The sequence below is a fragment of the Elephantulus edwardii genome, unplaced genomic scaffold, assembly GCF_000299155.1.
Source record: "Elephantulus edwardii isolate Elephantulus edwardi_28Jun2011 unplaced genomic scaffold, EleEdw1.0 scaffold00445, whole genome shotgun sequence".
NCBI classification, from domain to species: domain Eukaryota; kingdom Metazoa; phylum Chordata; class Mammalia; order Macroscelidea; family Macroscelididae; genus Elephantulus; species Elephantulus edwardii.
This window is the reverse complement of record NW_006400195.1, coordinates 537,039-594,268: the sequence shown is the minus strand read 5'-3', so window position 1 is coordinate 594,268 and position 57,230 is coordinate 537,039. Positions and strand designations below refer to the sequence as shown.

General features: G+C 38.4%; 2 protein-coding genes across 2 annotated transcripts in view; both read right to left on the bottom strand.

Annotated features, from left to right (window-relative positions):
* Positions 1 to 21,710: 21,710 nt before the first annotated feature.
* Positions 21,711 to 41,852, bottom strand: LOC102869054 (membrane transport protein XK-like). Its single transcript, XM_006902746.1, has 3 exons — positions 41,608 to 41,852; positions 22,170 to 22,432; positions 21,711 to 21,724 (listed from the first exon to the last, which is right to left on the bottom strand). Exons 1-3 carry the CDS (start codon positions 41,850 to 41,852, stop codon positions 21,711 to 21,713), a joined length of 522 nt encoding a protein of 173 aa, XP_006902808.1.
* Positions 41,853 to 53,830: 11,978 nt separating this feature from the next.
* LANCL3 (LanC lantibiotic synthetase component C-like 3 (bacterial)) overlaps positions 53,831 to 57,230 on the bottom strand; it is a 247,589-nt gene continuing 244,189 nt past the window's right edge. The window contains exon 5 of the mRNA XM_006902742.1: positions 53,831 to 54,034. Within this exon, the coding sequence (XP_006902804.1) occupies positions 53,875 to 54,034 (160 nt within the window). The 3' untranslated portion in view covers positions 53,831 to 53,874. The remainder of the gene's footprint in view (positions 54,035 to 57,230) is intronic.

Here is a 57,230-nt window from a genome sequence, read left to right as displayed (position 1 = left end):
TCTGCGTGTGTTCTGTTGTGCATAGGGTTTTCAGAGGCCTGCTATTTCAGAAGTGGGTGGTCAATCCTTCTTCATAGTCTGTCTTAATCTGAATGTTCAGATTTAGAAGAGTGTCTGACAGACAAGCAAAGAGGCACCAAATGATAGACTTGCAAAATATAAAACAATGGTTAACAGAATTGAAGAAATACAGAGCACCACAACAGTAGTAGGAGATTTCAACACACCACTATCACCAAAGGATAGGTCAACTCAAAAGAAATGCAACAAAGATGCTGAAGATCTAAACTAAACAATCAGCCAACTTTACCTTGTGAATGTATTCTGGATACTGCACCCAACTAACCTCAATTAACTTTCTTCTCAAGTGTACATGGTAAATTCTCCAGAATGGATCACATATTAGGGCACAAAGCAAGCCTCCACAAATTAAAAAAAAAACAAAAAACCAACACTGAAATAATTCAACATATCTTCACAGATCAGAATGCCATAAAACTAGAAATTAACTATAGGAGAGTAAACCTTACAAAACCACCCATGTGGAAGCTAAATAACTCTCTGCTAGAATATGATAGGGTTGTTGTTGTTGTTGTTGTTAAGTGCAGTCCAGTCGCAGGTGACTCATAGCGACCCTATGAAAGAGAGTCCTTGACGCTTGGGTACCTTTCATCCTCTCTCCAGGTTCATAGGGTTTCCGGAGGCAAGCTGTTATGGAAGTGGATGCCACTCCTTCTTCCAAATGATAGGGTTAGACAAGAAATAAAAAAATTCTTTGAAACAAATTAAAATACAACATACCAAAACCTCTGGGATGTAGCTAAGACAATCCTCAGGGTGCAGCTCATAGCAATAGGCACACTCATAAAAAAGGAAGAAGAAAAACCAGTGATCTAATTCAACATCTTCATCAACTAGAAAAAGAACAACAATCTAACCCCACATCCTCTAGAAGAAAGGAAACTGTAAGGACAAGAGCTGAAATCAATGAGAGAAAACAACTGAAATAATAATAAGACCAGGAGGTGGTTTTTTGAAAGAATCAATAAAATTGACAAACTTAAAAAAAGAAAAAACAAGAGAAGACAGATATAACTTGATTAAGAAATTATAGAGGTGACATCACAACAGAACCAGATAAAATTAAATCTATACCAGAATACTATGAAAAGATATACTCGGATAAATTAGAAAACCTAGAGGAAATGGACAAATTGCTTGAAACTCATGACCTAGCCAGACTGACAAGGGCAGATATAGAACACTTGAATAGACCATCACAAAAGAAGAAATTGAACAGGTCATAAAAAGATTTCCCCATAAGAAAAGTCCTGGACCAGATGGCTCCACAGCTGAATTCTACCAAACATTCAGGGAGAACCTATCACCAATTCTACTTAAATTATTTCAGAAAATAGAAAAAGAAGGAACACTCTCAGAGACATTCTATGAAGCGTGCATAACTCTAATACCAAAACCTGAAAAAAGATATTACCTAGAAAGAAAACAACTACAGACTAATATCTCTTATGAATATAGATGCAAAAATCCTTAACAAAATCCTGGCCAATATAATCCAACAGCGCATGCGCGTGTGCACGTGCAAGTACACACACAAATTCACCATGACCAAGTGGGATTCATAACAGGTATGCAAGGATGGTTAAACATAAGAAAAACAATCAACATAATTCACCATATTAACAAAGCAAATAACAAGAACCATATAATCTTAGCAATTGATGCAAAAAAAAGTATTTGACAAAATCCATTACCCCTGCCTGATAAAGACACTCAGCAAAATTGGAATAGAAAGGAATTTCCTCAACATAGTCAAAAGTATATATGAAAAATCCAAGAGCCAACATCACTCTCAATGGTTGTTGTTATGTGCTGTTGAGTCCCTTGCGACTCATAGCGACCATATGTACAAGACCCCTAAACAGTGCTCTATCCTCTGCCAACTTCACGGTCTCTGACACACCTACTTCCATTACCCCAATCACTGAATCGATCCATCTCATCGAGGGTCTTCCTCTCTTGTGCTGTCCCTCCACCCTCCCAAACATGATGCCCCTCTCCAAGGACTGGTTCCTCCTTGCAATATGCCCAAAGTATGTCAGATGAAGCTTCAGAATCCTTGCCTCCAAGGTGCAGCCCAGTTTCGACCTCTCCAGGGCACATCTGTTTGTTCTACTAGCAGTCCATAGTATATTCAACACTCTTCCCCAGCACTACAGCTCAAAAGGCATCAATTCTCTATCATCCCTAGTCATTGTCCAGCTCTCTGATGCATAGCAAGCAATTGCGAAGACTATGGCCTGAACCAGGTGCACCTTAGTCTCCAGCCTGACACCATAGCTTTTCAGTACTCTGGAGAGGTCCCCGACAGCTGACTTTCCCAATGCAATTCGTCTCTTGATTCCCTGGCCAATGGAGCTCAGAGTGTTGATTGTGGAACCAAACAAACTAAAACTGTTAAATATCTCAGTCTCTTCACCATCCATAATGATGCTGCCAATTGGCCTAGCGGTGAGAATCTTTGTTTTCTAGATGTTCAGCTTCAATCCATATTGAAGGCTGCCATCCTTGACTTTCTGCAGCAAGCGCTTCAGGTCTTCCTCAGTTTCAGCAAGCAGGGTTGTGTCATCTGCATAATGCAGATTGTTGATGAATCTTTCTCCAATCCTGATACTACATTCCTCCTCATACAGCCCAGCATCCCAGATGATCTGGCAGCAGCATGAGGTGTTCAGAATCACAGAAACCCCAAAGGCTTGAGACTTAAGCCATCATATCAAGGGCTGGTTAAGAGGAATGAGTTGTTGAATGGTGTAAGCAGAAGTAGAAAGGGATGCTGGTGGAGTAGGGAAAGGGGTGGGTTAAGAGACACGTGGAAAGGATGGGTAGCAACACTGAATCTATCAGTTATTTCTCTAAGTGCGTAAATGTCTTTCATTTGCTCCTTTCTGTAAAATGTTTGTCTGTCCAGTAATATTATAAAAAAAATTAAGACAGACTAGGAAGAAGGATTGGCCATCCACTTCCGAAATAACAGTCCTTTGAAAACCCTATGTACAATAGAGCACACTTAGACTAGCAGACATGGCAAATGAGGCTGAAATCTCAGATATGGAAACACAAAGGAGGAATAGCTATAAACAGACACTAGTGATCGGAATGTGGAATGTGAGAAGCATGAATGTAGGAAACTCGATGTTGTTAAAAAACAAATGGAACACATAAAGTTTTAGATACTAGGCACTGGCGAAGTGAGATGGCTAGGCATGGGACATTTTGAATCAGATGATCATGTGATCTACTATGCATGGATGAATAGGTGAGAAAAAATGGGGTTGCTTTCCCAATCAAAATAGTCATTTCTAGATCCACCATGAAATACAATGTGGTGAGTGACAGGATAATATCCATATGTATACAAGGATTCTTAATGGAGAAAGACTAAAAAAGTCTTTTCCTTGAGAAAAGACACCAGACAAAGATGTCCACTGTCACCACTTCTATTCAGTATTTTCTTTTAAGTGCTTGCTAGGGCAATACGACAAGAGGAGAAAATAAAAGGCATCCCAACTGGCAAAGAAATGGTTAAACTATCACTATACGGAGGTGATATGATAGTATACACAGAAAACCTCAAGGAACCAACCAAAAAAACCTGTCAGGGCTAGATCAATTTAGTAGATTGTAGGATATAAAATCAATATCCAAAAATCAGTGGGATTCCTCTTAATAACAAAGAGAACCCAGAGAAAGAAATCAAGAAAGCAATACTATTTACCATCCCACTGCTTGGAATATATCCTGAGAAAATAAGAACTGAGGTACAAACAGACACTTGTACACCAATGTCCATAGCTGCATTATTCACCATTGCAAGAACATAGAAACAGCCCAAATGTCCAACTATAATAAAATGGATTGAGAAATTATGGTACATTCACACGACGGAATGCTATGCAGCACGCAGGAGCAATGATTTTGTATATCGCAACTTACTAGGGAGGGACTGGAGAGCATTACGTTAAGTGGACTCAGTTCCATAAGGACAAATACTATATAAGACCGTTATTGTAGAACTTGTATGAGGATCTGAGGGAGGGGTCAGGGGGGTTAATTATGGGGTCACACAATTTGATGGGTGGAGGGAAGGGTGGGTAAAAGAAATGGAAAAGATCCAGTGTGAAAAAATAATGTATATAAACTTTGTAAGTAAACCAGTACAAAATAAAAATTTTATTTAAATTTTTTAAAACCACAAAAGACTTATGTTCTACTCAAGTTAACATATTTTTAGTTAACATTATTTATTTTATTATTTTAATTGGTTTGCATACAATAATCCTTTTTTAAATTTTTTTATTTTTTTTACAATAATTCTTATATGCTATGTTTGTTGGATTTTTTCCTATTGGTTTGCTTACAAAGTTTATATCATCATATTTCACACTAGTCTTCATTCACATTGTTTTCATACAATCATCCTCATGCATTATGTTTTCTTTTGGGAGAACACAATTCAATCTATAAAAGATACTATTAAACCTTTCACATCCCCTTATATACTGGCTAACGAGCAGTGATTGCACAATTCACCAGAAAGAAAGCTCATTTTGTTCTGATTTTATGATGCTCTTGAGTAGTACTCATTTTAAAAATCAAATAAACAACAAAAATTCCATTCTTTATGAATCTGTAATCCATATTAAAATATTCTGTACTGTCACTTTAATTTACCTACATCCAAGCTATTAGTATACTCCCATGGGACTGTGCTCTCATGATCCTATTTTAAGTGTCCAAATCTGATAACTTCTGATTTTTCCTTTCCAAAAGAGACTCTTCAATATAAAATGAAAGATGATTACAGTTGGGTTTGCACCAAAAATTTTTTAAAGGTCCTCTGGAAAATCTCAAAGATTTGCTTTTCCTCCATAAAAAAAAAGTTATAAAAAAAACCCCAAAAGCTAGCTTGCTTGCCTGCTTGCTTGCTTGCTTGACTGATTGATTGATTGATTGTTATTGCCAATGTGTCTCATGGGGTGGGGGGTATTTGAGAGAAAGAGAGGCATCCAGTCTTCCCTAGATAAAATGAGTAGGAAAGTCACGCATGCAAGTGTTGAGGACTTTTGTTCATTGGGTCGCTATGAGTTGCCTACGACTCGACGGCACTTAACAACAACAACAGGGAAGATGTTAGTAATATAAATACTTAAGAAATTCTATACTATATAGGAAGTTCCTAGAGATCTGTCAATGTACAGGCTGTCCATGTAGTCTTTCTGTTTAATAGCTTCCTAGTGGTGCTTCCCTGAGGAATGCATCAGCAACACTATCTCCAGCACCATCCGTCATAGTCTTAGGGTTTTCTCGTCATTGTTGCTGTTTTTAAATGTATGGTTGCAAACTTCCTTTTCCAATATTAATCTAGTATCTTTTGGTTCCGTGCTCAAGTCTTAAATAGTCTTTTTTTTTTTTTAGTTGTGACTCCAGACAGGATCCAAAGAGGAGTCCTTCTATCTCCTCTCTGGGTTTTATGGAGACTTACTTTACCCTTCTGTGTTAGCCTCTTAAAGTACTGCAACAACCTTAAAAGGGCACAAGAAAGGGCGTCAAGTCTTTTGAAATAACTTCAAACACCTCATATTACAATTCTCATTTTTACAGTTATTAAGGAGGAAATCAGAGAATGTATTGAGAATGCATATGAAACTTAGCTGTGGATTTTATTTAAAATATAAATGTTTAAGACCAACTCAAACTTTCTTTAAAAACTGGCAAAGCTATCATGTTTATAGACATTTTGTTTAAAATGATTTTGTGTTTTCTTGTCATGTTTTTCTAAAAAATTGTGATTTTTTAACGAAGATTTACAGAAAAGTTGGATTTCCATTCATTCATTGTTGTACATTTTCCTCCCTCCCCTCCCCTCCCCAGTTCACTTAAAAAAAATTTGGAAAAAAAATAAGGATAATGAGACTTTGGACATGTTATCAGGAAGAACTTGTCCTTGGAGAAAGACAACATGTTTGGTAAAGTAGGTTACTGTAAAAGAGGAAGACTTCAGTGAGATGGAAAGACACAGTGGCTATAGTGGCTACACAGTGGTTGTGAGGATGGCACAGGACCAGACAGTATGTTGTTACTTTTGTACTTAGTATCACATGTATACTAACTCAGAAGTAAGTTGACAGAATTTAGCAACAACAAAAATTTATTGTTGCATAATTTCCTCCCCACCTCCCAAGTCCATCTTGCTATGCACCTCTTATTCTGGACTCTTTCATACATATATTCCTTTTAAACAGTTCTTTCCTTCATCTGTTCCAATGCAGTAGTATTTATCCCCTCTTTCCTTCGTTTCCCCCCAACTTCCATTTCAGTCTTGTTTTATACAGTGGTGTTAGGCAGTATTTGTCCTTTGTGACTGAGATACTTCACTCAGCATAATGTCCTCCAGGTTTTGCATACAACCTCTCAATTCCTGCCATCAAATCACTTATGACTCATAGCTGACCCTTAACTAGGTATCTGAGGCAGTAAATTGCCTGAGAGAAGACTCTTCATCTTTCTCCACAGAACTACGGATGGATTCTAACTCTTAGAGAGGCTGCACATCCATCAGAAGTTAGCAACACAATCATCAGAGCTCCCTTTGTATGCTACAGGATGTAAAGTCTTCTCCAGTTATATTACTCTTGTTACCTACTACACAAAACTTTTCAAACTATCAGTGATAAGTTAGCTACATCCACTTTAAGACTCTACCATGTTTAATTGTTATTGTTGTTGTTGTGTACTGTAGAGTCAGAACCAACCCATTGCTGGCCCTCTGGCAGATTTTCAAAGGCAATTAACGCCCATCTCTCCATGTTCAGTAGAGTCTCCCCTTTCACGTTTCAGAAATGCAAAGGAATCTAAACTGGAGTCTCTCAGGCTGTCCCAAGTGTAGTACTTCTCACTCTGTCTCCCTGCCTCCTCTCGGGGGAGGACTCCTGTGGACTCTCAGGAGAGCATTCAGGAGGATGTGAAATGTAGACTGATTCTATGCTTATCCTAGGCACCACATTTCCTGTGAAATCCAACAGCATAGCTCAAGCACAATTCCTACAAGGGGTGGCAGCATCACTCTGCCCAATCCACACCCGTGTGAGTTAGTGGAGGGCTTGCCAGCACTGGTTCACAAACACTCACTTTCCAAACTTCAACTCATAGAAGAAACAGTACCTGAAAGAGTCTAGGAAGCCTGATCTTTGCAAGAGTCATAGGGTCCACATGAACTGTGAGTGTTGGCAACCTGACCACACAGAATGCCCATCTCTGACATGATACCTCACATTGTGGCTTTGTGAGACATATCCTGCAGACAACCAACTACAGCTATAAGCCAACATAAACAGTTCTATAAACTTTAGGCTGCTATTTATTCAACATGTCAACATTGTATTTAACAATTTCCTGGAATTACCCATCTTAGAGGCATTCACCGTAGGCTGATGACAGAATATGAGAAATGCATGCCCGTATCACAATGATCGTTCACTACTGGGATGAGAGTGGTAATGTTGCTGCTACTGTGTTATCAGCTGAAAGTGAATCTCCACCTGCAGTTGGCTTGCTTGCCAACCCAAATGAATGGGCAGGTAAGAGCTAAGTTAGGTTAATTCTAGAAATGCCTCATAGCTCTGTAATAAATAGCAAATGCATATGGTGAACATCAGACAAAGAGGGTTCTAAAAAAAAGAGCGAGAGAGAGCTTTCTTTGATGGGCATTATGTACCAACAACATTTTCTTGGACTTTTTATCTAAGTATATGCTCCAAGGAGCTCCAAGTAGGACTTCCAACTCTGTTCTCTCTGTCGTCAGGGTATTCCTGTGATGCAGACATGAGCCTAGCTGAGTCCTTCTCTTCTGACAGAAGGTGGAATGAGACAGAGCAAGGATGAGCCAGTAGGCTATGCAAAGCAGAAGAATCCAGTGAAGGCATGGCTGGTCTGTGGCCTGAACTCCATCTACTCCCTCTGCATTGTGCTCTTTCTCTCTCCACAAAATTCTGCTGGAGTGGTTTTTCCCACACCCAGTAGTAATGTAAGAACCAAGCCTAGCTATGTCTCAAGAGAAGACACCTAAGTATGTGGTCTATTTGGAATAAATGTAGCTGTTTATTCAAGGTGTTTATACCAGGCATGGTGCTAGCAGCAGTGTAAAGGGGCAAGGTGGCACAATCCTTAGGGAAACCTGAAGCTGCTACAATTCTTAATATTATCCTTATTTTATCCACAAGGAAACTGCTGCTTGAAGAGAATAAAGAAAGGCCCAAGATTATGTGCTAGTTAAGTAGAGAATGGGATCTCTAACCCATGCCATGTGATCCCATTGTTTTAAGCTGACTGGGCGGCTTCTGACCATCCTTCATGAAAAGGCAACCAGGAAACAAAGGGTAGTTCTTGAGTACATGAGCAACAGATGAAAACTGTGGTAGTTTGCTACAACATTTGACATGACACCTATTTTACTTTAATACCATACTGGAGTGGTTTTATAAGAATTGTTTGTGCTTTTCAGGCTATCAACAGGGATAGAATTCACATAGAACAGACTTGTATTTCTCCAAACATGTATATGTTCAATGAAATGCTGCTTCTCTTTCAAACATATAATTAGACAGACTGGGTATTCCATCTGAGAATGAGGTTGACAACCGTGTTTTCAAAAAATTAAGCTTATTATTAAGCTCAGTGATATTTAAGAAGCATTGGTAACTGCTTGAATTACTTAGACTAGGTAATAGCTAACACATAAGATTTACTATTTAATTTACCAGTGTCCACATGAGAAAACAGAGCAATATATTCCAGAGGATTAATCTAAGCACTAATAACCTCTCCCTCAAGTCCTTTTGTGGATTAAGGCAGAACATAAATAGTAAAAATCTTCAACGTGAACAAAATTCCTTTTGTGTATGTGCATTTCTTTATTGTTTCCCCCATCACTATGATACCACCGTTCCCATCTTCCCTTCCACTGACTTCTGACTTTTGACATTCCCTGTCATGAAAAAGGAGCTCTGGCAGCCTAGTACTAAGAAGCTGTGGTGCAATATCAAAGTCATATTGTTTTAATTCACCAGCTGCTCCATGGGAGAAGGATGGGCAATCTCCTGTTTGATTCACTGCCTCTGAAAACCCACCAGAAGATCAGTAATGAATCAGTTCAACATGAATAAGGTTTCTAAACCTTAGCTATGGTTTTGAGCTCCATTCCAATCCCTACTATCATTCGGAGGCCTCTACCATTTCAAGAAGGCCTCCAGCCAATATCCTAACCTTGCATGGCCTTGATCTCCTCAGTGCCCATGAGGAAATCTCTATCCAATCCCTCAAAAACCTCAGCCCACCCACGATCACATCTTGCAATATCACCATTAAAGGCTACATCTCCTTGAAATCACTGATTCAGACAGCCCAAGGTGACTGTCTACTTGTATCAGTGGAGTATCTTCCTTTTAAAGTCTCACAGACATCTTCGATGCAAAATGACATAGTAGGAGAGAAGTCAGATGCTCATGAACACAAACCCTGGACCAGTGTTTGCTGATGGCAGCAGTATGGGACATCTGCAGTTGTAAGAGGTTTGGGGGCTGGATGATGCTGTGAGGATGCAGACATCACTACCAGTTCTTCCCAGATGCTAGATTTCATCACCCTGTGAGATAGCCACGTTACTCAAGAGGTGCACAGCTGCAGACTGAAGTTTGCTTCCCTTTGCATGTACTTTCAGGTAAGGATGTATAACCTGAGGTTGATGTATCTTTTGGTGGACACTAGGCCAACAGGTGCTTCAGCATAACAGGAAAACCCATGCGCACAAATTCAAGCACTGGGCACAGTGGATTGCCTTCAGGAAATGGTCTGTTCATCTCACAGGGAACCACAGCTGGACTTTCACTTGCAGTCACTTTTGATGTGACTGGTACTCACTGGGCTAATCAAACCTGGGTCTAGAAACGTCTGTGGCAAGAGCCTAATTGGCATAATTACTTGGCTCTTTTTGAAGGTTACTCCTTCTACTTGTCTTTCACATCGCAGAACAAAATGTAGGTTTAAGTGGAAATTTTGCTTTGTCTAGAAGACAGCACTCCATTTATCTGATTCCTGCCTTGCACTGTCTCTGAGATTTCCCCCAGCCCCCTCTGTCAGAGGCAGCTAACCCACAGACATGAACAGTGGCTTATTTGGCAGAGATTCAATCATTTCTCCTCTCATGCTGTAATAAAATCAGTACTGCCTCCATTTATAGAACAATTTCAATATCCACGACCAGTATTTCTACATCTGCTCTTCTTATTCTGTTGAATTAATTATAACATCTGCTGGTTTCTTCTTGGGTTACATGAACTATTTAAAATGCATTCATTTAAAAATGTGCCTGTATCTGAAAGAAAAAAAACCCAAACCAACCAACCCAAAAAACCATACTCCACAAACCTTTGCCTTCCCCAAGGTTCTCTAAGCAATATAAATGGGATTACATGGCTTCAATTGCTCATACCAGAAGTCTGAGAACCATTCTTATCACTGTCCTCTGCCTCACCTCCATGTCCAACCAATCAGTATGTGGTGTCACTTCTGCATCCTTAACTCTTACTATGTCAGCCAATAATCCACTCCTACTGTACCAGTCCAAATCATTCTCATCTTTCACCTAGACAACTGTAGCAGCCTATCTTACTAGCCCCATTGGCTCTCTCCTCACTCCCTTCTAACTTATTTTTCCAGAGTAACCTGTTTCAAAAAGAAAAATCTGATATCACTATATTGTTTAAAACTCATTGATTGTTTTGAGTGGTCAATGGGTAAAGTTGAAGTTTGGGAGTATTCGTCCTTGTTTTCCCTACATCTGTCTCCTACCCAGTCTCCTCATCTATCAAGTTTCAGCTTAAACATAAGTAGCTCTTGGGTAGCTCTGTCTCATCTCTTAGATTCCCTTAGATTCTCCCCAGTGCATTCTCACATGAGCCCCTTAGTTTTCACTTTACAGAATTTACTGGAAATAAATTTACTATGCAATTAATTACTTGTTTCATGCCTATTCTAAGAAGATGGGGGCATATCCACTTTAGGCACCATTCTAGTTTCAGAGTTCAGCTGAATCGGAAACACAGATGATCTTAAGAAATATGTATTGAATCTATACCTGGATGAATGAATGATGTCAGACCAGTTCAACTCCAAATACTGGTTCCTCTGGTGCATTATGAGCATAATCTCCTCTTTAGCAAGATGGCAAAAGTACTATCTATACTTCACACATATACTCTGAAAAGTAAATGCATGTGTTCAGCACAATGCACAAAGCAAGGGCTAATGAATAAATCATAATTATATCCAGTATATCCACTTGGAATGGAACAGAGACAGGTACTGTGAGGACTAGGCAAGCCAAATGGCCAGCTACAGGGGCTTTCATGGATCAGAGTAACCTTGGTGATCTCCCTATGACCTCAAACTTATCCATCCTCCAAAGTCCAACAACTTGACCAAGCCCTGCTGAAAAGGAGTCTCAGGATGGCCAAAGTTATCAGAGAATGAAATTCAATGACAAAACGTCTATTATTCATTGATAATAAGAAATTTAACTTTCCAGGGTTGAGTTTCATGTATAATACATATACAAAATAGGTGAATCTATAGAGACAGAAAGTGGATAAGCTTGAGGTTAGGATGAGAGGAAATAGCTATGGTACAAGGTTTCCTTTATGGGCAATTAACATGTTCTAGAATTTGATAGTGGTGATATTGTACAATATTGTGAATATAAGGAAAAATTTCTAAATTGTACATTTTAAAATCATGATTTGTAATATCTGAATGTAAAAATACACAACTCAAGGCTGCCTCCACTTTTTCTCTCTGAGACCATGATCTGCCAAGGCCAAATTCATCAATGTTTGCTAGGTGAGCAGAAGATCAGAATCAGAGTGCAGGATCAGAATGCTTAATGGACTCTGTTTCTAACAGATTCTGTATCCTTCTTCTGTCAAAGGGATGGATTTTCTATTGGTCTGGACCATATTTAGGTAGTGTTGCAAGTACCAACAGTGTCTACCCAACAGCCATAGAAAACACGGTTTTGTTTTGGATCACAATGGGCCCAGACCCAGGTAGGCCATGACTACTCCTAGACAGAGTTCTAAAACTTTTCTAATGACAAATATCACCTAGAACACATCCTGGACTCTAGAAAATCACAAATTCCACAGAAGAGACCTAATAATCTGTACAATGAACAGGCTTTTGGTGGCTGTTTGGTGACTATCAAGGATGTTTGAGGACTAAGAAAATCACACTTCTTCCTGGCTTTCTGAGCATCGTTTGCAGCTAGGTGAGTATATGTTGAGTTATGGTCAGTAAGATCCAAAGTCAGGTCTGCTGAGTTTCTAGCAAAGTCTTGATTTATTACTAGGAGAAGGGAGGCATCTACCCTTCATCTCTTCTTCTATCTTCAATGTAGCTAAGATTGCTGATACTACAGTGGCAACCCAAGAGAAACTGAAGGAATATCAACTTGCCAATGAGAACGGCTGAAATAATGCCAGTAGCTGCATATTTCTAATTTCTTCTTCTTTGATTGTGAGGTGTTACCAACTCACAGTAACCCTATAGCAACAGAACAAAACAGCCCAATCGTCACATTTTCCCCCCCTTGTATAAGTAAACACTAGGCTCCTCCCACCAAATGCATTCCTAACCACATAATGTACACTAACATTTGCCTCTCTGACACTCCCTAACCTATGTACCATTTATAACAACCTTTCCCCTTCTGAGTGACAGAAGCCCTCCTCAGATAAGTTAAAGCAGTGATTAGAATTAGTCAAGCAGGTCAAACCAAACTCACTGCTGTCAAGTCAGTTCTAAGCCATGAAAAGCCTGCATCAGGGTTCTGAGACTATAAATCTTAATGAGAATAGACAGCCTCATCTTTCTCCCTTAAAGTTCAAACTGCCAATCTTTTGCATAGCAGTCTAACAAGTAACCTACTACACACTAGGCTTCCTAAGGCTAGTCAAGGCCTGCATAAATGGGAGTTATTAGTCTCTTTAAAAAGACTCTCTCTTTTCCCCTATATCGATTTATCATTTAACTATCAGACAATTGTATGTTTTTCTTTTATTTTTTTAATTGGCTCAACTTGTTTTCTTTCAATTGTTTGGCTCAACTTTCAGCCAAACAATAAGACAAATCTATACAGTGAACAGTAACACCAGGGAGGCATATGCTCCTTAGAATGAAAGCCCAGAAGCCTGGAGGGGATAGACAGAAGGATTAATGGACATTAAAATTACATGGTGGTTGTTACTAGGTGCCATCAAGTCACTTGTGACTCATAGAAACCTCATGTACAACAGCCCTAAACCCTGCTCTATCCTGAGCCAACCTTACTGTCTCTGACACACCTACCCCCATTACCCCAATCACTGAGTCAATCCATCTAATATGGGGGTCTTCCTCTCTTACACTGGCCCTCTACCTTCCCATGCATGATGTCCCTCTCCAAAAACTGATCCCTCCTTGCAACATGCTCAAAGTATGTAGATGGAGCTTCTGAATAATCCATGCCTCCAAGGAGCAGCCTGGTTTCACCCTCTCCAAGACTAATTTGTTTGTTCTCCTAGCAGTCCATTGTATATTCAATACTCTTCTCCAGCATCACAGCTTAAAGGCATCAATTCTCCTTCTATTAATTCTCCATCATCCCTAATCTTTGTCCAGCATTCTGATGCATAGCAAGTAATTGTGAAGACCATCGCCTGGATCAGGAGCATGTTAGTCTCCAGAGTGACATCGTTGCTCTTCAGTACTCTAGAGAGATCCCTCACAGTAGATTTTCCCAATGCAATTTGTCTTTTGATTTCCTGGCTGCTGGTGCAAAGAGTGTTGATTGTGGAGCTGAGAAAGCTGTGACTGTTAACAACCTCAAGCTCTTCTCCATCTACCATGGTGCTGCCAATTGGCCCAGTGGCGAGAATCTTTGTCTTCTTGATGTTGAGCTTCAATCCATATGGAAGACTACAGTCTTTGATCTTCTGTGGTAACACTTCAGGTCCTCCTCAGTGTCAACAAGCAGGGCTCTGTCATCTGTATAACATAGGTTGTTGATGAATCTTCTTCCAATTCTGATGCCACACTCCTCCTCATAGAGCTCAGCCTCCCAAATGTTCTGTTCTGCATACAGACTGAAAAGGTATGGAGATAGGACACATCCCTGGGGTACAGCCTTCCTCTGTTCTGACAACTGCCTCCTGGTCCAAGTATACATTTTGTATAAGCACAGTCACAGTCAAGTGTGAAATTCTTCTCAGAGTTAGCCATAGTTGGTTGTAGGAACTATAGTTAATGTTATAACAAAATATGTATGAATGGGTGTGTGGAAAACCAATTTGCTTTATAAACATTCACTCAACTTATAATTTTTAAAAAAGCTTCTAAGCAGCCAACTAATGGAAATCTAAGGTCTTGTTCTGATTAAAGCAAAGAAGAGTGAAGAAAAATCAGAGTATTAGTCCGAAAGACTAATAGACCATATGAAATTCAGTCTCCACAATCCTAAGATCAGAAATACTAGATGGTGCCTAGCTACCACTGCTGACTAAAAAGGATCAGAGTAAAAGTCCCTGACAGCATGAGAGAAAAGTGTGGAACAAAATTAAAAATTATTTATTAAAAAACAAACAGACCAGACTGGTTGGTCTGACAGAAACTGGTGAGACCCCAGAGACTATAGCACTAAGTAACTTTAAGCCTGGAATTGAAACTACCCTATGACTTAACTTTCAGTCAAACAGTAGACAAGCCTATATAGTGATGAATAACACCAGGGAATAACACACTCTTTCAAGTATCCGATCATAGAAGATTAAGATGGCAGTGTCTGTCCAGGGATAAAGCTCAGAAATCAGGAAGAGATAGGGAACAAGAGTGCCATTACTATGTAGGAATTATAATCAATGTCACGAATAATATGTACAAACTACTAAGTGGAAAATAAATTTAAGTTTTCACTCAAACCACAATAAAAAACTGGTGTTTTTTGGTTTAGGTTTGGGGTTTTTTGTTTTGTTTTGTTTTAAGAGCAGGAAAGATTTATAGTCACTCCCAACTAACCTAGTTAGGAAAAAGAGCTCCAATATGCACATACACAATAACCAAGCCATAAATTATAAATTAAGATCTTTTACCATTCAGCCTAAAATATACATATAAAAGGATAAAATTAATAGGGTTTCCCTCTCTGTTTGATATATAGTAAAATTTATCAGAATGCCTAGTTTTCATTTACATATAATTTTAAGGTTATTTCTCCTCATTTAAAGCTTTTCACCTGTTTCCAATGCAAGTAGAGGTTTTCTGGGATGCTGGATTAACCAAACATGCCCTCATTCTGATGTGAGACTGGCCCTGAGGTTAGAAAACTATATCCATTTAAATGTTATTCAATCTATTCCTTCCTCAAAAATTTTAACATAAAACTTCATATGACCCACCAATCCCAATCCTATATATTGTTGGTTTTGTATGCTCTAGAGTTAGAACTGACCCATAGCTGACCCTCCAGCAGGTTTTCAGAAACAGTAAATCACATAGGAGGAGACAGCCCATCTTTCTCCCATGGAACAGCTGGTGAATTTGAACTGCATGCCCTTGGCATAGCTTCTTATCACCAGAGCTCCCTATGTGTATGTGAGTGACTATTTTGTAAACCCAGAAGTAGAAACACAAACAGCACAGGTATCTGTGCACCAATGCTCACTGAAGCATGTTGCACAAGAGCCAAAATGTGGAAACAACTTCAATGTCCATGAACACATGAATGGTCAAAGTATGGTATATAAAAACACTATCAGGATGAAACTTGAAAACATCATGTTCAGTGAAAGACGGTAGTTTCATTAGGACAAAAAGTGTATGATTTTCTTTACATAAACTAATCAAGATATATATGTTGTTGTCAAGTGCCATCGAGTCGCAGACGACTCATAGCGACCCTATGAAGGAGAGTCCTCGACGCTTGGGTGCCTTTCCTCCTCTCTCCAGGTTCATAGGGTTTCCGGAGGCAGGCTGTTATGGAAGTGGATGCCACGCCTCCCTACAAGCTTGTTTTAATTGGGGAGCTCCACCCCACTCTCTGTCCGCACAGAAATAAAAAATTATTCGTGGTTACCAGGGTTAGAAAAGTGAACAAATGAGAGAGGTTTTGCTTATGGAGCACTGAGTTTACGTAATGGTGTTGAAATCACTTAGAAAAGGATAGTGAGAATAATTATATAACATGAAGACTGTAAGTAATACTACTGAATTATACATGAACAGCCTATTGAATTGGTGAATGTTTTAATGTGCATAACTTAAAGTTTTTTAAAAAGCTGATCTACCAGTTAAAAATATATCAAGACAGGTAAGTAGCCTTGCTTCCACCATTCTCTATCTAAGCTGGTTTAGAAATGTCACCAAAAGATAGAGGCAAATTCTAAACAGATCTAAAAGTACCTTGGCCTATGGCAAGTTGTATTTTCCCAAATATCTGAAAAATTTTTTATCTCACACAATCTTCCAGACTCTTGCCATTACTCAACAAGAAGCAGAATCTTCTTCCCTCCCTTTGAGCATGGACACAACTGTGTGATCACTTTAATAAACAGAATACAGCAGAAGTTACATTGGTTGACTTTGGAAGCTGGGTCACAAAAGTTGGTATTTTTTTCCTGACTTCTTTCACTCTTGAGACACTCACCTTTGGAAGCAACCACTGTTCTATGGAGAATTCTACACTAACCCACATGGAGAGACTAAATGGAGAAGAACTCAGATCTCCAGAAATCATAAGGTATGTGAATGAATGATAATTCAGAGGATCCTTATTATTGGTATGTGACATTAAGTTGATTCTTATTCTGACCTACACAACAGAAAAGAACCATCCCATTAGGTTTCCAAGGTTGCAATCTTTATGGGCACAGATCACCACGTCTTTTCTCTCAGGGAACTACTGTTGTTGTTGTATGCCATCGATCCAGAACTGATCCAGAGCTAACCCTCTGGTGGGATTTCAAAGGCAGTTAACTGCACAGGAGACTGTCCATCTCTTGTGGAGCAGCTGGTGAATTCAAATCACGTGCCTTTGGGATTATAGTGCAGCTTCTTGCCACATCAAGTTGGAACTGACCCATAACTGAGCCTCCAGCACATTTTCAGGGGCAATCACATTAGGATTAATCACATAGGAGGAGACTGCCCATCCTTCTCTCACAGAGCAGCTGGTGGATTTGAACCCTGTGCCTTCAGGATTGCAGCGCAGATTCTTACCACCAGGGAAATTAGTTTGGATAGTCAACCTTTAGGTTAGCATCAAGAGCACTGCACCACTAGAGCTTCTTGAAAGGATTCTAACTTTCCACATTTGAACCACCTCATCTGATACAGAGTATAGCAAAGCAGAAACTGAGCCTTGCTCAAACTACAGATTCATAAGTGAACTAAAAGTTGTCATTTTAACCCACAAATTTCTGAGTTTAATAGATGAGGACTGAATGTTGTTGTTGTTGTTGTTATGTGTCATCGAATCACTTGCGACTCATAGCGACCCTATGTACAACAGCCCTAAACTCTGCTCTGTCCTGTGCCAATCGCACTGTCTCTGACACTCCCATCCCGATTATCCCAGTCACTGAATCAGTCCACCTCATAAAGGGTCTTCCCCTCCTATGCTGTCCCTCCACCCTCCCAATCATGATGTCCCTCTCCAAGGACCTGTCCCTCCTTACAACATGTCCAAAGTATATAAGACTAAGCCCCAGAATCCTTGGCTCCAAGGAGCAGCCTGGTTTAACCCTCTCCAGGATGAATCTCTGTTTTCTTGGCAGTCCATGGTATATTCAATACTCTTCTCCAGCACCACAGCTGAAAGGCATCAATTCTCCTTCTATCCTCCCTAGTCATTGTCCAACTCTCTGATGTATAACAAGTGATTGCAAGGACCATAGCCTGTATCAGATGCACCTGTGTTTCCAGAGAGACACTGTTGCTCTTGAGTACTTTAGAGAGGTCCCTAACAGCAGACTTTCCCATCGCAATACGTTTTTTTTATTTCCTGGCTGCTAGTGCCAAGAGTGTTGACTGTGGAGCCAAGCAGACTAAAGTTGTTAACAATCTCAATCTCTTCGCCATCCATCCTGATGCTGCCAATTGGTCCAGGGGTGAGAATCTTTGCTTTCTTGATATTGAGCCTCAATCCATACTGAAGGTTGCAGTCCTTGACCCTCTACAACAAGTGCATCAGGTCCTCCTCAGTTTCAGCAAGCAGGGTTGTGTCAGCTGCATAACACAGATTGTTAATAGATCTACCACCAATCCTGACGCCACACTTCTCCTCATAGAGCCCTGCCTCTCGGATAATCTGTTCTGCATACAGGTTGAAAAGGTATGGAGATAGGGCACATCCCTAGCATACACTTGAATATACCAAATAAAACGAGAAAAAAAAATTCACCTAAAACACAATGAACTAAAGTACAACCACTATGGAAGGCGGTCTGACGCTTTCTCAGAAAATTAGAAATATTATGTTCTATCAAGTCGCATGCAAACTACAGTTACCCTATGTACAGCAGCTCTGAAGCCTGCCCTGTCCTAAGCCAGCCTCATTAATTCTGACACACCATCCCCCATTACCCCAGTCACTGTATCAATCCTTCTCATTTAGAGTCTTACTTTCCTACACTGTTCCTCCACTCTTCCAAGTATGATGCCCTTCTTCAAGGATCTGTCTCTTCTGGCCATATGGCCAAAGTATGAGAGATAGAGCTTCAAAATCCTAGCCTCCAGGGAGAAACTTGGTTTCACCATCTTTAAGACATACCTGTTTGTTTTCTTGGCAGCTCATGGTATGTTCAAGGCTCTTTTCCAGCACCACAATTCTAAGATATCGATTCTTCTTCTGTCATCCTTAGTCACTGTCCAGCTCTCTGATGAATATCAAATAATTGCAAAGACCATGGCCTGGATTAGGCACACAAGGACTGACATCATTGCTTTTTAGTACTCTGGGGAAGTCCTTAACAGCAGATTTTCCCAATACAATTGATCTTTTGATTTTCTGACTGCTGGTGCTAAGAGTGTTGATTGTGGAGCTGAGCAAGCTGTAATTGCTAGCAATCTCAATCTCTTCTCTATCTATCATGGTGCTGCCAATTGACCCAGAGGTGAGAATCTTTGTCTTCTTGATGTTGAACTTCAAGCCATATTGAAGACTACAGTCCTGGACCTTCTGCAGCAACTACTTCAGGGCCTCCTCAGTTTCAGCAAGCAAGGTTGTAGCATTTGCATAATGTATGTTGTTGATGAGTCTTGCTCCAATCCTGATGCCACATTCCTCCTCATAAAGCCCAGCCTCCCAAATGATCTGTTCTGCATAAAGATTGAAAGGGAGGAAAATGTGCAACAATGAATGAAGGGAAATCCAAGTTCTTTATAAACTTTCATTAAAATCTCAATTAAATAAAAAGAAAGAAAAGGTATGGAGACAGGGCACATTCTTGACACAATCCCTTCCTGATTTTGAACCATGAAGTGTTTCCCTGCTCTGTTCTGAGGACAGCTTCCTGGTCCAAGTATAAGTTTCACATAAGCACAATCAAGTGTTCTGGGATTCCCATTTTCTTCAAGGTTAGCTACAACTGGTTGTGATCCACACAGTCAAATGTCTTTGCATAGTCAATGAAACACAGTTAGACATTCTTCTGGTACTCTCTGCTTTCTGCTAAGATCCATCTGACGTGGCCATAATGTCTCTAATGCCATGACCTCTTCGAAACCCAGCTTGTATTTCTGTCAAAGTACTTTTCCAATTGTTTCTGGATAATCTTCAGCATGATATTGCTAGTGTGTGATATTAGTGATACTGTTCTATAATTTCCACAGTTTGTCTGGTCAACATTTTTTGGAATGGGAATAAATACAGATATCTTCTAGTCAGTTTGCCATAGAGATGTCATTTGACCCAGCAATTGCACTAATGGGAATTATACCCTAAAGAAACCAAAACTTCCACCCAAACAGATACATTCACACCCATATTTATCACAGCATTGTTCACAATAGCAAAGAGATAGAAGAAACCCAAGTGCCCATCAACAAATGAATGTATAGAGAAGCTGTGGTATATTCACACACTGGAATACTATGCAGCACTGAAAACAAGGTACTCATAAAATAGTACACAACATGAGTGACCCTGAAGGACATTATGCTGAGTGAAATATCTCAGTCACAAAAGGACAAATACTGTATAAAACCATCGTTATAATACAGGACTGACATGGGGGTTGGGAATAACAAAGAAAAGAGGTTATAAATAATGAATATTGCATTGGAACAGATGAAGGAAAGAACTGATTAGGAATTATTTGTATGACAACAGCCCAGAATAAGAGGTGTACAGCAAAGTAACCTGGGGGAGGGATTGGGAAGGGGGAGCGAGGAAATATGCAAAAATGAATGAATATTTTTTATCTTTTAAAAAAGTTAACTTGGAGGGTAGAAAAAAATTCATCATGAGTCTATAATTCTTAGTCTAAAACTTTCAAATTTTAAAAAATACCCCACTGATTTATATATTCACAATCTTATATTTAAAAATAACCAGATGCCTATTACATTTATAGATAAATATTCAGATGTGTTTGTGTTTGGGGCTTGCTTTTGGGAAAATAAAGCTAGATTTAATTCTTAGGAAAGTATTTCATTTTTAGTTTGCTTTTTTAAAAAAATAGCAGTCAACTGATTATTTTTAATGTGTAAGTAAATTATTATTTGCATAGAATAATATGTGTTTACTCATATTTTCAGAACAAGAAATTATCCTTGCAACAATTTCCCTCTACAAAAATTATCATCCATGTGTTTCTCTTTGAATTGCTTTTAACAAGCCCAAATCAGGCAGTTGGGTACCTGTTAATTGTTCAGCATACCATAAAGGCAATTATGTATAAATTTTCAAGTTTTTGCTTTAAAGTTCCAGTTTACCTTGTTTCACCTCTTGCATGGTGCTGCTGAAAAGGGGCTGAGGTGGGAAAGTATTACTCGAGAACAGTTTGTGAATTAGTTCAGTTCTCAAAATAGTCTATGTATCAGCAATGTGCCCTCTTGATCCCAGAGATGGGGCAAGAATTAAGTCCCACATGCCCAGTGACAACCATTTTTACAGTGACGATGCTTGACACAGTGGGCTGTTCTGACTTGTAGGTGAAACACAAGGATTCATTATTGCTGAGGGTTTGGAATTTAACCAAAGCCAAAGAACTAGGTAGAGATGAGCACAACTAGGAATCTACATTCTTCTCAAACTTTTTCTCCCTAGTATGCTGTCTCTAGCTTACATCTGAAAGAATTCTTCTTGTCTGGCTTCTATTGTTCTGGTATAGTTTTACAACTGTTGTTTCTTCAGACTTTGAAATATGATCTCATTTAAATTGTGTCACTTTCTGATAAAAATAAGCCTCTTTCAGACAGAATTATTTCTGGGGTACTGTTTAACATCATGTTGTTTTTCCACTCACCCACAATGATAGTAATTCTAGAATTTCTGTAACTTCATCCAGTCCATTATTTATAATAATAACTGGAGGAGTTTATCAACCAAGATTTTCTGTAGGCAACAAAAAGTATTAGCAAAGAAAGCTGAGCCCACACACAATACTAAGGAGCATGTATAGTTTGCAGTTCCTTTTTTTTATTATCAATAGTACTTTACTTTCTTTTTTTTTTAGACATTTACAGAGGTTTTGGATTTCCATTCATTCATTGCCGCACTTTTCTCCCTGCCCACCTCTCCCCACCAGTTCACTCCCCTCTCCAAAAAGAAAAAGAAAGGAAAAAAATCCTTCATTAGTATACAATTCCCCCATCCGTTACCCCCCACCCCCCACCCCTCGTACACTTCTCTATGTGACCTTAATTCTGGATTCCTGTGCTAACCATTTTAAAAGATGGCCAACATGTGGAAAAAAACAAAACAAAACCCCACAATGAACTGCATGCTTTGTTTCCCATTTGGATTCCCAAACCCAGGCAGAAATTAAAATCATACATACTTCGTCCAACAGTGACATTCTGCTGCACTACGCTTATATATAACTGCAGGGTCAGCTGGGGTGCTGAGCCCAGGAAAGCCTGGATGACCGAAGCCCGGCTGAATGCAGATCGGTGGGTGAACAGCTTGCCCTCTGCCTGGCCCACTTCCCTCTCAATCTCTTCTGAGAGGCCATTTTTAGGTATCTGTCGTTTCTTGGTGATACTGACATAAGGCTCTTCCACATGGCCTGACTGGCAGTAGATGCAGAACACTTCAAAACACCTGAAAAAAGAAATTATCAGCAGGTTAGGCTATCAGAGGTAGACCTGTTTACAATGGGCCTGATTCTCAAAGTACTGACTTAATTTATCTAGATTTTAGTCAGCTCTCCTCTCCAAGAATCAGTTCCTAGTAGTCCATCTTTTTGAGGCCTACAGGCCAGTGGCAATTAAATGAGAAAAATATTAAGAAGGGATATTAGGCCCCCATTCTGGATAGATAGAGTGTAACAGCAAGATGGAAGGTGGTATCCTGCTGCCCTGCACACCAGCATCACCAAGAAAAATTATATAATTAGAAAAGGTGGGCAGAGGCAGAAGAGATTCCCAACAGACTACTGGAGATATAAGAGGGAAGCTGCATAGAGGTACATGGTGGCCCTACCCCCCAACACCCCCACACCAAATAGAGAGTGCAGCAGCCAGGGGAAGGTGGTCTCTGGCTGCCCTGTGCACCAGCACCACCAAGGACAATTACAAACTTTTTTTAAGATTAATTTTTTGTTTCATACTGGTTTACTTACAAAGTTCATATACATTGTTTTTCACACTGGAGACAATTATAAACTTTAGAAGAGGGTAGTGCAGGCAGAAGCTACTCCCACCAAGCCATGGGAGACCTGAGAGGATGGCTGCATAGAGGATTAGGGCCCTGGCTCCAAAGCCCCAACCTGGAAAGAGAAAGTGCAGCAGCCAGGCAGAAGGTGGTATCACGATGTTCTGTGCACCAGCATCACCAAGGACAATTACAAATTTTAGAAGAGGTAGGTAGCACTCAGGCAAGATTCCCACAGGGCTGCACTGCTGTTCAGAGAAGGAAAAGTACTTTAGGAATGGCGAGTTTTCTCACTACACAGGACCAGAAAGGACTCCTGGTATAGCATGTTGCCCTTTCCCATAAAGGGAATATTCTATGTTTGCAACTAATCTATAATATTATAAAGACTAAGAACTGTCAACAACCTATGCAGACACAATAGAAACAGCCTAACATGTATCAAGAAACAAGCAGGCAGCTTCAAACACTGTGAAAAAACAAAATAAATATACTACAAAAGCAGAGCGAGACAGAGATGTTGAAGAAAGATATTAACATAGTCATATGAACTGCCACAGAAGATGATGCAAATGATGGAAGAAAGAATAAAAGGCATAAATAAAGCCAATATTCCAGAGACAGAGATACAGAAGAAATATACCAATGTGAAGGAATATGGAAAGCCATGGAAAAAATTTAAAGACATAGAAGAAAGAATTGAAAATACAGGTAAAGAGGTATAAGAATTTTAAAAGTCATCACATGACAGAGAGGGAACAGCCAACACAATACTGAAAATAATAGATAGGCATGAAAATGCCATCCAAAATATCAAGACCAAAATGGCAGAAGTTTCAAAAATTCTTGACAAAAAAAATAGAACAGAAGAGATGGAACAGAGAGTCAGTGAGCTGGAGGACAAGAACCTCAAAGGGAACATACTAGAAGAAAAAAGAGGAGACAGAAGAAAAATGAATATAACATTAGAATCATGTGGGATGACATCAAAAGAAACAATATACATACAACTGGAATTCCAGAACATGATGAGGGGCAGGGAAAGCACTGAGAAAACTGTGGCAGAGGTACTAGAAGAAAATTTCCCGGGCACTATGAAGAATACGGAAATACACATTCAAGAAGTTCAGCCAAAAAGTTTAACAGTAATAAATAGCAAGTAATAAACATTGGAGAGGATGTGGCGAGACAGGAACTCTTATACACTGTTGGTGGGACTGTAAAATGGTACAACCACTCTGGAAGGCAGTTTGGTTCTTCTTCCAAAAGCTGAATATAGACATTCTATATGACTCAGCTATTCCACTGCTTGGAATACACCCTGAGAAAATAAAAACTGAGGCACAAATGGAGACTTGTACACCAATGTTCATAGCAGCATTATTTACCATCACAAGAATATGGAAACAGTCCAGATGTCCAACTACAAACAAATAGATTGAGAAGTTGTGGTGCACTCATACAATGGAACACTATGCAGCTCACAGGAGCAATGATTTTGTAAAATACTACCTAACTTGGAAGGGACTGAAGAGCATTACTGCTGAGTAAAGTAACTCAGTCCCACAAGGACAAATTCTGTATAAAACCATTATTATAGAATGAGTATGAGGATCCAAGGCGGAGGGGAGGATGGAAATAAGAGTGGGAGGTAGGGTGTTAATCATAGGGGTCACAGAATTTGATGGGGGGGTGAAGGAAATGGAAAGGATCTTTTATGAAAAACAATGCATTCAAACTTTGTAAATAAATCAGTATAAAATAAAAAAAGAAGCTCAGACAACCCCAAACAGACTAGACTCCAAAAGAAAACCATCAACACATATCATGAGCAAGTTTTCCAATTTAAAAAATAAGGAAAGAATACTAAAAGCATCAGAAGAAAAAGAGTCACATATAAAGGAAAATCAATTAAAGTTCTAACTTATCAGCAGAAACCATGTGAGCAAGAAGACAATGGGATGGCATGTACAGAAGGCTAAAAGAAACAATTTATCCATGAAATATGAAGGAGAAATTAGATTATTTGCAGAAAAGTAGGAAATTAAGGAATTCATGCAAACAAGATCAAACCTTCAAGAAATTCTAAGGGAAGTCCTTTACACAAAGTAACCAGAAACAGAAAAAGAAATGCAGCAAAACAAAAGTGATAAAATTTTTCAAACATCACACTTAATGTGAATGGATTAAATGTATCAAGTAACTTAAAAAAGAGTAGCAAAATGGATTTAAAAAATCCCCAAAGCCTAACAATATGTTGCCTGTAAGAGACACATCTAAGAAACCAGGAAAAGATTAAAAATCAAAGGGGGGAATACACCAATTAAATGGCACCCACAATAAAGCAGGAGTAGCAAACAGATCTCTGATAAAACACACTTCAGGATGAAACCACCATAGATAAGGAAGATCACTGTATAATGACTGTTACTGTTGTGTACCACAAAATCAGAACTGACACATTGCTATGCTCTAGTGGGTTTTCAAAGGCAGTTAATTGCATGGGAGGAGATGTCAATCTTTCTCCTATGGAGCAGCTAGTAGATTCAAACTTTGTGCTTTTGATATTGCAGTCAAAAGTCATGCCACTAGGCCACCAGAGCTCCCTATATAATGATTAAAGGCACAATAAATCAAGAAGACATAACCTTGCTCAACATCTACATACCAATGATAGACTTCAAAATACATAAAACAAAGGTTAATAGATTTTAAGAAAGAAATAAATAGCACTATAGTAGTAGCAGGAGACTTTAACACACCACTCATACCAAAGGATAGAAAACTTAACAAAGATACAGATCTAAACTATACAATCAGCCAATTTGACCTTGGGAATGTATTCAGGGTACAGCACCCAACCAAAAACCAATTTACTTTCTTCTCAAGAGCACATGGTACATTCTCCAGAATGTATCAGATATTAGGGCACAAAGCAAGCCTCAACAAATTAAAAAACACTGAAATAGTACAAAGTCTCTTCTCAGATCACAATACCATACAACTAGAAATTAACCACAGGAGAGTAAAGCTTTAAAAACTGCTAGTATGGAATCTAAATAACACTCAGCTAGAACACAATTGGGTTATAGAAGAAATAAAAATGAAATTTAAAAGTTTCTCAAAACAAATTATAATGAAATTATAACATGCCAAAACCTCTGAGATGCAGCTAAGGCAGTCCTCAGGGAGCAATTCATAGTAATATGTAAAATCATAACAAAGAAAGAAAGATGCAATATTAATGACCTAACTCAACACCTCCACAAAAGAGAAAAAGAATAACAATCTAACCCCATATCCTTTAGAAGAAAAAAAATTATGAGGACAAGAGCTGCAATCAATGAGATAGAAATCATTAAAACAATTTTAACCACTGACAAGACCAGCAGCTGGTTTTTCGAAATGCAAACTTAACAAAAGAAAGAGAAGGCACAAATAAATTGAGTAAGAAATGATAGAGTTGTCATCACAACAGAACCAAATGAAATTAAATCAATAGGATTGGAATATTATGAAAATACTATGATAAATTTGAGAACCTAGTGGATATGGACAAATTCCTTCAAAATCACACTCTACCAAAATTGACACAGATATAGAATATTTGAACAGACCCATCACAAAAGAAGAAATTGAGGAGGTCATAAGAAGACTCCACCTCAAAAAAGTCCTGGCTCAGAGGGCTTCATGGCTGAATTCTAGCAAATATTTAGAGAACTAGTGGGGAGAAAGCCATGCTCCCAAGTCAAAGGTGGATGACTCTACCCCACAGCCCTCAGACCTGCCTTTAATTGGTTTTGGTGAAACATTCTTTAGGTCGTGTAACCCTGGTATGTCCACTTGCTGTACAGAGGTAACTCGTGGTTGCCATGAAGCCGAATACTGTTACCATGGTGGTGGACTGAGTTTGGTAAAGCTCCCCAATTAAAACAAGCTTGGAAGCAGGAGTGACATCCACTTCCACAATAGCTTGCCTCTGGAAACCCTATGAACCTGGAGAAAGGACGTAAGTTATACAGGAAGTGTCCAGGACTTTGTTCATAGGGTTGCAATGCCTGAGACTTGATGGCACTTAACAACAACAATATTACCAATTCTACTTAAACTATTTTAAAAAAATAGAAAAAGAAGGAACACTTTCAGAGTCATTCTATGAAGCAAGCATAACCCTATTACCAAAAAGAAAACTACAGACCAATATTGCTCATGAATATAGATGCAAAATTCCTTAACAAAATCCTACCAATTGAATCCAAAAGTCCCATCAAAAAAGTAAGTCATCATGAAAAGTGGGATTCATAACAGGTATGCAAGGATGGTTCAACATATGAAAATCAATGTAATTTACCGCATTAACAATGAAAAGGACAAAGAAGGGCTTTATGAGGAGGAGTGTGGCATCAAGATTGGAGGAAGTCTCATTAACAACCTATGATATGTAGATGACACAACCTTGTTGAAACTGAAGAAAACCTGAAACACTTACTACAAAAGGTCGAGGACTGTAGTCTTCAATATGGATCGAATCTCAACATCAAGAAGACAAAGATTCTCATCACTGGGCCAGCTGGAAACACCATAATAGATGGAGAAGAGATTGAGGTTGTTAGCAATTACAGCTTGCTTGGATCCACAATCAACACTCTTAACACTACTAGCAGTCAGGAAATCAAAGGACGAATGGCATTGGGAAAATCTGCTGTTATGCACCTCTCCAGAGTTCTGAAGAGCAACGATGTCAGTCTAGAGACAAAGGTGAGCCTAATCCAGGCCATGGTCTTCTCAATTACTTGTTATGCTTCATAGAGTTGGACAATGACTAAGGATAACAGAAGAAGAATAGATGCCTTAGAGTTGTGGTGCTGGAGAAGAGTATTAAACATACCGTGGACAGCCAAGAAAACAAATAGGTCTGTCTTGGAGAGGGTGAAATCAAGTCTCTCCTTGGAGGCTAGGGTTTTGAAGCTCTACCTCACTTACTCTGGGCATGAGGCCAGGAGAGATCGGCCCTTAGAGAAGGACATCATGCTCAGAAGGGTGGATGGACAACGCAGGAGACCTCAGAAGAGATGGATTGATACAGTAACTGGGGCAATGGCAGTTGGTGTGCTGGAATTAGTGAGACTGGCTCAGGACAGGGAAGGGTTCAGAGCTGTTTTACATAGGGTCGCCATATATCACAGGCAACTCAATGGCACATAACAACAAATAACATACTATGACAGGTTTGGAAGCAGGAGTGGCATCCACTTCCTAAATAGCATGCCTCCAGAAACTCTATGAACTTTGATAAATGTCGATAGTTGTAGAGGAGCTTTAGGCCTTTAGGCCTTTTGTTCATAGGGTCACTGTAAGTCGTTCTCGACTTAAAGGCAATCGACAACACCCCCCCACACACACACACACACATATAGACATGTTTCAGCAAACAGATCCTTAGTCATTGTCCAACTCACTGAAGCATAACAAGTAATTGAGAAGACCATGGCCTGGATTAGATGCACCTTTGTATCTAGACTGACATCATTTCTCTTTACTCATTAATGTTGTCCTGGATGCACTCACTAGCTTATGCCAAGAAATCTGAAGGGCAGTTACCTGGCCAACTGACTAGAAGAGATTTCTATTTCTTCCCACTCCAGAAAAAGGTGACCTAACAGAGTATGAAAATTATTGAACAATATCACTAATATCACACGCAAGCAAGATCCTGCTGAAGATTATCCAGAAAAGACTGGAACAGTACATCAACAGAGAACTGTCAGATGTGCAGGCTGGGTTTAGAGGAGGCCATGGTACTAGGGACACCACAGCCAACATTAGATGGATCTTGGTTGAAAGCAGAAAGTACCATAGGAATGTCTATCTATGTTTCATTGACTATGCAAAGGCATTTAACTGTGGATCACAACAAACTGTGGCTAACCATAAGAGGAATGGGGATCCCAGAACACTTAACTGTGCACATGTGAAACCTATACTTGGACCAGGAAGCAGTATAGTCAGAACAGGGCAGGGAAAGAAAACGTAAACAAAAGTTAAGTTTGCATGTTTCAGGATCAGGAAAGTTGTGCATCACGGATACATCCTATCTTCAAACCTTTTCAATCTGTATGCAGAACAGATCATTAGGGATGTTGGGCTCTACAAAAAAGAATGTGGCATCAGGATTGGAGGAAGACTCATCAACAACCTGCATTATGTATATAACAATACCTTGCCTGCTGAAACTGCAAAGAACATGTATTTGCTGTAGAAGGTCAAGGAATATAGTCTTCAATATGGATTGAAGCTCAACATCAAGAAAACAAAAATTCTTACCACTAGGAGCATTAGCAGCTTCATGATGACAGAGAGTGAGATTATTGATAACTTCAGCTTCCTTGGTTCCACAATCAACACTCTTGGCACCAGCAGCCAGGAAATCAAAAGACAAAATGCACTGGGAAAGTCTGCTGTCAGGGACCTCTCCTGAGTACTGAGAAGCAACAATGTCAGTCTGGAGACTAAGGTGTGCTTTATACAGGCAATTACTTGCTATGCATCAGATAGCTGGAAAATTACTAAGGATGATAAAAGAAAGATCTATGCCTTTGAGTTGTGGTACTGGAGAAGATGCTGAACATACTATGGACTGCAAGGAGAACAAATAGTTCTGTCCTAGGGAGGATAAAACCAGGATCTCCTTGGAGGTAAGTATTTTGAGGCTCCATCTCACAAACTTTGGGCACATGACAGTTCTTGGAGAAGAACATCATGCTTGGAATGGTTGAGGAACAGTACTGGAGATCCAGGATGAGATGGATTGACTCGGTGACTGACATAATGGGATTGGGTCTGTCAGAGATGAGATTGGCTCAGGATAGGGCAGGTTTCAGAGTTCATGTACATAGGGCTGTTATGAGTTGCAGGTGACTCAATGGCACATAAAAATAATACAACAATGAAAACACAGAGAAGGAAACTAAGAAAATAGTATCATTTATAATAGTCAACCACTACTGAGATACTTGAGAATAAACATAACTAGAGACATAAGACCTTTATGAAGAAAACAGCTCTACTGTAAGAAACAATGAGACCTAAGAAAATGGAAAAGTGTTCCTTGTTCATAGATAGAAAGACCCAATATAGTGAAAATGACAATCCTATCAAAAGCAAGGTATATGTTCAACGTAATCACAGTACAGATACCAAACTTTTCATAGAAGAGGCAATTGAAAATTAATATGGAAAGGAAAGAGATCCCAAATAGTAAAACACTTTTGAAAAACAAAAATCAAGTGGGAAGCATAGCACTCCCTGATCTCAAAACCTACTATAGCGCTATAATAACCAAATAGCAGGGTACTGTTGCAATGGCATACACATAAACCAATGGCACAGAATTGAAAACCCAAAAATTAGCCCTTGGAGAAGGACTTCATGCTTGGGAGGGTGGAGGGACAGCTCAGGAGAGGAAGACCCTCGATGAGATGGATTGATTCAGTGACTGGGGTAATGGGGGCAGGTGTGTCGGAGATGGTGAGATTGGCACAGGATAGAGCAGGATTTCGGGCTGTTGTACATAGGGTCGCTATGAGTCGCAGGTGACTCAATGGCACATAACAACAAACCACAGTCAACTGGTATTTGATAAGGAAACAACACCTGTCAAGTGGGGAAATACCGGCCTCTTCAAGAAATGGTGCTGGCAAAAGTGGACTACTAACTGCAGAAAGCTGAAGCCAGATCCACATCTTAGTCCATATACACACAAAACAAAACCAAAGAACACAATTCAAAATGGATCAGAGACCTAGGGGTAAAGTCACAATGATAAAGATTGAAAGAGGCAAAATGGGACCAAACTTAGAAGGTCCAACCTATGATATAAATAGGCTGGCAATTACAGCCAGAAATGTACATGCAGGAGAGGATTGCACTGATGAATGACCCTGTAAAGATTAAGTCCCCAAGAGCACCAAAAAATTTTTCTTTTTTTTCCCAGTCTTAATTTTTTAATTAATTTTAATGAAAGTTTACAGAGACTTTGGATTTCCATTCATTCATCATTGTACTTTTTTCCATGCCCAATCTCCTCCCCCAGTTCGCTCTTCTCTTTGGAAAGTAAAAGAAAAATTATTTCATTGTTATACAATCGCTGCCCCCCAAGTCCACTGTACTATGCAGCCTTCGTTCTGTACTCCTGTCATGACAATAATACCTAATCATATATCCCTTTTAAACAGTTCTAATGCAGTGGAAAAAAAACCCTATTGACTAGGAAATAACATTTGGCAATGCCATCTCAGAGCACGCTCTCATAATGAAAGTTTAGAGAATATTACATGGCTTCCATAAGATAAAGACTGATAACCCAATTACAAAACGGGCAAAAGACATGGAAAGAATTTTCACAGAGGAAGATATTTGGAAGGCCAACAGACACATGAAGAAATGTTCAAAATCACTGGCAATAATAAATGCGCAAATCAAAACCACAAGGAGATACCCTCTCACCCCAGTAGCAGTGGCAAAGTGTAACAGAACAGCAAGTAATAAAAGCTGAAGAGGATGTAGAGAGATTGGAACTCTCATACACTGTTAGTGGGATTGTAAAATGGTACAATCACTCTGGAAGGCAGTTTGGTATTTTCTTAAAACGTTGAACAAAGAAATTCCATATGAACCAGCTATTTCACTGCTGAGAAAATATCTCAAGGAAAACAGAACTGAGGCACAAATGGAAAGTTGTGCAGATGTTCACAGCAGCATTATTCATAATTTCAAGAAAACAGAAACAGCTCAAATGTCCATTAATAAATGAATGGACTGAGAAATTGTGGTACATTCACACAATTAAATATGATGCAGTAGTCAGAAGCAATGATTTTAAAAAATACTCTATAATAATGGTGATTAGTTTTATAAAACGCTATGTATGATCATATGAAACACAATGTGAATGAAGGAATATATTTTTATATGAATGAAACAGTGTATATGAATGTTGTATGCAAACAAATACAAAATAAAAATAAATTTTTAAAAAAGAGTGACACTAAAAGCCACTGAGGCAAGGGAGCAGTTGGCTCAGGTTTCAGAATGTCAGAAAAAAATGTTCCATTCTCCTTTCCTAATACTTATTATCGATGCAGCCCCTAGCAAATCATTTAATCCAAGTCTCTCATTGCTCATTACTCTCCCTCATTGCTAAAATATAGATGTTTACCTTTCCACATTGTTGCAAAAGATAGAGCTAATATATATAAACATCCCCATAAAGATAAAATTCATTGCCATTTAATTGATTCTGACTCATAGCAACCCTGTAGGACAGTGTAGACCCATAGGGTTTACAATATTATAAATCTTTACAGAAACAGAATGCCTCATCTTTCTTCCATGGAGCAGCTAGAAGGTTCAAAAATTGATCTTTCACTTAGCAGCCAAATGCTCAGCAACTGTACCTTCAGGACTCCTTCCACATCAAGTTATTGTTGTTGTTGAGTACCATTCACATTGAGTTGAAGGAATGTGTGAAACACAATGCATATGAATGAAACACAGTGTATATGAATTTTATATGCAAACAATATAAAATAATTTTTTTAAAAAAAAAAGGGACTCTAAAAGCCACTGAGGCAAGGGAGTCAGGTTAAGAAGGCAAGTCAGTGGCTTGGGATGCAGAGTAAGAGAAAAAAAAAAATGTTCCGTTCTAGACAATGACTAAGGATGATAGAAGACGAAGTGATGCCTTTAAGTGTGATGCTGGAGAAGAGTATTGAAAATACCATGGACTGCTAGGAGAACAAACTGGTTCATCCTGGAGAGGATGAAAGCAAGATTCTCTTTGGAGGCAAGGATTCTGAAACTCCATCTGAAATACTTCGGTCATGTTGCAAGGAGGGACCAGTCTTTGGAGAGGGACATCATATTTGGAAGGGCGGAGGGACAGCACCAGAGTGGAAGACCCTGGATGAGACGGGACTGGGGTAATGGGGGTAGGTGTGTCAGAGACAATGAGATTGGCTCAAGATAGAGCAGAGTTCAGAGCTTTTGTACATAGGGTACTATGAGTCACAAGTGACTCAGTAGCGCATAACAATAACAAAAATCATCAAGTTGTAACTGATTCATAGCTGTCCCTCCAGCAGGTTTTCAGAGGCACTAAATCACATAGGAGTTGACTGCCCATCTTGCTCCCACTGAGCAGCTAGTGGATTTGAACTGCATATCTTACTGCTAATGCAGATGCACCCAAATCAGCCCAGCTGAAGGAAATCCTAAAGCATAGGGTAGCTTGCTTGTCATCTAGCATTCCCCTGGAGGATTACACATTACCTATCTTCTCGGTTCTGATAATCCCTTAGGTGTCAGAGTAACAGTTTATCATGCCTAGAGACCTGACAGGACTCGGTGAGAAATTTCAAATCTACCCTAGGGACACATCTTTAGCTAGTGATCTATTCTAGATGGTCAGAATACCTGATTTCAAAAGTGGAATTTACTCTCTAGGTAATATTTTTAGATGGTAAAGAATCGATGTATGTCATTTTATTCAAAGTACATTTTAAAAAGATGTACTGATAGATGAATAGAACCAAATCCACTACTGATTCTGATTCCCAGTGATGCTATAGGACAGAGTAGAACTGCTCCACAGGGCTTCCAACACTACAATCTTTGTGAGAGCAGTCTGACACACCTCCCTGAAATAGCTGGTGAACTTGAACTTGCCACCTTTCAGTTAGTGGCTGAGCATTTAACTATTGTACTACCAAGACTCCTGAATCTCTCTCTCTTTCTGTCTATTCTCACTCAGTGACCCTTTGTCAGGTTTCTAAGACTGTAAATCATAACAGAAGACTGCTTATCTTTCTTCCAAGATGAATTCCAACCATTGGGAACAAATGGCCTTTGGGCAGGCAGTATAACTCACCACCAACTACTCTACCAGAACTCCTAAGAGCTCCTAAATAGATATGTAAAAAGCAAATAATGATAAAATAATGATATTATATTGTAAAATCTAGATGGGTTCTGTAGTGTTCGTGGTACAATATTTCTAATTTTTGTATGTTTAAAATTTTTCATAATAAAATGTTGGGGACAATGGCTTTTCTGTAGAAGAAATTATTAACACCTTAGGTTTAAAAATTATTTTTTAAAAAAACTCTTTCTCCCAAAAATATGTATTTTTATAACAAACTTATAAGACAAGTGGAAGATTTTACTGCTTCATATGTTGGACTGAATGTTGTTAACGTTGTAGTCTTGCCCTGATGTGATTAAGGCAATAAGAACACATTTATAATCTGTAATAAGAAAGTTTGGGATAAGAAAGAAGATGCAGGGACCATTCTGATGAGAACGAAGTAGATGTATTTTGTGATTAATTTTCTTGATTTGTTTTGGAGAAAGAATGGTATATAGCGTGTGTGTGTGTGTGTGTGTGTGATATTAAATCTCTATTTTGTTCAATTAAGGTCACAAGATACTTCATTAACGAAAAGTAGCCTAGATCAGTTTGGATGAAGCAAGAGTTCCCAGGAAGAGTGTGCTCCAGGTCCTGATTAAAGGCCTTTGCAGAAGAGGAGTATTTGAAGAATTACACACAACACAGAATTCCAGTAATCAATCACTGTGTAACTATTTTGCCTCAGATGTAAATATGGAGGAAGGCTCACAGTAATGTAATGGCTGAGGTGACCCTAAAATACAGGTAATCTCCCCTCACAAGCCATTGTTTTTGTAGCAAGAAAAAAAAAATATATATATATATCCTTGAATATATGTATTATTGTGAAGAAAATACCCACTATCTCTCAACACTACTGGTTAAGATAATGGATAAAAACTTCTACTGTTGGAAAGCTGTAAGACGTATTTGGTTATCCCATCTCAGTTTTTCTTTTGGGAGGTTGTATAAACAAGTTAATAAATTGGCTATTTTCATTAAAATAAATGAAGGTTGTTTTTCAGTATTATTTAAACCAGAGGTTGGCAAGGAAATTTTTTTTTCTGTAAAAAGTTAAAGTAAATATTTTAGACTTGGTATGTCTTGGGCTCTGAACCAAGTGAGTGTCCCTAATAGAAAAACAAGTCAAAAAATAAGTGACTTGTTTTAATTAATAGATGCAACCTTAGATGTGCTCACCAGCCTACACCAGGAAATTTGGAGAACAGCTGTCTAGCCAACAGATTGGAAGAGGTCCTCATTTGTTCCTATTCCCAAAAAAGGTAATCCAATTGAATGTGGAAAATATTGAACAATATCATTAATATCACGCAGGATTTAGAGGCGGCAGTGGCAAGAGGGATATCACTGTTGATGTCGAATGAATTCTGGCTGAAAGAATACCAGAAGAATGTCTATTTATGCTTTATTGACTACACAAAGGCATTTGACTGTGTGGGTCATAACAAATTATGGCTAACATTGAGAAGAATGGGAATCCCAGAGCACTTAATTGTGCTCATGCAAGACCTATACCTGGATCAGGAGGCTGTTGTGCAAACGGAGCAAGGGAACATTGCGTGGTTTAAAATTAAGAAGGAAGTGTGTCTATTTCTGGGTTCCCAGCTATGGTCAACTGATACTAGACAAGAAAATTAAAGCTATCAAAAATGGGGAAATGATAACCTTTTCAACAAATGGTGCTGGCAAAGCTGGACTTCACCTGCAGAAAGCTGAAACAGGATCCACATCTCACACCATACACAAAAATCAACTCAAGATGGATCAGAGACCTGGGAGTAAAGCCCAAAACCATAACATTCATAAGAGACAAACTGTAAGAGACAAACTGGGATCAAGCTTAGAAGTGCTAGTCCAAGGTATAAAGAGACTGCCAACTACAACTAGAAATGCACAACCTAAAGAGGATAAAATTGATGCATGGGACCTTCTAAAGAGTAAATCTCTGTGCACATAAAAAACTTTTTCCAACAGGGTGAAAAGAAAACCTACAGACTGTGAACAAACATTTGGTAATATCATCTCAGAAAAGAGTCTTATAACAAAAGTTCACAGAATACTCCTGGGCCTCCACAAGAAAAAGACTGATAACCCAATTACAAAATGGGCAAAAGACATGGGAAGAATTTTCACACAGGAAGATATTCGAATGGCAAACAGACACAGGAAGAAATGCTCAAAATCAATAAAAGAGATGCAAATCAAAACCACAATGAGGTACCATCTCACTCTAGTAAGAGTGGTAAAGTTTAACAGGGCAGCAAGTAATAGATGTTGGAGAGGATGTAGCAAGAAAGGAACTCTTATACATTGTTGGTGGGATTGTAAAATGGTGCAACCATTCTGAAAGGCAGTTTGGTGCTTCCTCAAAAGGCTGAACACAGAAATTCCACATAACCCAGCTATTCCACTACTTGGAATATAACCTGAGGATATGAGAACTGATGCATAAACTGAGATTTGTACACCAACATTCATAACAGCATTATTCACTATTGCAATAACATGGAAACAGCGCAAATGTCCAACCACAAACGAATGGATTGAGAAATTATGGCATATTCATAAAATGGAATACTATGCAGTATGCAGGAGCAAGAACTTCATAAATTATTACCTAACTCGGGAAGGAATGGAGAGCATTATGCTGAGTGAACTAACTCAGTCCCACAAGTATAATTATTGCATAAGACCATTATTGTAGGAATATAAGGATCCATGAGGGGTGGGAGAGGCTGGAAGCAGAGGGATGTGGATGTGCAGGGGAAAGGGGTGATTAATCATTGGGTTGTACAATTTGATGGGGGGGGGTGAGGAAAATTGAAAGAATTTGTTCAAATTGGTATTCTAATTTTTTAAATAAATTAGTAGAAAAAATAAAAGACAATAAACACAAACACTAAATGAAAATAAAAAGAAGAAGAAGGAAGTGTGTCAGGATTGTATTCTCTCTCCATACCTATATAATCTGTATGATGGGCAAATTATTCATGAAGATGGACTCTATGAGAAGGAATGTGACATCAGGAGTGGAGGGAGACTCATCAATAACCTCTGTTACGCAGATGACACAACCTTGCATGCTGAAAATGAGGAGGACTTGAAGCACTTGTTGCAGAAGATCAAGGAATGCAACCTTCAGTATGGACTGCATCTCAGTGTCAAGAAAACAAAGATTCTTGCTACTGGACTGATAGGCAACATCATGATGGATGGAGGAGAGACTGAAACTGTCAACAAATTCATCTTGCTTGGATCCATAATTAACACCCTTAGTACCAGCACAGTGCATTGAGAAAATCTGCAGTTAAAGACCTCTTCAAATTATTGAGGAGTAATGATGTCAGTTTGAGGACTAAGATGCATCTGATTCAGGCCCTAGTCTTTCTGATTATGTGCTATGCATCCGAGAGCTAGACAGTGAATAAGGATGACAGAAAAATAATTGATACCTCTGGGCACTGAACATATGAATGGCCAAGAAAATGTAGAAATGTTTTACCAAAGATGAAGCCAGAGTGCTCTTTGGGGAAAAGAATGATGAGGTTTCTCTTCACATACTTTGGGAATGTTCCTAGGAGGGGCTATTCCTTGGAGAGGCGCATGATGCTGAGAAGAATAGAGGGTTGGAAAGAGAGAAGACCCTCGACCAGGTGGATTGACACAGTGAGTGCTGCAATGGGCTCCTGTGTGTCAGGAAGAGTGACGATGGCGCAGGATAGGAAAAGGTTCTGATCTTTTGTTCATAAGGTCGCTATGAGTCGTACTCAACTGGATGGCACCTAATAATGACAACAAATAAAATAAAATGTCAGTGATCAACAACTGAGGACTCAGCTCTACCTTTGTAGCACGAAAGCAGTCATGGACAATACTAAACAAGTGAGTATAACTGTGTTCCAATAAAACTTTACTTAGAAAATCAAGCAGTAGAATGGATTTGGCCTATGGGGTATAGTTTGCTAAACTCTGATGTAAATAATCAACAGCCTGATCCTTTTTTTTTTTTTTTCATTTCCTCCCTATTGTCCAGCATAACGTATCTACAGCTGGAAATTATTCCTTAGGTGAAACCATGAGTGTTAGTACAACACAAATAATTTGTGATACCAGAGCCCTCTAAGGTGACTGATAAAAATATAATTTTTCCCCCAAAGGAATACTGATTTTGATTTTGTATAAGTCCGTTATCTGCATATGACAGTTGTGCTTTGCAGGGTGACAGGAGGACCAAATTGGTTAAACAGAAGGTGCCCTGTCTTTGCAAAGGCACTTGCTAAGTAACAAAGCCTCAATCTCTTAACCGTAAAACAAAACAAGTTAACAACCATTTTATAGTGGAGGAAATTAAATACTGTATGTAAAAATACTTCGAAAATGAAAATAATTTTTTCAAATATAAGTTATCATTTTAAATTTTTTTTAATATTTACTATAAATACTTGGGTGAAATGGATTGTATTGTTCTACAAAGACATTTAGAATTTTTCAGCTTTTACTTCATAAACATGATTTTTCACATTGCATTTTCCCTCACTATACCAGTTCATAAGAATAAGAACACATTTCTTTATCTTAAAAATATATTTATTCCTATTCTAGTTAATGATAAAAATTTAACATAATTGTAGAAGAATGACAAACTGGAACATTATTTTTTATGTTCTTTAAGTTGCAACATTTTGAGGTTTGCTTGTTTTCTAGAATACTTATTATTCACAATAATATTTTCCTAAAATAAACAAGAAAAATCACCACTAAAATTGAAAGCATAGCTAATGTTCTTATCAAACTCAAGAATGTGATCCTAAGTTTAATGAGGAAACAGTCATTCAGTTTGAAATGAGTTTTTAATAAAAACCAGGATCAAACCCACTGTCACGGAATCCATTCTCACTGATCAGTTTCCAAGTCTATAAATTTTAATGGAAGCAAATTGCCTATTTTTCTAATTTGGAGCAGCTGGTAGATACAAATTGTCAACCTTTCAGTTAGTAGGTCAACACAGTTTTAAGTAGAAGCTTGAAAAAAGTCAAATGGAGTTCTCTCCTCTAATCTCCCTAATGAAGAGAAAGAGTACAGGCCTAGTTTGCTGTACTTAGCCTGAAATCATTATAGATTTAGATTCTTTTAAAACTTAACTAAAGGAACTTAAAACCAATCGCTGAAAAGGAAATGTTTGCCTATTAATATAAACATAAAACTAAAAAGAGCTAAACATTTCAAAAATAACCCAGAACTATGACTAAGACCCAACTGGTAAGGGGGAAAGAAATACACCATCACTCTCCTTTGTTTGGGGGAGTAATTCTGATCTGTGAATAACGCTGAAGTCCTAAGAGTGAAAACAGACTCAGACATTGGCAGGAAGAACTGCCCATAAGATATTAAGTCATACTAATTCACAACATCAAATTGCTTTTCTTTTGATCTGGAAGCTAAGCAGCTTGGAAACCACATTTTGTATATATAGCTCTAAGATCATGGGTTCAATTTCTCCTTGACCTAAATCAGTTGTATTAAAATGTACCTTTGTTTATGGAAGAGGGTTATTTGCTTTTTTAAAAAAAATAAATCTTTTTTTCCCTTCAGGAAGCCAATGAGTTATTCAGAAGTTTCTAGTAATAGGTGCAGCTGAGTTCTCTTATAAAGGCACTGAACATTTTTCTTCCTTTAGTAAAGTTAAACTATTTTTTATTGTAAAAACAAAAAAGAAAAATACACATTTTCTATATTTTTCTAGACAAAAATGAAAATCACACATAAGCCCACCATCCAGAAGTAACTGCTGTTAATACCTTAACTGCATTTTATATTTTCAATCTTATTTTTATGCATAACATCCTATTGTTAGCTTTACCTCTGATAACTCTTTGATTTCTATTTATTTGAAATGAGAATGATGATAGGATATTATAATTTACATGCTGGGTCACTTAGGTTGTGTTTATTTACTTATTTTGATTCAGCTTCTTCTGAATTTAACGTGCAACTAATGATCAAATGTACAACATGCTCCTCTGTCTTCTCACACAGAACACAGGTAAAAGTAGTCTGACACCATTTCCAGGAAGCTGTGTAAATGTAGTCTACGGCCAGTTACATCTGCCTTATAAAGATTCCATAAACTGGGCCATTTATCCATCTGCCAAACGACCTAGCACAAGATGAGTACCTTGGAAGCCACCTACCACAGGAAGCACTTGAGAAATATTCCTTCTGCTTTATTTGTCACTTCACCTGAACATCATGAATAGCAATTTTTTTCTTTTCACAGATGAGGAAACCAAGGTTAAAAAGTGGTGACTCTTGCCCCAGGTCATGTAACAGTCATTATATTGAGGGAGAATACAATCAAGACCAAGGGGCCTATCAGCTACGAACTATAAGCTCTTCAGCACTAAAAGGCTGTGGGTTGTAGGACCTCCCTCTTCACTTCCTCCACTCCCTGCCCCCAGGACTCTCCCTTGACTACCAAGACGCCAGCAAATTTGTACTCGATTCTATGCCTTTCTAGGATTCTTCTGCCAGAGACTGAGAAACTTGTTCACCAAGTTTGTCATGACTATGTTATAATCTACAAATCAATCTTCTGAGTGCCAGTGAGGACAGTTGTCTTTAATATTAAGTTCCAAATGTTTATACAAGGGTTTTGTAAAATATATTGCTATTTATTTATATCTCTCTCTCCCTCTCTCTGTGTGTGTGTGTGAAATTTTTCAAGCGCGAGGTCTCTTGACACTCCTCTATCACCATGACTAAACTTTATCACTATAAATTTCTTTTTAATTCAGACAAACATCCTTTATTTTGCTTTTCCTATAGAGATGGAAGATGTGTGTGTGTGTGGGGGGGAGCATTGAAAATTCTCTTTCTTCAAGGTCCTTGGGCAAATTTCATTACCAGATAGTTTGACTGGCTTTTTAATATTTATTTCCAGAGATGTCGCTAAGTTTTCCCTCACCTCACAGACAGCAGATTTTTGTCTTCATGAGCTTTAATGACCATGTTTATGAGATGAGCTGGGGTCAGAAGGCATTTCTACAACCCTATAAGGTTCCCCACCCTATAACAGTCATAAAAACACCAGAAGACAAGAAATGATGCATTGATTTCCACCAGAGTCCCGGATGTAAATTCAACAATTTAAGGAAGCAGGAGGAGTACCTGGCATATAGTAAAGTGCCATGTGCTGGATAAAGAAAATAAATAACCTGCAAGCTCCTGCACTGCCACTGCAATTTGGAACACACTTCCCAAGGGTTTTCTAAGGCAAAACCTAATCCTTTCAGAGCCCATGTGAATGCAGACAGAGTGTGTGTCTCAGGAGGTGCCAAGTACATAAAACTACCATTGGAGCAGGTCAAATTGAGTTGAGCACTAGCAATTTCATATGGTACCATCCAACAGAATGTAGTACGCCTCCACTCTATTACCATTACCTCTGAGTGTGGTGCATGGCGGGGCGGGCCTGCAGTGGGCCCAGCCCAGGGTCAAGCCACACGCCCCTACCAGACACAATCCCCCAGAGCTCCCGCCCCCCTACCCTCCCACTGCACAGTCCCTGCCTCTTACTCTCACCCCTACATCCTCCCACCCTCGTGTCGCCCCCAAACCCCGGGCGCGGGCGGAAGGCCGAGCTAGGGTCCGCACCCACCTGAAGAGGGGCCCGAGCTGTAGCAGGTGCAGCAGCAACACAAGAGGCCGGTCGCGACTGAGATCGCGGTGCAGGAAGAGGAGCGTGAGCTGCACGATCGCACAGGGCAGCAGCGAGAAGAGCAGCGTCAGCGCCTGCCACATGCGGTCCCCAGCCGACTGGTAGGTGCTGCTCAGGTAGAGCGCCACCGTGGTCTCGGCCACGAACAGGAATACGGACGCCAACACCGAGCCCGGGAATTTCATCTCCGCGTGTCAGCGGCGCAGACCAGAGGCGGCGGCCTGAGGGGCCTCCCCCGGCATGCCCGTCCCGGCGGACCTGTGTCCCCCGCCGAGGGCACAGGGCCCGGCCGGCGGGCCTGAGCACTGGAGTTGGGCCCGGGGTCAAGCGACGGGGCAGAGGTGGGGCGGAGAGCGCGGCCTCGCTGGGAAACGCCCACGCGCACTGTGCGCCGCCCGCGCGTCTCTAGGGCGACAATCCCTGCGCAGGCCGCGAACCCGCGTCGCACCGCTGCTGGCGGTCTGAACCCAGACTTGCTGGCCCCACACGCAGCCTCTGGGTCCTAGAGTCCCTTGGTCTGCACGTTCTGTCTTTGGAAAACATTCACATCCTTTTCCAAACCTGCACCAAACAAGGCGAAGAATTGGAGTCTAGATTCAAGGGCTAACAAAAGCCTGAATCTTCAAACAACCAGCGTTTCTGGTTACTAAATGTAACCAGACCACACATGCTTTTCAATCTCAGCGTGCTGGTACTTTGGCATGCACCCATCCCAAAGACGGGAAGGATTTAACTTCTCACTGTGACAGAAAAGTCTGCCCCTGTCTTTCACTGTTGTGTGAAGCGTTGCCAATAGTAAAAGAGTATCAGAGATAATTATCTCCTAGAAAAATTGCCTATAGAATATATTCCACTAGAATTGTGACTAACTCAGGCCAAAGGTTAGAGCCTAATAAGGAAGCAGTATACCCAAGGCATACCTCTGCTTACTGGGTGTGCCAACCTCAATAGCACATCTCCTTTTAAGTCACTGAGCCCTACCATTACAATTTGATCAAGACACTGAATCTCTCTCCCACTCAGATTCTAATCTGTTTCATAAAGGGATTAGATTAATAATTAGAAGATTCTTTTCCCTGCTGAAATTGAGCAAATTCGTCAATCTCCAGGCATCCGTGGCATTTTTCTTTTTAGGAAAAGGATGTAAACATAAACAGTGAAGATGCAGTAGGAATAAAGACATTGTAAATATAGAGGAAAAGAACATGTAGGATTTTTGTTATTGTTGTTCTTGTCTGGCCTGGGGTAAAATCTGCTTATAAAGATTTAAGGAAGATCCAGCCAACAGCTGAGAGGTATCAGGCCTTTTCTCTTAAAAGGATTACTAATGCCTATTTATAGAACCTAGCAGGCCAGCATGTCCTGGATCAGGATACACACACAGTCACAAATACTGAGTTGGCAGCAACACTCCACAGAATATTGTGTGTAATATTTTTATTTGACACTGCAGTAAGCTTTACAGAAGACATTTATCAGGATCTCAGAATTATTCATTAGAACACAATATTGAACATTAGGTTTCTTTTTAAGGCAAAGGATTATCACAGACTTTATATTAATAAATGGACTGTATTTAAATATTGTTGAGAGGGTAAGCCAGTAAATAACATTGCTTCAAGTACTACAAAGTCTAGTTTATGAGGCATCATTTTCTACAGTACAAAATACAGAAAACACATTTTGAAAGATCACAGTGTTTAGAACATTGTAATAGTTTTAAAAACAGCAAGGTGCGTCTCTAAGCTTCTGAACCTTAGTTTTAAAAGATTTCATTAAACCATTCAGCAAACCCCCCTCAGTAAAGGGGAAACAACATTGATTGACTCTAGCACTTTTCCCTCCAGGAACAATCAATAACAAAAGCTAAATCTGAAGAGCATTTGCAAGTTTTTCCTTCTCAGTCTGCACACAAACTAGCTTGCTTCAGTTCCTTTAAGCCTTTCTGTTTTATCATTTGTCATTTTGTCCTTGGGACTATATATACTAGAGTTTATGCTCACTAATTTCCAAGTTCAGTCAAAACATCTACCGAGATTTTGACTGAAGTTCAATATAATATCCTGTATTATATTACCTTTCTTTTACTGAAATATTCGTTATTTTTTAAATATTGTCTACTAGACTTCTAGAAAGTGATAGATTTTTTAATATAGTGTTACATAACATACTAGAATACTTGAGGATTTGGTTTTATTATGAAATACTGTACTACAATTTTGTACATATTTTGTGATATATGAAAATATGATAGAACGTTCATTCTGCTTTAAATGTAGACCTAATTGCTACAGAGTAGTCTTTGAAATTACCTCAAAATAATCCTAAAGAACGATAATAATTAACAGAAGGGTATGAACTTGTTTTGGCAAATAGGCATTCTTTTTAAAAGCCCCTATGTGCAAGTCTTTCAAAATTTTAGTTATATACAATAACTAACTGATGCTCAATTTAATACTAATAGCCATTAGTGGGATTTTAAAGTGATAATACCTAATCACTATTATTTGGTGTATTGTTTATTATAATTTTATGCTTTAAAATTTGCATTGGTGCTGAGGCAAGTGTATTGCAAAGTGTACAATTTTAGTAACAATGCTAGTTTATTGAGCAGTTCTTCACTATTCAATAGTACTTTAAATTAAATGAGAGTACTTACTCATTCCTAGGTACAGTTAAGAATAAGTGGAACTACTATATTGGCAGATTGTTTTTTTACTCTCCCCCTCAAATAAAGTGTTCCTTGCACTAATTTGTGTTTGTGAAAATAGCACTAAGAAGGTAAATGTTTTTCTCTCAAACTATATAGTAGTTACCACAAGTATTATGAATTATGCAAAAACATCTTTGTGTTAAAGTAAGTTCTGATCACTTAGAAAATGCACATTTCAAAACTAACATTCCAATGAGGACTTGAAAAGTCAAGGTAATGGTGGGCATAATGTTGCTTACTTTTATAAAACGCAAAGAGCATGTTCATATATGCTTATATGAAGGAAATATGATGTATATGAATTCTGTATGCTAATCAATACAAACGAAAAAGATATTTTTTAAGAAAAACCCAAAACTAACCTATGGTGTCCAACTGTCTAGCCCTCGGTATATGACTTTGCAAAATGTTTCCTCTAACAATGAAATTTTAGAAAATTCATTTTTAAAAATTGTGACTTTAGTGCCATTAAAATTCAGACTTTCCTCTGGGCAGAGCTCCCCAAATGTTTCAATGTGGGTAAACTCTTTTATTTTAGTGACTTTTATGCCCTTCCTTATCAAAAACAGATTACAACCAAAGTTTTGCACTTACAAGAATATTCCACTCCTTCTGGAGAGCTTCTACAAAACTAATATTATACTTCAAATTTTTAAGAACAAAAATATTCTAATGCTACTACACTCTTCAGAAGACATCTGTAATAGTCATGTCCTAAAAACAAAGACAAAACTCAGCATTTATATCAGTCTACTTCGTTGCATACATCTGTCACCTAGGACCAAATTCAGCCACAGCATTGCTTTTATTGACAATCATCACTTGAACACAGATCCTAAATACCAAGCTTACAGGAGCCGTATCAAAGGTCCCACTAAAACCAATAGATAATTTGCTAGACATTGACAGTAGTCAAACAGAGTCTATATTTTTTTTAATGAACACTATGTTCTAGCTACTTTATACATATTACAAAAGCAATACACAAGAAGCACATAAATTAACACTACACACAGAAATCTAAAAAGAAAGCATCAGCAGGAACTGTATTACTCTACATACTATAAACTGAAGGTGTTATGTGTTTATACACATTCAGATAGTTCTTTCCCGCCTTTTTTAGAGTATTCAACATTTCAGAAAGAATGAGAGGAAGGTGTGTATTTTGGTTACTCTGAAGATCTATCTACATCCATTAGCAAGACATTAAAGCCATCTGTGGATTTCAATTTAGTAGGTGGTGGTTTTAAAACAAACCTCCCCAAAAAGATGTAGCTTGGCTCTTGGTTGATTGCCAATATTAAAAAAAAAAAAGTAGAGATAGACTCTAAAAATAATGGAAAAGGAGTTTTACTTATTCACAGAGATACTAATGGCAGTTTCTTGAATTTTTGTTCCCAAAAGCGCCGTCAAGAGTGACCTGGGATCTTTAATGAGGGCAAGAAAAATGAAAGGGGATTAATACTCTGGAAAGAGCCATTGTTAGGGTATCTTTAAATGTGGGAGGAATCCAAAGAGAGGAGCGAACTGGGGAGGGGTGGCTGGTCAGGGAGAAAAGTGCAACAATGAAAATCTCTGTAAATGTTCATTAAAATTCTTAAAATAAAATCTAAAAAAAAAAGTGGGAGGAATGTTAAAAATTCTTCTGTAGAAGAAACCTACAAGAAGCATATCATAAACACTTCCTACCAAACAAATTGGTTTTTATTCTAGTATAGCGGGGCAACATCCACATCAGAAAGCTAAATCGCAGAGACAGGGAGAACTCAAACTACCTCAAACAGGTGTGTTGTGTTGGTCTTTAAACTCAGGGGAGATTTTTCAGAGATTTCAGTATGTTAATATATTGTGTACACGTAGGGTCAGAATTGACTCAAATGTAGTGGTTATAGGTTTTCTGGACAACCCGTGCCCTTATCTATTTCCATCAAGTCGATTCCAACTCATAAAGACCCTTAAGGACAGAGCAGAACTGTCCAATAGGCTTTCCTATTTAAAGACTAATCTTTAAGGGAGCAGATAGCAAACTTTGGGTAACTGCTGAACACTTGAACCACTACACCATCAGACCTCCTATATATATATGCTATATAAAGACCTTATCAATGCTTTGGGTCTGGAGTGGAATATCCCTGTGAGAGTACCTAACCTCCTAACCCGTATATGACTTCTTGTTTATTGCCATTGAGTCGAGCACGACTCATAGCGACCCTATGAACAAAAGGCCTGAAGCCTTTCTGTAACTATGGTCGTTTATCAAAGTGCATCGAGTTTCCAGAGGCATGTGGAAGTGGATGGCATATGACTTACACACTTTGAAATGTGGCTAGTCCGATTTAAGATGTGCAATAAGTGCTCAATCCACACTGTATTTTAAAGCCTTAGTACAATAAAACTAAAACAATCATATTACTATTTTATTAGATGTTAAAAGTATGATATTTTGGCTATATTGCTTTAATGATACTAAAGTGAATTTTACATTTTTCCTTCTTCTAATATGACTACTGGGAAAATGTTAAGTATATGGCTTGTATTGGCAGCTTGGATTGTATTTCAGTTGTACACTGCTGCTCTATTTGTGAAACTCACAGCTGTCATCTTCTACAGATGGTTAATAAAGTGTTTAACTGGGCAGAAGTTTTAATGAAAACAAATGCTCAACGCAGACAACTAACTAGAAGTGTAACTGGAGCCCTCATTAATTTTGTGCTAATATATTAGAGAGAATTAGCGCGTAATTAAGACCCATTCATTAATCAGTTCATTCTAGTATATATCCTCTCACTCAGATATACCTAATAAAAATGTATTGGATTTTATTTCCTATGTGATGCTGCCTCTCCCTGCCTGTGTCTCTCTCACAAATACATACACACACAGAGATATAGATGCAAGATATTTCCAACAGGAAATAAGAAAACCCAAAAAGGAAACAAACAGGAAGTCCTACTACCCTGTTTATTCATTGTCCTTTACAGTTAAACCTCTCCCTATTCTTCCTCACTGTTGCCCACAAAATGTAAGGGCAAGGAAAGAGAGCCTCACCTTCTCTTTTAACTCATACTATTTAGTCACCAACAAATCCACAAAGAACAAAAATATGGATGATTTGGCTTTCATTTTTAATATATTCATATATATGTTTTTTTTTAATTTTTCAAATTCAATGCAATGGGGTAAAAGGTGCACAAAAGTTAAAACCAAATATTAGGTTAAGTTTATTAAACACACTTTGCCATTTATGAAAGAAAGTAGGTGGGAATAAAATAGCAAATAAATTAATAATATATAAAAATGCTGGCTATTTTGTTTTCACTTTGTAGCACACAAATTTGTTGCATAAATATGTGGGCCTCTTTATAACACATCTTACACTGGGAGTGTGATCTCTCTCCTTGCTTTTTTTAAAAAATACTGATAAATTGAGACATGCTAGGTGCATTTAAAATTCTTAAAATGGATATATTTAAGAATCTTAAATGCATCCATTATGCCTCAATTCATCAGCATTTAAAAAGGAAAGAAAGAAAAGTAAAGGGGGGGGGAAAGCAAGGATAAAGACCATACTCCCACAGTGTGAGGTTTATGCTAATGGAAGAGGCCTGCATATTTAATGCAGCATCAAGTTTGTTTTTGACAAAGTCAAAACTGGAAGTCTTGCTTGCTTTATGGCAAGGAAACAAGATCAATGCAGCTGCTTTTGCACTCTCATGCACAGTTGCACGTCTAGCTGACTGTCCCAGGTGTGTAATCTGACTGAAGAATAGGTCCCTTTGAGGCTGCTACTGACCTTGAGGGTTGCACTCTTGCCCTGGGAGCAGTCAGCTGGAACTCTTTAGCTAAGAACTCATGTGGATGGGAAAAGATGAGAAAATTTCTCTTCCCAAGTGGAAGAAAAAAGTCACATGATTTAGTAGATACAGGAGGAAACCTATCACAATATACTATTTAAGTGTGTGTGTGTGTGTGTGTGTGCGCGCGCGTGCGCGCGCGCGCGTTTCTGCAGGTGAGGCTTAGCAAGGCAAACTGCATCCCCTCTCCTCCTTTGGCCCAGGGGCTGTGTAGGAGATTGTGGAGGAGGTGGAAGACAAGAAATTGCTGGATCAAGGATGGTTCCAGGTCTGAGATCCCAGTACACAGTAAAATATATTGGCTAAGACTAGTCTGGTTCTTTGAAATAGTAATTTTTCATCCACAGCTCACTTTTAATAAGCTGAGCTTTGCTTCAGCAGAACTCCCAACCCTCCTTTGACAGCCTGTCCATTTGTGTTCCTCGCCAAGCTCATGCCAACATCACATGGCAAATCTGGGCTGAGACAATGAGTTATTAAATTGGAGCTGTGTTGAATAAATGACCCAGATTCCCAAAGGCAAGACTCGTATGCAACTGAGAGTTTTTTCTATTATTTATTATCCCGTTCGGAAACCTGAAATCAAATTCAGACCAAAAATTATTTGATTTCTCATTCTGTTTTTCCTGTTAAACCTGGTCAGCCTGCTCCATTTCTCATATTGCTAATATGATAGTCTTCTTTTTCCACAAGCAAAATAAATATTTGCATTAAACAGCCCCTGATCTAAACCAGCCTGTTCTATACAGTAAGCTTTAGTCAAGCAGAATTTTCTGAGGCCTGGATACCTGGAGTAGGAAAAATAAAATACATCCACTTGGTTATTACCCTTTGAATGGTCCAGACAGACGCCAAATATTGCATCCACATATGGAAATTCTATTTGGCTGAAATGATTATTTGAAGTCATAACTGAACTTAAATTTTAAACATACAGCAGTTTCCCACTACAAAGCTAATTTATACCCATTTTATCATTAAGCTCTCATGACAACTGTGCAAGGTGGATACAGTTGAATATTATTAATTAGCAGAGTAAGGTTTTGAGATTTACAACACAGAGCTCTTTACACTATTAATGGTTTGCCTTTTGATAGTATGTTTTCCTGATATGGTTATAAATCACACATTTATAAGTCTTGTATTAAAATTAGCATGTTTTGCTCTCTACAGAAATTGAAACCATCTGAATGTCAACTTAAGATCTTAGCATGCCAAAGAAATTAAAGGAAATAGGTTGTCAGTTGAAGCACTCCAATTTAGCTTAGACCAAGAAATGGCTCTATTTGTTTCTCAAGTGAAACCAACCAATTTTTAAGTGAATACTATTATCTTAATCATGTAGTCAATTACTGGAGGCAGCACAAGGAAGGAAGAGAGGCTGTTAAACCTCTCTTAGTTATCAGATTACAAATGGAACAATCACAAAGTAAAAACTTAGTTTTGCAATCAGGTAGGGTTGAGCAAAATAAAGATGTACATTTTGGGGGAGCTGATGGAAAGTGTCAAAGAAAAGTATATAACAACATTAATGAAACAAAATTCTAAAGAATGCTAATGATTTACAGAACTCCTAGTTCTCAAAAGAGAATCTACTCTCACCAATAAGAGACCTTCAATGTAACCTCAAACACTTGTACTATTTCCTTCAGATTTAATAATTGTTTGTGGCATATATAATAATATTAAAATTACATTAACCAAGTGTCATGGTAACTTCAGGCGTATAGATCTGTGCACCATAAGAATTTTTTTTTTCAATAGCTGAATGTTTGGGAGTAGATTGCTAGGCCTTTCTGTCTAGGTTACTCTGGGTATGGAAAAAAATAAAACTTCCAACCTCTGGGTTTGAAACTCCAATCTTTTTATTAGAAGCTGTGCATGGTGACTGTTGGCATGACCCAGGAACCCCAAATTTATACTAGTGTGGTGTAAACACTGTCCTAAAGGCCTTTAAGCAGCAATATGCCAAAGCAATAATTAAAAATGAACAAGGAAATAAGCTTGTTAATGAAAGAAGTAGCATGCCATGATTTTCAACAGTAAAATATAAGGATTTGGTTTTTTGTTTTTGCTTTGTTGTTGTTGTTGCTATGTACCATCGAGTCCCCTTTGACTCATAGAGACCCACAGCAGCTCTGAAGCCTGTCCTGTCCTGAGCCAATCTCACCAATTCCAACACACAAACCCCCATTGCCCCAGTTGCTTTGTTTAGGATTTTTTTTTAATCCTTGCTCTCTCTTCTTGGTAAAGCAGTACAGAAGATGATATTCCCAAATATTAATACAGAAGAGGATCTCTCCCTTCCAAAATATTATTCTCTTCATTAAAAAAAAAAAGAAGCTTTCAACAACATGTTCAAGAGCTAAATAAGCTTACCCCTTTTTCTAATTTACTGAGGTGGCATTAGATAGCACTCAAACATGATTTTTGCTTGGATTTGAAACTCTAAAAGAGGTGCATTTTCAAGTTCAACACAATGTCATGGTCACCAAAATGCAACTTAAAAGGACTGGTGAGCAGGAAAGAGGGTGATTTTCTGGAGTTTCTAGAAATGAAACTGGTATTAGAAGAGTTACCGTTTCCTACTGTTTTGTTGTGCATGAGATGTCTTCAGGTCAATTTTAACTCTTAGCAACCCCCTGTGAAATAATAGAAATGCCTCACAAGGTTTTTTTCTGTGCAATCTTTACAGGAATGGTTCTTCCTCTCACGAGTCACTGAATGGGTTTGGAAGCCAACCTTCTGGTTGATAATCGAGTGATTAACCACTTGCACTACCAGGGCTCCTTCGTAGTGCTTCAGAATATAAATATCAAAGAAAAACACAGAGTTTCTGGTTTCTTAATTTACTACTGTATTGCCAGGTGGTGGTTTAGAATATTGAAATTCTGGATTTAAGTAGTTCTGTCCCTTAATCACTATGAGACTTAGAACCAATTTTATCTAACATATCTCAAGATGTTACTGGATAGCTTAAAAAAAAACCACAAACCAACAACAACAGCAAAAACAACAAAGAGTATGTGTTCTGTAAAGACTTGTACATCGTATTCCATTTTAGGGATCAAATGAAATGAATTTGAAGCCAGATGGTGAAAAGCAGGTATCTCTGGAATGTCAAACAGAATATTTTGTAGGAACTATTTTGCTTAGAGACCTTCTAAGAGCTACCTAGCTATTAATGAAAGAACTTTCCATTTTGGGAATCCTCTGCAAGCTGCTATTTATCTAGTATTGTACCAAACCGAGTATTCTTTCAATCTCCTTGAAAAATGAACTTGATTATCTGGATTGGGATCACATTGAACATATAGATTGCTTTTGGTAGGACTGTAATTTTCACAATTTTGAGTCTTTCTATCCATAAACAGGGCATATTTTTCCATTTCTTTAGGAGTTCTATTTTGTCTTACAGAAATGGTCTGTAGTTTTCTTTGTATAGGTTTTTTGTGTCTCTAGTTAGATTCACTCCCAAGTATCTCAATTTGTGATTGGCTATTGCAAATGGTATTGCTTTCTTGATTTCCTTCTCTGAGTACTCTTTATTACTGTAGAGGAATCCTACTGATTTTTAGATATCGATCTTATATCCTGCCACTCTACTAAATTGACCTACTAACTCTAACAGGATTTTTTGTTGAATCTTTGGGGCTTTCTGTGTGTCATATCATCTGCTTATAGTGGCAGTTTAACCATCTCTTTGCCAATCTGCATGCCTTATATTTCCTTCTCTTGTATTGCCCTAGCAAGCTCTTCCAACACAATATTGAATAGAGGTCATGAAAGTGGGCCTCCTTGTCTTGTCTCTGTTTGCAGAGAAAATGCTTTTAGTCTTTCTCCATTGAGAATGATGTTGGCTCTTGGGGTTTGCATATATATACTTTTCACTATGTTGAGGAAATTCCCTTCTATTCCAGTTTTGCTGAGTGTCTTTCTTAGGAAGCGATGCTGTATTTTGTCTAATGCCTTTTCTGCATCAATTGCTAACATCATATGTTTCAAACCAACTGAAGCCAATTTTAAATGCTTAAGTCTGAGGATGTGAAGATGACATAATTATGTGAAAAGGCACATGCTTTTCAAAACAATATTCTCCTAGTACCTTTTAATGAAAATGAAATAGAGAGAGTATGTAAAGGCAGCTCTTACCTCTCATTGGTCATGAAGTTATTTGAGGTTTTGAGGAAGGCTAGAATCTTCCCAGAAAAGAAAAAGAGCATGCATGTGTACTGTACACATACCCCAGAACACACAGAAGAGAACTTTTAGGCAACACAGTATTTTCTAAGTCATGTCAAAGTTCAACTATGGCTCAAGTTAGGAATCAGTGAACTAAAGAGTAAGTCTAGTTTTCATGGGATCAATTTATATTTCCTGACTCTCTCATTCAGATTTATGAATTCTAAGAAAGCAATGAAGTTATGTTCCGAGTGGTGAAGAGACAGATGCTCCTAACAGTGTTCTACTAACCACCATTTACTTGAAGCTGTTCTACCATGTCTATGTTTACAGCAGAGTTGAATTTTAGGATTAATTTCAATCAATGGGAACTGTAATGAATTTCCAGTGGAACTTATGTTCTGTAAGGTAAGGTGATCAGCCAGGGATCTCAGTCAACTCTTATTCTAACAGTAAAATTGAGCAATGCTCTTTCTACAAACACTGGTTCTTTTCTTTGCCTTTCTTTGCCACAGTATTCCACTAAAGGCAGAGACAGCATGCCTTTGGAGGGGTACCCTGATCTTTGAGATGCCTTCCTTTTTACCAAGAATATATTTTATAGTTCAGCTAATAGCTCAATAGGGTCTATATACATAAAGGCATGTTAACAATTACTAACAATAGACAATGCATAGCTCACACTTGAGAAAAACACTGGATAACAACACTTTCTACCATATCTGCTAGTTTGTGAATTTTATGATTCTAGCTGAGCTTTATGAAAGAAAGAGGAACCAGGAAAAAGACATTCTAAGGCCTAAGGAAACTTCCAATTTCAGGGTTTAAACCAAGTTATGATATAGTACCTTTAACGTACTCAGGGTAAAGAGAACAAATATTCATATGCAACTATCGCTGAACCAGTAAAAATGTTGGATTTCAATTAAGTTGTTTCAGACAATCAAGAGTTTCTTTTTTTACTATCTCCAGCAACCTGATAATTCATCTTTCCTAACAATTTTCCATTGAGGAATCACTTGAGCTTTTAACTGTCTTTTATTTCTGAATGTAGGGATGGAGGGCACCCACAGATGGCCCAACTCTTTTTCCAATTGAAAAGGGATTGGCATTTTATTACCCTAGCTCACATAGCAGATTTGGGCTTTTGATGTGGTGGTAATATTGTGTTGGTCAGATTTTTTTCAGTCGTGACTGAAAAATAGATCTGCTGTCTTTCCTTTTTCCCTCTGACCACTGGTTTCACATTTATTCCCTGAAATTTCTACCATCTTTAAAAGGGTGGTATTGTCTTTATTGTTCAGATTCTCAGACTGTGTTCTCTACATTGAGTCTGGTATCAAGTTGCCTTCACCTGCCTGCTCCCTTCCTCCTGGCAGCAATGTTAAGGCTCATGGCTGTGATCCCATTGAATCTCAGGGGCCTTCTCGGGAGCCACAGTGGAAAAGACGGTGCCTTCTAAACAAACACACTGAAGAGAGGGAATTCAGCCTGATTGGGCTGCAGTAGATCAATCAGAAAGCACACTGTCCCGGAGAAACCTTCATACAAGCTGTAGATACTTTCAAGAACTCGTGAACCAGCTTTGAACTCCTCAGTAAACAAGAATTCAGCAAACCTAAGAGGAAAAGAAGAAAACAGGGTCAGTTTCAACATGAGAGCTATTTCCGTATTACTAGCTTTGAGTAGCTTCTTCTGCTGAGGTTTTGGCATAATTTTCTTTCCAGAATGATGTAATTCTTTTAAGAAGGCCCTTTTCTCCATTAACAAAAAAAAAATAAAAAATAGAGTGGCTAGAGAATTCTGTTTCCCAACAAAATATATGCACAAGCAAATTAAACTATTTCAGAGTTTGCAAAGCAAAGCAATTAGGCATTTCCTGAAGATTGTGTTCCTTCCACCATCCAATAATAGGAAATACACACATACACATACACACAGAAAGAAAGAGATAAATAATATTTTTCTTCCTCTTGAACAGAAGCAAACTAGCATATATTAAAAAACTAACTAAGCAGTGTGTTATTCCTGAGATAGATTTCATTCATATGTGACAGACAGTAGAGACTGAAATAAAATAGGTGAGATTTTACAGAATCTGTGGTTTGGGGCAAACAAAGGAATAGGATGAATGGGACAATGCAAGCAATGCTTTACAATCATGACAACAAATACTAACTCAGCTACAAGATAGGATTATTCACCTTAGAAATAAGTCAGTGGCCTCTAAATTCTCTATGAAAATTCCTTTTTACTTTGTTTATGTTTGCCATTAAGTTCTACTCATATTACTTATAATAAATTACACGTTTGTAGTAATTAACCACTTTAAAAGTGCTGTCATCTCTTAACTTGCTTGCTTCACATGTTTCCATTGCAACCAAAATAATCATGAATCCAAAGGCCAGAGCTCACACTTTGGTAAGGCCCTAGAACTGATACAGCCATAAACTTATATTATTGCTAAAACATAGAAAGTCCTATGAGAGCAATTACTTACTTGGTTTTTGTAATGCTCTTGGAATTATTTATGGAACGTTGGGCTGTTTTTTGGTTTTCTTGGCCCACAATCGGATGTCAGCTGATTGGATTTGCCAGATTTAGCTAACAAAGAGCTGTGAGCCAGAGGTCTCTCAGTTTACAGTCAACTAACATTTTGTGGGTGTGCCTTGTATTTAAAAGGCAGTAGTACCAGACTAAGTCTGCAGGTTAGAGGCTCCTGTGAAGTGGTTGGATTCTGGAAAATGATTTCTTGTGTGATAATTGATTTTGAGGTGAACATTCTTCTAAGTGGTACAGCAGTGGTCTATTTGCTGTCATAGGTGTGTCAAATGCCATAAAGGTTATCCATCATGGACAGTGTTTGTTGTAGCTCCCGGACTGATACAAATTTAAAAGCAAATAGGGCATCCACTTCCTAAACCACATGCCTCTGGAAACTCTATAAACTTGAAGAAATAACAATAGTTATAGAACAGGGTTTAGGTCTTTTGTTCATAGGGTCGGATGCTATGAGTAGTATTCGAATTAACAACAGTAACAACTAGGAATTCTTTTGAGGTGCTTTAAAATGAATCAGTTGGAAATATATTGCCACTCTGGTTGGCACATTGTTTCAATCAAATGCTTTTGTGAATATGCAGTTTTAACATTTCAACAATAATGATACATCTTAAAGATTTTAAAATTAATTGTAAAATTATTATTTTTATATCATTATTAAAATTATATACATTATTACTAATTTGATTATAAAATGAAGCTTCAGGGAGTCTGAACATATTTGTTTCAATAGATAATTTGATAGTCTGTATCCCTATTCAAAACAAAGGTTTCAAATGCATAAAATATATAAAAAACATTGATGGCATAAAATAAAACACACAGGATCCCAAAAGAAAGTGCTTATACTAAAGCACAGTTGCGTAAAATTTAAAGGCAATTGGTAATACAGTAAGTAATATATGAAACCCATGGGCATCGAGTTGATTCCAGGTCACAGTGACCATGTAAGACAAGGTAGAACTGTCCCAAAATGTTCCCAACATGTTTTCATACCAAAGGCTGGCAGTTTAAATCTACCAGCTGCTCCACAGGAGAAAGACAAGCACTCTCCTCCCAGGCAATTTATAGACTCACTTTACTTTTGTCCCATAGGGTCACAGTGACCTTGAATCAACTCAGTGTCACTGGGTTTCATATATGACTATATTACCAATTATTTTAAAATTTGGGGTAACTGTGCTTTCATATAAGAATTTTCTTTTGAGATCCTGTGTATACTATTTTTTTAGATTAATTTAAATGAAAGTTTACAGAGACTTAGTGTTTCCAGTCACTCTTTGTTGCACTTTTCTCCCTTCCCACCCCCACCCCACAATTCACTCTTCTCCTTAAAAAGTAAAAAACTCTTTCATTGCTGTGCAGTCCCTCCTCCCAAGTTCACTCCACTGTGCAGCCTTAATACTGGACTCCTGTCATGAAAATAATACCCAATCATATATTCCTTTTAAACAGTTCTCTCTCGCATCTGTTTCAATACCGTGTACATTATTTATCTCCTCTTTTCTTAGTTTTCCCCAACCCTCCTATCAGTTCTGTTTTATAACAGTGGTATTATGCCATATTTGTCCATTTGTTACTGAGATATTTCACTCAGCATAATGTCCTCCATGGGTACCCATTTTGTATAGTATTTCATGAGTTATTTGGTTTTTCAGGGCTGCATAATATTCCATTGTGTGAATATACCACACCTTCTCTATCCATTCGTTTGTTGATGGGCCCTTGGTTGTTTCCAGGTCTTTGCTATTGTGAACAAAGCAACAATAAACATGGGTATGCATATAAGGGTTCCAGTTTCTCCACAGCCTCGCCAGTATTTGATGTTTGCTGCTCTGTTATCTTTTGCTATTCTTCCTGGGGTGAGATGATATCTCATAGTTGTTTTGATTTACATCTCTCTTAGATCTAGGAATTTTGAACATTTCTTCATGTGTTTGTTTGCCATCTGGTTGTCTTCTTTGGTGACATGTCTGCTCATATCCTGTGTCCATTTTCCATTGGGTTATTTAGCTTTATCTTGTTTTGGTGCTCATGTATTTAATAAATTCTAGATTTAAGTCCCTTGTCTGACATGTCATTGTTGTTGTTGCTGTTAAGTGCTGTTGAGTCGTAGGTGACTCATAGCGACCCTATGAACAAAAGTTCTCACCACTTGCGTGACTTTCATCCTTTCTCCAGGTTCATAGGGTTTCCGGAGGCAAGCTATTTATGGAAGTGGATGCCACTCCTGCTTCCAAGCTTGTTTTAAT

What these genes read in the sequence shown, in the direction of transcription:
- LOC102869054 (XM_006902746.1), bottom strand. Translation starts at nt 41,852, where the DNA reads ATGAAATTCCCGGGCTCGGTGTTGGCGTCCGTATTCCTGTTCGTGGCC. An exon ending in CAGCTCGGGCCCCTCTTCAG is followed by an intron (nt 22,433 to 41,607) that starts GTGGGTGCGGAC and finishes TTCTTTTTTCAG; the next exon opens with GTGTTTTGAAGTGTTCTGCA.